A 72,089-nucleotide genomic window follows, 5' to 3' on the forward strand; every position below is an offset into this window, starting at 1 on the left:
AAGGTGAACACAGCTGAACAGGACAATACAATCAAATCAGAAACCATAGCAACATATCAGACATGCAGACAGGAAATGAACACAAGGACAGAAAACCAAACTAAACTGAATATAATTGTGACAGTACATCTCCTCCCGAAAAGGCACAACTTTGCGCTGACAGTTCACTGATGGGAGGAGGTTTAGGACGACTGGTGATGGTGAGTAGCACACAGAGATCCAGAGAAGGTGATGGAAGAAACCAGGGAGGTGCTGATGGTGGGAGGAGTCAAGGAGATGCACAGAACTTGGAAGAGGAGGTGGGAGAGGGAGTCTGGGCAGGTGAGACAGGTGATATTAATGGAGGCAGGGAATTATCCTCTTAAAGTCCCAGTAAATAGTTTATGGAGTTCAACCTTGTTTCACTCACTGCAGCAAAGGTGTGTGCATGGAACTCCTTCATCCCATAGCAATATATCAGACATGCAGACAGGAAATGAACACAAGGACAGAAAACCAAACTAAGCTGAAAATAATTGTGACAGTCACGACATTCCAGTCAAGGCCAGTCAAGGTTCATGTTGATGAACAGCCAGGTAGGAGACCACTGTCTGTCTATCATGAGAAATTATTTTTTTGTGTACTTTCATCCTATTCAAAATACAATTAGTATAATGTGAAAATTACTAGAGATGCAGGACTTTGTTGAATTCAACCAATTTCCTTTAAAAAAATACTAAACACTCACTTTATTTGTTCACTCCTTGCTCTTATAGTGCACTCAAAGGCCATAGGGATTAGTGAATGAGTGAAGGAGTGAGCAATTTCAGACAATTTTCACAGCAACAGTGTTCGTCATTACTCGATTATTGAATCACCTGCCCCTCATCAGCACTGCAATCACCACTCTCCATATAAGCACACACCAAGGCTGCATCCGAAAACTTAAAAATGCTGCCTTCGGAGGATGCATTCCAAGGTAGGAAGGCATCAAGGCACATCTGAATCCAATGTTAGCTTCACTTCCTGTCTCCTGAGATACCTTCATCTGATCAATTTTTGAAGGCATCATAAATATGTATCCTTCGCTGCTGTCACAGATCAGCCAGGCTCTCACTTCCACCACACAGCAATCATTGTCACTGGACTACTAATCACCAGTACCTGTTATCAATAACACCCTTATCAGTGCACTATATAAACACACACCAGTGGGGGATTCATCTGTCTGCAAGCAGCTCTATCATCTCCTGATAGTTACCAGCTCAATTACAGATTACTCCCTGAGATTTAGAATGCTGACGGCTGTGAGTGGATGGAATGAAAGGGCGTTACTAACCACCTATCATCAAGGGTTAAATCCAGCACTCCACTTACAACTCGCCATCTATGATGATACCATCGGACTGGAAAACACTCCATCCAACACTCCATCCGTATTGCACGTTGTGCACAGAATTGTTGATGATGATGATCCAATGTTGCAGTCCTCCTTCCATCAATTCCAGCCAGAGAGATCGGCCACTCTAGAATCAGAGGGTATGCAAGTGGATAACAAAGGCCTATTGTCTACGTAAAGAACCTGCTGGCTGACCCACAACCTGTGTTTGTATTGTGGGGCTAGCAGTCATAATATTGGCAAGTGTCCTATTTGCCCTCCATGCCTCTTGGTAAGTTCTGTGTCTAGTAATTTTCTTCTGTTTCTTCTAACTTTCTTCCACCACTGTGACATTGATTGCTGCTGAATTTATCATTACAGTCACTGCCCTCATCGACTCCAGGTCAGCTGGCAACTTTATCTCTGGCAACCTCTGCAGGCAGCTCAGGCTCCAGAAGACTCACACCACGACCCCGTACAAGGTCCGATCAGTGACCTTGTCAGTAGGCTGCCTGCATGAGGAACAATTCACTACCCTGGTTCTGGAGAGATCCACCTTGGCAATTATTCCTGGGCGCCCATGCCTCATACAACACCAACCAGAGGTTTTGTGGCACAATGGAGATGTTCTGTGATGGGGCTCTACATGCTTCCCTATCTGTTTTCCCCAACGTCCACAACCAGTACCTCAACATCCAGTGGCAATTCCAGCAAGTGTTCTGTGGAAAGCCTATGAGATAAGCAGTCTGTAGATATCCCATCGGTTACACCCCATATGCTGATGTTTTCTGCCTGATAAAATGCCTCTAGATTACCACCACACCGACCATGGGACTGTGCCATCGACCTGGAGTCGGGTGAGTCAGTACCCTGTGGACACATTTATTCACTCTCAATACCCAAAGAGAAGACCATGGAAGAGTACATAGAGGAAGCTCTCAAGCAAGGCTACATCCACCCCTCCACTTTGTCATGATCACCTGCTGGAGTGCCCATGTTAGCCAGGGCATGACATGAGAACTTGACTGCCCTACATCAGCAGGGGATGCAGGTGGGTAGTCTGGCTCAGTCATTTTGGACTTTAGCGGTGGGGCTGGAGTATAATGACTCAAAGTTGATTGAGATTTTTAATAACTGTTTGGACTACCCTTTGCCTTCATGGGAGATTGAGGGACTTAGGACTTTGGATTTTTGGGGCTTTATTGATGTTCTTCAATACAGAAGCCGTATTGTTGCACCTGGTCAGCTGCCGCCTAATTACAACATGGTCACCACACCAAAGTCTCCAGCTGTCATGGACATTACACCACAGTTCCCGGTCATCATGAACATCACACGTGAAGCCATTAAGGTGGGCCCTAGTGTTTGAGACTGATTTCTAGCTTGGAGGACGCTGTGTTGACATCGGTGTGAGCAGCTGGTGTTTCTGCCCAAAACTCTACTTCAGAGCCTACTCTAGCCAATGAATCTATTCCAGAGTCCACTCCAGAGCCCGCTCCAGCCCATGAGTCCACTCCAGAGCTAGCACCAGCCCAAGAGTCCACTCTAGAGTCCGCTCCAGCCCAGGAGTCTGCTTCAGTCCATGAGTCCACTCCAGAGTCCGCTTCAGTCCATGAGTCCACTCCAGCCCGTGAGTCCGCTCCAGAGACTGCTCCAGTCCATGAGTCTATTCCAAAGCCTGCTCTAGTCAATGAGTCTGCTCCAGAAACTGCTTCTGCTCAAGTCTCTACTCCAGAAGCCGCCCCAACCCATAAGTTTGCTCTGGAACCCGATCCAGCCCATGAATCCGCTCCAGTCCATGAGTTTTTTGGCTGCCCGACTGTGAGCAAAAAGGTCACCCCTGAATTTCCTGTCTTCTGTGATACGACCAAGGAGGTCACCCCAGAACTGCCTGTTTGCCTCAACGTGACCTCAGAGGTCGTTCCTGAACTGTTTGCCTGCCTCAACATGACCAGAGAGGTTGCCCTGCTAAGAGCCTTGGAGGGTGTTCCTGAGCTCCCTACCTGTCCTGTTACGGCCCTAGCGGCCAACACTAACCTCTCTGTGCCTTGTGTTTCAGTTTTTCCTAATCAGCTGTGTTGGCCTTTAGTTCCACCAGATCCGCCATCAGTTCCATCTGCATGGCTGTGGTGGTTATCTGCTCCACCATGGGGGTCTTCAAGCCCGTCTTCACTGCTGTGGTGGTCGTCTGCTCCGCTGTGGGGGTCTTCAAGCCCATCTGCATTGCTGTGGTGGTCATCTGCTCCACCATGGGGGTCTTCAAGCCCATCTGCGCTGCTGTGGTGGTTGTCTGCTCCACCATTGGGGTTTTTCAAGCCCGTCTGCACTGCTGTGGTGGTCGTCTGCTCCGGCGTGGGAATCTTCAAGCCCATCTGCGCTACTGTGGTGGTCGCCTGGCCACCCTGGCCACCTGATGAGCCTGCTCTGCCCTAGCCGCCTATTAAGCCTGCTCCGGCCTGGCTGCCTGCTGAGCCTGCTTCGCCCTGGCCACTTGCTCAGCTGACTGCACCCTGGTTGGCTATTTTGCCTTTTTCTCATGTTCCCCTTCTTCTGAATGGACCTGGCCCACCATCTCTCCCCCTGTTCCTCCTCCTTCTTGATATGGTCTTGTTTCTTCCTTTGTTGAGCGTATGGAATCCGCTCCTTAGAGGGGGGTAATGTCATGATCACCTGCTGGAGTGCCCTTGTTAGCCACCAGAGGGTACTCCACCCCGGACTATTGCATCACTATATAGGACTCCATCTCAAATAACCCTTTGTTCCAGACTCATCACTGATCATTGCACACAACTGTCTTCACTCATGTCACATTAACATGCGCATTCCCAAATGTCTATATATCCTAATTATTGTTAATATGTAATTAATTTTTCCATGAGCTCATTGCTTCTACCTTCAGTTAAACTGCTAACAGTGATTGTAAATTAATTGCCTAAATTATTACATTATTTGCTAACTGCATTCTTTGAATTGTAATGTTGACATGCATTCTCTGTAAAGCTGCTTTGAAACGATATGTATCGTGAAAAGCGCTATACAAATAAATGTGAATTGAATTGAATGTCATTTGTTTCTGCCTATTTATACTCGGTTTGTTTCAGTCAGTTTCATCAAGGTTTTGTTATTTTTACAATGCACTTCTGAACACTCTTGATGGTTTTGTTTTCTTGTTTTTGTGGACTGTTTTGCATGTTTTTTTTTACCCTTTGCCTGGCTTTGTATACTCTTCTGGATATCCCAATAAAGCTCTTAAGATCTTTATCCCAATAAAGATCTTACTAAAGTCTCTGAGCAATCCATGACAGATTTCTCCTGCTGTGTCCAGTTTCTTCTTTGTGGCAAAAAAAAAGATGGAGGCTTGTGGCTTTTCATTGACTACGGGCTCTAAACAAGATCACCATCAAGTTCCATTATCCACTCCACCTCATCCCTGCAGTGGAAAAACACTCCATCTTCACCAATTTGGACCTCCGAAGCGCGTATAACCTCATACGTATACGTGATGTCGACAAGTGGAAGACCACCTTAATCACTTCCTCCGAACATTATGAATATCTGGTAATGCCATACGGCCTGGTCACCACCCGCTCCGTATTCCAGGATTTCATGAATGAGGTGCTCCGGGACTTCCTGTATTGCTGTGGGATAGTCTACATAGATGATATCCCTATTTATATGGCCAGCAGCCATATCACCCTGTAGCCCAAGACTGGTTGCCCACTGAAGCTAAGCAGGGCTGAGCCTGGTTAGTACCTGGATGGGAGACCTCCTGGGAAAACTAGGTTGCTGCTGGAAGAGGTGTTAGTGAGGCCAGCAGGGGGTGCTCACCCTGTGGTCTGTGTGGGTCCTAATGCCCCAGTATAGTGATGGGGACACTATACTGTCAAAAAGCACCGTCCTTCGGATGAGACGTTAAACCGAGGTCCTGACTCTCTGTGGTCATTAAAAATCCCAGGATGTCCTTCGAAAAGAGTAGGGGTGTAACCCCGACATCCTGGACAAATTTGCCCATTGGCCTCTGTCCATCATGGCCTCCTAATCATCCCTATACACTGATTGGCTTCATCACTTTGTCTCCTCTCCACCAATAAGCTGGTGTGTGGTGGGCGTTCTGGCGCAATATGGCTGCCGTCGCATCATCCAGGTGGATGCTGCACATTGGTGGTGGTTGAGGAGATTCCCCCTTCAATATGTAAAGCGCTTTGAGTGCCCAGAAAAAGCGCTATATAAATGTAAGGAATTATTATTATTATTTTCTCCCTGAGCCAGGCCAAACATCGCCAATTTTTACTGCCAATTTAGCCAGGACTACACTATCCTGACCTCTCCACTCACCTCACTATTGAAAGGCAGGCCCAAGTCTCTGTCCTGGACCTGAAGCCGACAAAGCTATGCAAACCCTGAAAACTGCATTCACCACTGCACCACTCCTACGCCATCCAAACCCTGACAAGGGGTTTGGATGTACCAGCATAAGCGTCTATAAAGACTCCATGCATTTGAGCCACTGAGGACACAGTGGATTAATTCAATTTATGAAGGAAATGTGCCCAGGTAATTAGGTAAAGTCTTATATGTTTGTGCAAATCATTTTACACCGGACTGCTTCGCAAATAAGGATCAGTTCAACACTGAATTAGCACAAAAGTTGATACCAAAATCCTACTACAGTTCCCACATGAGCACCTGTACAACAATTTATAGATGATCATGGCAGAACATGCTAATCGATAAGTGGAATGAAGTTAACTCCACAACAACTTCACAAATTCATTAACTAACCATTCAGAAACATCCTGTTGCACTCTAAAAGCTGTAACTTTTTTTAAGAGCTGTAAAGTTTCTCCATCTGTGTCTGATTCTGATTTGAGCATGTAAGGCTGAACGCGCCACTACTGTCAATTTCTGACATTTTGGCTGCATAAGATTCTCCAGTTTTGTTGTTGCAAAGGCTCTGCCCGCTTCTGGAAAGGTGTCCGGGAGCAGCAGCTCATTTGCATTTAAAGGTACACAAACAAAAACATTTTTTACTCGCACCCAAATAGGGGCAAATTGGACATGCTATAACAAATGATAAATTATATTTTGAGCTGAAACTTTACAGACTTATTCTGGGGACACCAGAGACTTATATTACATCTTGTGAAAAGGGGCATTATAGGTGCCCTTTAACTTGAGGTAATTGTAATGTCTTTGCAGATTTGTCAGCATCTAAACTAAGAAGGAGCACACAAGAAATATAGTGAGGAAGACACAACAATGGACATACAGCGTAGGAGACACAATTAAGTACTTACAGGTGAATTCAGTACTTACACTAATACAACGGTGGGTAATGAAGAAAGACCACAATGTGCTGCGTGCCTCAAAATATTAGCTTCTGACAGTCTGAAGCTGAAGAAGTTAAGACACCACTTAGATACTTCACATCACAAACACAAAGAGAAGCCCGTTGAAGTTAAGAAGTTGTGGTGCTATATTGATTATAAAATTTCAAATAAATCCAAAAGGATTTTGAAAGCAAGGTCATGTCTGAGAGTGTCTTTATGTGGGTGCAAGAAAATATCTTTCTCTCTACAAAAGGAGGGCCCAGTAGAAAAAGCCTGGGAACCACTAAATTGGACTATATTTAATATAATACGTAAAATATAGATAAATATAGATGAATATATTTAAAAATCTTGTGAAATATGTAAACTAATAGCATATAATTGTTTTGTGGAGAAGGAAAGCTCCAAATCAGTATTATCTCTACAGGAGGGATTTCAAAACATTTCAGCACTGAAACTCTTCACACTTTCCACTGTAACTTTCTTTTCTCTTAAGATAATATAATGGTAATACAGTAGCATCACCATCATAGAATAATGTTCATTGCCAAATATGTATTATATAGGGGCTGTCAGCCTATCTATTTATTTTCATCGTCCATATATCTTCCTAGGAAAGTAAAAAAAAAAAAAAAAAAAAATACAATAATGCAACAAAGACTCTATAGATTCTATATTTTATTCTATTTCTCTATCTTGTCTCAGAATAAATTCCATGTGTTGGTGTCCTGACTGATGACATTCACACATGGTTCGGCAGGCAAATCTTATGAGTACCTGCTGACACTTTTTCAACCTGTCATGTGATTAACTGCACAGCTCATTGTATCTCGCGCTTCAGAAACCAGGAAGCCTAGTGGCTGGTTCTCCCAAAATAGTGACAAATCTGGCAGCCTTGAACGGTTGAAGCGCATAGGTGTTGATTATGTCACCTCTTCCAGCGTTTCATTTACAGGCGTGAATAATCTGAGATTCGCCCTTCTCTACCCATTTCAAGCGTGGGTTGACAGTTACTGTCATAACCTCAGGCCAATACTAGTGACACAATCATAACTCAGAACTGGGAATCAGTGATTACTTTTTTTTCTTGAACAAGCTGAAACATTTTGAAACTTTATGCCGTGATAAATAGTGCTATTTTAACTTAATAGTAAGTTTACCTATTTAGAACAATGCTGAAAACTGTTTAATGTATATTAAAGAATACTACACATTAAAGAAGGCAAGCAAGAGGCGAAACAGATGGCCTGAGATGTATTAATATGTGCAGCGGTTTACTAAATCCCGAGCTTGTAATCACTGTTACATAAACTGCTCACTGTCTGCTCCCCCATAGATGCACAGCCTGACAGTTAAGAGTTAGCGTCACCCCTGCATCAAGGGTTTCCCAGCCTTCTTTATGTTTCCCTCATTCGTTTCTGGTGGTTATGGTGGTTGTAGGAAGAAAAAATGTGTTAAAACATATGGAAATATGTTGATTTTGATCATATGCACATTATGTATAAGTGTGACATGTTAAAATAGCATTCTGGAGGCACATTGCTTTTCATTTGTGAGACATTAATTAGAAATATTTCAAAACATTAGCTTCAACAGTGAGTGTAGCCATTGAGTCCATGTAAAAGAAGAAGATTGTAATGCATCCAGTACAATGAGAACTCAAGAATGCATGTTTCAGAATTTGACACTGACAAGTATGATCAATGACATTAGGCCCAGGTCAACACCTTTTTTCTTAATATCCACTGCAGTCTGAAGATTATTTTTTTTATCTTAAAATGTCCAAACAATGGTTATTCTGGGTAGTATTATGAACAGATAGCTGCAAAAAGTCAAAGAATTGAAAAAGTGTTAAAGACATGAATGAGATGATTACATTCCTGTCCAAAATTACTAAAGTTAGTAGTAATTAAGAAAAAGTGCATTTGTCAGAAATGACAATGGCACTATTTTCTTCTAGAGTTGCTATACAGCCAAAACAAACTTTGTTGCTTCATTTTCTTGTTATCACTGTAAAGCTGCTTTAAAACAATCTGTATTGTAAAAAGCACTATAGAAATAAAGGTAACTTGACGTGACATATAATGCAACTTCCTGTGCATTTAGGGAAGGCTATAACAGAATAATTATGTCTATGTATTTTACTTATGGTGAAGACTATAATAGCATTTTTAACCTAAATATTGCAACTAGTGTTGTAGTTCTCAAGACCAGTCTAAGTCTCAAGACCATTTTATGAAGATCTTGGTCTTGTCTTGTCTCGGTCTCGACCGCATTTGTGTCTCAGATTATGAGGACTTGGGATTTTATTTCAAGATCAGTCAAGGCCACAATTGTGGGATATCATTAAATTGCCAGAGATTTGTCTGATTTATTTGTTAACATCATTACACTGTAAAACACAATAAATTCAGAATATTCAAAGCATTTGAAGAAACGTATTTACTGTTCTACTGTTACTGTAAGAAACTGTTCTATCTTCATGTAGCATATATTCTTTTGCTCTGTAGGCATCTTAAAACAGTTTCCACATGAGCAATTTATAGATTATCATGACAGAATATGCTAATCAATGACTTTAAGATAGTTAACTCCACATCAGCTACATAAATGAGTCAACTAACCATTCAGAAATGCCCTGTTGCATTCTATATGTTGTCACTTCTTCTTGAGTCTCTCCATCATTGTCTGACTCTGGTTTGAACATAAAAAGGCTGAACAGTTGAACAGGCATTTTCAGTGAGTACGGTAATCAGAGCTGCTAACATAAGCTCTTGGGAGCAGCAGCTTATTTGCATTTAAAGGGACACATACAAAAACGGAACGTTTTTGCTTACCCTCAAATTTGTGACAAATTTAACATGCTATAAAAAATTAGCTGAAATTTTGAGCTGAAACTTCACTCACACACACTGGGGACACCAGAGTTTTATTTTACATCTTGTAAAAGTGGCATTATATTTTTTTTAAGTTAGTAGAACTTTTTGTGACAAGTGGGGTGGGGCCGAGAGCCGTGGAAGCGGAGCAAGGCCAGTGTGGTGCACAGGTGTCTCTCATTAACATTAATGTCACCGGCATCCCTTCAATCCCACAGTTCTCATATATACAGTTCATTTACATAAACATCACATTCAGATATTGGTTAAATGTTAGATAGCAAATAACACATGCTATTATAACTATCAAAGAGACAATCATTATATACTTGCATGTATATATTGAAACAACATACATGTGGTCTTAAAAGTTTTGCAGCCCATCCTCAACCTAACCACAGGCTCTACTCTTCATCACAATAGTAACCCTACAAAACTAATATAACAGAACCCCCTGTAAATCTCAACATAACACAACATTAAACACTAACTTATGTCTCCCTATATTAATCTTGTGCAAAAACACACACACACACACACACAAAAATAACACTCAATTTCAACATTTATTTTCCTTATACAGTCTGATGCAAAGCAGGCTGGAAATTAGAAATCTGCTGCAACTCAATAATATTAAGTTCAACTTAATACAATCAAATTTTGAGTTCACTGAACATTTTTCTATTAAGTACAACAAACTCATTTCATATAAGTTCACTGTTCGGTTTTACAGTGATTGGATATAAATCTTCCTGCTTCAAATGCATTCAATAACTTATTTCGAGTTTCTTTTGTGCAGGTGCAGAAATTTAATTGGGGATTATGTCAAAAATGTATGAGATCTTATATATAACTGTATAACATATGATATAATTAAGCAATATCACAAGAGCAAGGGAGCTGTTTTCACAGATATGAGCATGATTACATGATATTGATTTTATACAAATTTTCAATATAACACAAATTTTATTTTTTAAAACATTAATCTCAACATTATTTATGCAGTTGTAATTTTACCAATTCAAATGCAACTTCTGCGTGCCACGCAAAAATGGATTTTGTTTATGAATTTGAGGAGTGCTGGTCTGGTCTGGTCTGGTCTGGTCTTGGTCTCGCCCTGCCTCAGACGTGGTCTTGTCTTGTTCTGAACACACACTGGGTTTGGTCTCGATTTAATCTCTGTTTAGGTGGTCTTGACTACAACATTACATGCAACCATGGTCAGTAATATTAATAAAGTTATTAAAATGTTTATTTGTATGTATTTATTTGCAAACAACAAGATGTCTAATATCATGCTTAATCATGCAGAGGTTTCATCGAATAGACCTCTGCTGTACGTAACCCTCCAGTGCACGTGCTTGCTGTAAGAAACCTCAGCTGGAGAGCTTTTTAAAGCTGTCTGCAGTCTCGTGGCTGTCCGTGGTGCTGAAGCGAAACGGGCAAAGTCATACGGATCGTGCATTAGAATTAATGTCACTCTCTAAATGTGAATCATTTATGAGTTAGTGATTAGATGAAGGGTACGCTCGGCAAATAAAAACTTTCCTGATGCACATGACGCCGTCTGCACAGTCACGTGCGAAACGTGCAGCGATACGCGAGATCCCACTCCTTTGCTCAGGTAGTCCCCAGGATGGAAACACGGTGAATTTAAGATACAAGACATTATAGACTAACATTGTCTTTAAAACTTGAAAACTAGAAGTGTTTGCGTTGCGGCTGTTGCTCGCATTGCATCAGGTTAAAGTTGAACTAGTAATGACAGCGAGCGCGAGAGACATAGGCTACTCCTCATCATCGTTTATTGAGATAAATCCCGTCTCGTGCACATGTACATAAACGTCAAGACGCTGTGGAGTTTGTATGAATGCTTTCTTAATGTTTCATTTCGTACCACCATCGCTCTCTAACACTCAGCAGACTGAAATCGAAGCGCGCGACGTGGCCTCTAACAAGATGCGCTATTTTCCTCGTTAATGTCACGTTTAAAACACCCTCCGGCTTTTAGTTTGTGTCCTCACTACGCAAATTATCAGAAAAGCTCCTCTGCAGATGCGCTGTAAGGACTGCGGATCTTCCTTAAGCATTTGTTTGAAAATATTTGTGCAATATTCCAGGCGGTGGGTGAGTCAGTGAGAAGAGGGTTTGTAGAGACTGCTTCAAGGTGCTTTTTTGGGAAAAGATTCGAGTCATCGGGATTTTTCGGTGAGAAATGCATGCATTCCACTTTATTCGGGGTGTATGCATGTGCATGCACTGCGGTTTGGCATGCATGTTTTTTGCATGCATGTCTGGCATGCCTTTTACGTGGCAGCGCTCAGTATCGTTGGTGTAATAATTAATAGCATGCTAAATGTGATGGAGATGATGCGCTTTGTGTTATTGTTCCAACGCAATGGAAGAGAGCGAGAAAGCGGCGAAAATGTAAGAGGATTTGATTCCCGACCACTGAAAGAGATTAAGTCGACAGCAGTGCAAGTGAAATTGTGCTGCATATAAAAATAGGACGGATTGGTCTTTCGATGTGAGATCGGTACCACCTTCCATTCTGTAACACAATCGCCATGTACTCAAGTGATCTCGTTTCAGGAACATAGCACCATTATTCTGCTGTAGTAAAAGCTTTATTCTTGTGGATTTGGGCTGCTAGATGACTAATTTGCCGTAAACCGGGAAGAGTTTCGATGAAGAGTGCGCGAGAGCTGCGCGCGCTCAGCAGCAGCATCATCATCATCAGCAGTAGCAGCAGCAGCCTCGAGCTCAAATTCAGCACAGCTCACATCTCAGAGCATCATCTCCTCGCATCCAGACATAAAAGACGTTTGCAAAAGTTTGACGATAAGGTGCGATCGATTTAACGTAAGTGCATAAGACTTGATGCTTGTGTCTTGCTGGAAATTGTAAAAACCGATGGTTGGGGGATCACAACGGCATTGAAAGGTAGTGCCATATTCCTGGAAATCTAAAATTGATTATGAGGTACTTTTATATGTATGATGTTTGTGGTGTGCATGTTTGGGGTGAACTTGGCTATAGTCTGAAACGATAGTGCACTGTTTGCTTAATTACTCCGATTTAATTACTACGCGTTTAGGAACAACCCCGTGGCGCACTCCCAATACTAATTCAAGAGACATGCTTTTGATGATGCGCTCTCGCGACAGAACTCCAAAAGTGTGAATGTTATGGACTGTGTACGCATTATAATCCATGTGAAGTCAGGGAATTTTGCCCAGATGGATCACGTACGATTTGAATGTGGCCATCACGGAGCGTGATCAAGGTTTTTGCATAAAGCTGTAAATCATTTCGTATGATGTTTATGAAGGATTAGAGCACCGATTGTGCGTGTAACGTTTTGCGTTAATGCGTAGCGCCAACCATCGGAATGAAAGCACACTGCTCTAGCCTATATTTATATATGTATAGAACTCTGATGCACAGCCTTATATGTGTATGAGCACAAAATAATATTCGAAAAGGGGTAAGTGCGTTTAAAAACATTTAGTATTTACATGAGGGCTTTTTCGTAAACGGAAAGACTGCCGTATTTTGCCATGCACAACTGTGGAATTTATTTAATCTTAATTCTGATAATGCACAGCATTGCTGTAGTATTAATATACACTATGCATAAGCTATAAAGGGTGCTTGGACCACCACAGAGCTCCAATTCTCATGAACGCGCAGTATTCATGAATATGCTCAGGCTTTAAATTAGATCTTGAGGGTTCAAAAGAGGAAATATGAACATTTTGTTCAGTACTTGTTAAACTACCATAGGGTACTGTGCATTTAAATGATTTGCATTTAGATAATCAAATGTTGTATGCAGCATCACAAATTACTTTATTGTGAATCAACAAATCACATAACAAAATTGCGTATCCCACAGGCTGGCTTTGATTGTTAACTGTGAGTTTGATTGTGGAGAAAAAAAAAAAAAAAAAAAAAAAAAAAAAACATGTTTTTGTTTGTCTCAAACAATAAAAAAAAAAAAAAACCTTCAAGTTTTATCAGATTTTTCAATTATGTTCCAAATGAAAATTGATGCATATACTCCATATAATCGCAACGCTGTGCTTTTCATTAAGCAGATTATTACCTTAACCTTTGTATTTTCTCTTCTTTAGTGAGGATTCATCCTTTGGAGAATGATGTGGGGTGGAAGAGGAGCAGCTTGGCTTTGGATTTGGGCCTGTTTACTGGTGACCAGTGTTCTGGCTGGAAAAAGGTATGTTTATGCACCTGATTTTTACTTATATCTTGGAATGATTAACACATTCTCTACTTTTGATGAACACTCTCTTTGCTGTTGTTACAGTAATGTCTCTTTTTTTTAATATGTAAGGACTTTGATCTAAACCTAGGTCTTTGATCTAAACATACGATGTTAACTCAGACCAAGATCAGAACCTCAGACTTCAAAGAGGATGTTATGCAAATGAAGCTTTCATTAATATTTTCATTCAGCTGTATCTTGCTTTTACTCTTGCTTTTATGCATGGTTTATGGTGTGTTTTTTTCTGACATACATTGTGAAGTAAGAAAACAAAAAAAGTATGCGTGTGTCCATCATCCATAAACAACGTAACTGAATTCGTTTCTTTAGTTGGAACGAGACAAAAACATTTAATAAGATATTTCTATAAAGCTAGGCAAGTGCTACTTTAAATATTGAGGATAAAAGCAGAGGTTTGTAACCAAACAGTTTTTTTTCCCCCTCTGGGAAGATGTGTCCTGCTCAATCTGAGTTTTTATTTTGAATTTAACATTTGAAGTGTGATATTAACTGAAGACTGTTACATTTTTATTTGTAACACTTTAGTATGGGGAACACACATTCACTATTAACTATGACTTTTGCCTCAATAAACTCTTAATTTATTGCTTATTAGTAGTTAGTAAGGTAGTTGTTGTAGCGTTTAAGTTTAAGTATTGGGTAGGATTTAGGGGTGTAGAATATAGTCATGCAGAATAAGGGATTAATATGTGCTTTATAAGTACTAATAAACAGCCAATATGCAAGCTAATAAGCAAATGTGAGAATTGTTCCCATATACTAAAATGTTACCGTTTTATGCAGCTTGGATTTATCTGTGTTATTATCAGAGAATTATGCTGCTGTTATAATCGTGCATATAATTCCATTTTTTAACTGATTGGTAATCATGGTTGCAAAATAATCACTATAAAATGATTACAAATGCCACGTTTTGCTTGCTTTAGACATATTTCATACATTAAGACAGGTGACAATCACAGTAATGTTTTCATTCCTATGAATATTTTATAACAATACTTTAAAATGCCATAGGCATACAATGTCTTATTTGTAAGCTGTGCTGTGTGAGAGCAGACATCCCATAGCAACATGGCACTGAGCAGCATGTATTCTTCACTGTTGCTGTCTATATGACCTGTAGATGGGGTTGCTGTACAATGTTTAATGGGGATCTGTATTCTGCTCATAAGCACATGGATTTTACAATGTGTTATTCATCTCTGCATGGTTTCTCTTTCACCTATATATATATATATATATATATATATATATATATATATATATATATATATATATATATATATATATATTAGTCTGCTGTGATTTTTCTCTAACTCTGAATTTTTGTGCATTCTATTATTATTATTATTATTATCTGAGATAACAGCGAATATGTAATTTTGGGTCAGGCTGACATTACCAGCATGCTCTGAGTGTTGTACTGGCATGCATGCGTAATATATGAGACTACATTTTCCTCTCATGACCCCTTTTCAGTGTCGCTCATAGGGTCTGTGTGCATGTGCGTGTATATCTGTCTGCACCGATGGGGGAAGGGTGGAAGTATTCTCGTTTTATTTTTCTCGTTGTATTTGTGGCAGTCTGTTGTTGAATCCAGTGAGGTCCAAAGGTGTGAGACCACTCTTGAAAATGTCTCTATTTTGCATTTTTATAATGCAATAAAATGAAAACAAGAAAAAAGATTCATAATTTCCATTCGGAAAATGGAAAGAATGCTGCTCATGATTTTAAAATGTTCACTGTAACTGAAGCAAGTAAATATGACCTTTTGTAGAAAGGTATTAAAATGGTCAGTATCGACTAGTCATAATCAATCTTACCTTTTTCTTTTTTTTTTTTTTTTTTTTGAAAAAAGATTTTTTTTTTTTTTTTTCAGGTTTCAGACTTTTGGACCCCATAAACCTCATTACATATGTTTTTTCTGATAAAGGAAATTTGGCCAGGAAACACTAAAACTAAGTTTGAAATGAGTATATAAAATAAGTACACAATGTGTGCACTCTTCTTCTCAGCTAATTTGATTTAACTGCTTTGAATCAATAGTTGTCAGTTGTCTAGGCTGGTTTAGTGGAATATTCATAGTTAAATTCGTTGTGGAATTACATGCAATAACAGATATGAAACAAGCATAACTTGCATTTCAGTGTGTTTGATGTCTCTCTTTTTTGGGGTCTCTGTTTCTTTCGTTTTAGCGTGCTCTATCTCTTTCTATCTTTGCCATTTCAAAACACTCCCATCCGTGATCTTTACTAACTAATCATGATGACCTCATCCTCTCCTTGAAATCTGTTTCCATGCCAAGCGTATTTCTGAAACACCAAACCGTGTGATTGAGTCTGCAGCCGCACTTGTCGTCCAGTACCTTTTAGGTGGAAAATAATGTCAATGCTTACCAAAAAAACAAGCAATTATGTACAAACGGCCACCGGTGATGGTTTTTAGAGAAGGACAAATTAGTCACCATCCTCACAAGCTCTTAGTGGTAAAATACTATTTTACACTATGATTAAACTGCATTTTGCTCATAATCATTTGTCTGAAATACTTATTAACACAGTTCGCTATTTTTGCACTCATAAGTGTGTATTTTAACATCTGGCTCCATACTGCCAGAACTCAGAATATCCACATGGATATTTGCATATAAAAGAGTATTTTAGCTAATTAATAATGCATTGTTCCTCTGTTTATACCCCTTTGCTCCTAAGATGGAAGGAGACTTGTTGTTTGTCTTCAGGCAAATACATTGCAAATTCTCTTTAAACAGGCTGGATGTTTCAGAATTACCCCGAGGAGGGTGTTGCATTGATTTTACACATCAGGGTGTGTTCTAGCTACCCTTTGCTGTTGATTATTGCTTTTGTTGGGTTTTGAATAAAACATCTGCTGTTTTGCATTGTCAGCTCCAGTCAGAATGCAGATGAGCAGAAAGACAACACCACAGTTTTCACCAGGATTCTGGACAGCCTCCTTGATGGCTATGACAACCGTCTTAGGCCTGGTCTTGGAGGTAGGTGCACACGTTTCACTAATGATTTGCTTTATACATCTGTGTCCCGGTTTCCGGCCTTGTGGGAGTTCTTTGGTTTTAATGGTGAAAAGAAAATTTTCAGACTTTCCAACTTCTGGTGGTAAATGTAGTCCAGAGGAAAAAGTTTCCACAAACACATACCATTCACCTTTTATGTCTAGGCTTTTTGTATCTCTCAGATTTGATGCACTCATGTCAGCGAGGGTGTCATGATCTTGTCTTGTTTAGTTTAAAAGTTTCATTAGCCAAGTTTCCATACAGTTTTTGTGCTGTTTTGTTATCGACAAAGCAAATATGCACAAAAAAAATATTTGCGAAATTTGCTGTCTCAAGGCCGTTTCCAACCAGTTGGCCTTTTAACGATAAAATGGTGTGCATGATGACGTCATCCCTAAAAAACTGCATTGTTTTGCTATATCGCAAAAAAATCTGCCCTTGAGCCATTTCCATACATCATTTTGCGTATATCGCAGATTCTTATCATTTGCATCCCAAATATTTGTAAAAAGTAATGAGACAATTGAAATTCGCCAGTAGGCTACTGCTTATTTTCACATATAATGTTATTAAATAGGAAATAGAAGAAGATGAAGGTGAAGTGGAGCAGCTCGTCTGACAGAACTTAACTGCCTTCATTTGACGAAGCTCAGGTTTGGACACAGAGCAGCTCATTTGTCCTCTATGCAAAAATTTTTAGGCTCCATAAAAAGACTGGTACGGTGAAACATTCAATCTTTAACGCCTTGAACATGCAGTCAAGCCTGTCGCGGTTTGACGCTGCCGAGAACGCATTCAAAGCAAAAGAGTTATTCGTTCTGGTTTCAGAGTTCAACAACATCAAATTGATTAAAAACATTAAATCGCTGTTGATTTTTTTTTTTTTTTTCCTTCTTTTTTTCAGAGACAGATGCAGCTGTGACCTAAAACATTTTATTTGTGTATTTAACCCTTTTTTTTTTGTTGTTGTTTTTTTTAATGGTCTGCATTAGCTAAACTGATGCTTATTGTCACATAACATTGTCACATAACATTTCTAAAATTCTACTACAGCTTTGGGAGTCAACCACCTAATTTATTTGAGTTAAAATACTATATTAATAAATTGCACTTCTAAAAATATTTCATTTACAAGTGTCATGTTTGTGATTTTCATTTGGCATGTAGCCCAGAACAGCTTCTGATCATGAAATCGAAACAGAATCATGATTTAATAACAGTAGGCTACTTTTATATACTCAGTAATTATTGATAGTAATATTTTTTTTTTTTTGTCTGCGTTGCAAACTCCAACAGTCTTCCTTAATTTGACAGACACCCACTTATTTTCTCGAGCTGCAAAGATTTTCAAGATACTACTCATCCTTGTCATGCACCTTTGAACTACAGAGAAACGGTGCTTTAACTGGTTCAACACCAGGAGCGTGGACGCTGCATGTAGCCTATAGGCTAATTCTGTCATGTGAAACCACATTTATTTGCATTAAATATGCGCTAAAGATAAACAGAAAAAGATTGTGTCGACATTTGAGAAATCTTATCGTCAGCTATATCGCTAAACGTTTTGAAGCGTTAAACCTTTTTTTCGCAAAAGAATACTTGGATGGAAACATGGCTATTGTCATGTTCTGTTTAATTTCATTTTCATTGTTTTCCCTGTTCCTGTTTGCCTGAGTTCTCATTTTTAGTTTGTTTCCATGGTTTCTGATTAGTTACACACCTGTTCCCTGTTTCTTTAATGATCCTTCCTAGTGTATTTAAGCCTTCTGTTTTCTTTGATCTGTGTTCCAGAGTTGATGTTAGATGTGTAGTGTGCTACTATTCTCCGTGTTAATTAAAGTTTCTTGTTTCATCATCATTCTGCTTCATGCATCTCATCTTTGTATTTAGCTATATGCTAACCATGACAAAAGGTTCATGCAAAAAAAAAAAAATGCAAATCCGAACAAATTATAGGCCTTAAGAATGCATAAATGCTTGACGTTTCTGGTAGAGAGTGAGGCAAAGAAACTATGGTCATTTTCAAATGGTACATTTTCAAAACTCATAGTATTAATCTTACAAAATATCATCAAAAATGCAGTTTTTTCCAAGCATTTCAACATATTTTCAGTTATATTAGCATGATATACAAAATCACACAGTATCCTAAGTGTTTTATCTATGTAAACTTTTCATTTACAGTAACTGCCTGTCATAAGGCCATTACTACCAAATGTTTAATTTGCATGTTATAATACTGTTATTGTACTATTAACAAATTATCAAAAGATTTCTATAGATATACGTTCTGGTAACTGGTAATCTTCTGATAACTGGTTTGAAATTTCTGAAACAGAAAACCAAATATGAGTTTTAAATATAAATGGTATGAGCAATTTATCTCACATGATAACCACAAAGTTCCCTTTCAAAGTGGAACTTTGACACTGCATCATGGTGTTGACAATATGGGAACGCTCCATGTGTCTGAAGCATGTGTGAATACATGGCAATTTTGGTTGATCACAGCAGTTGGGTGGCATCAAACAGGCTATAAGAGGACACCTGAAGAAAACGTCATCAGCTCTTTTGTCTTCAGGAAGCCGCTTATGAGTGCGTACATGTGAAATCTGAACCCGAGTTTCTGTCTGCGTGTTTGAAAAGTATCATGCAGCATGGAAAGTCAAAATGGGTTAGAAAATGTATCATGCCCTGACCTCATTATATTACAAGTATTGATACACACAAGCTCTCAAAGGGGTCTGGCTGTGTTCACTGTGACTGTTTTACAGTGATGAAGCTTTACTTCCACCTGGCTTTCTTTAAGGGGGATGGGAGCCAGGTGTCTGTTCCCCGTGGTTTCGGTCCTGTGGATGCCAAGACAGCACAGCATGGGGTTGGAGTTAGAGACGGGTCTATCACTACCTCAAACTTCACCCGCTGATCCGAAAGCTCTCTCAGCGGCCTCTTCCGATCCCATGAGCCTTCCGTTTCTTCCCGATCTCCATAATGATCCCCCCGTCAACTCAAATGTGAAGTGGACAGCTTAACACGGGAATGTGAGGATGCCCCAGGTTGAGGAGATTATTGCAAACTGTCTATCTCCTGGTGCGGCATCCTTCTGGATGGCTTGCACATTTAAGCCCTAACAAACAATGCTGGGACTTGTAGGCAAAGCATTTGTGGCGGCAGGCCAGGCTGGTGTCACTTTGCACACCATGGTAGTGTTGCAAGCCTACCAAGCCAACTTATTGAAGGACATCAATTAAGGTGAAGGGGTGTCTCCAGATGCAGTCCTGGAGATCGGCTGCGCCACAGACCTTGCCCTCTGGGCTTTCTGGTATCGCCATTGAGACGGTGGTCCAGAAGTATAGTGATTTGCTCTCTCTGTAATCGCATATAAATGGCTGATACTGAAGAGTAGAGTGGGCAATACCACTACTCGTGTCTCACTCCCTCATTGGTTGCCCCCTTCAGTACTGGCAGTTCAGAGGGGGTAGCGACGTGCTCCTTCTGTGATCACGTACGAATGGGCTGGTACAGAGGGAAAGAGTGGGTAATTCCGCCACTCACGTCCCACTTCCTCATCTGTTGTCACATATAAATAGGCAGTTACAGAAGAAGAGATGGGGCAATACTGCCACTTGCATCCCACCTCCTCATCTCTCGTCCTCTCTGGCACTTGGAGTACGGAGGAAGCATCAATGTGCTTCCTATGGAATCACATTCATATGGCCAATACATGGAGTATGGAAACAGTATTATTGCTCTTCCCTTATGATGTGTGAGGGAAGGGGCTGTTCACAGAGTAGGAAGAGTGGGCATGACCGCTAGTAACGTCTCACGTGTTAACACGTTTCCTAATGGTTAGCAAGGAATAATGGAATGACACTGCATAAAAACATGGACAGCATCACCATTAGCAGCCCACTCTCTGTCCTCCCCTTCAGCACTTTGGGCAGAGGTGGTTATGCATCTAAGTCTCCTCGCTAGAACTGTAGGAATGGGCAACTATCAGCCGATGAGGGCCACTTGGCACCCCACTCTCTGAGTAGCCCCCTTCCGGTTTACACTGGAGGTAGTAGCTTGACAGGAATACATTGGCTCATTTCCTTAGGAGACCTGACAAACAGGTAGAGTGCTTCCCAAGGGATTCAGTGGTGACAGTCTTTCACTAATAGGGTACTTCAGAGAAAGAAGTGGTTGTTATCGTGATGGGCATCTCTCTTTCCATGTGGCCCTCTCTAGCTGCAGAGGTACCAAGTGTCGACTAGCTTTGTCAACACGCTTCTTTGATGATTAGTGATGGAGAGCATGAAAGTGTAGAGCTGGTGAAGGCTTTCAACTCTCTGTGCTCTCTCACCAGATCTCCCAAGAGTACTTTTGCTATTTCTCCTTGAGGAGACTTAAGGTAGAGCAGAGAGTTGAGATAAGATAACAGTTGAGCCTCTTCTAATCCTTAAGGATGGGATGCTTAATTATATGCTCCCTTTGGTAAGGTTGCCCTTCAGAGCTTATAGCTGAGGTATTGTTATGATCGGAGTAGCAGTATTTTACTCTGCCCTCTTCCAGTTGGGAGCTGCTGGCGGACGCAGTGAAGCTGCGGCCTCCCTAGCTAGCTCAGCGCCCTGGACAGTTATACAGGTAAGTAGGGAAGGGAGAATATTGAGCAGTGGACAACGGACCTAAGCTCTTGGAAACTCAATGCGCTGTATGGTAGCCTTTGGCTACAGCCTAGCTCGCTTGGTTAATTTCACAGCACAGTGAGCAGGCATTTGTTCAAACCCCCTTTCATTTGTTCATACCCCGTTTGGTAATATTTTATAAGAAGTATGCAATAATAAAGTCCTTTCAAATAACTGGCAAACCATTAGTATAAATTAGTTTAAATTATAGGCTATGTAAAAATAGTGAGTTCTTCATTCATTTTAACTGTAATTTACAAATAAATATTGTTTAATTAGCTCATATGCAAAGAGTTAGAACATTTTTTTTTTTATCATTTGTTTTTTTATCCTTTGTATCCTAACACTAACCCCAACCTTAACCAATGTATTTTAACAGCATTATTTCATGAGTATTTGTATGTATTTACGCAAATTGTGGTTCTACCACACACACATATTTTCGTACATTTGCATAGACACGAAAATATACAGTATTTACGTATTGAGCAACATTACAGACATACAAACGCTTGCATTTACTGAATAACATAGGTTTAGAGATATGAGAAGGAGCAGCAGCTCAAAATATCTATACAATTTTATATATATATATATATATATATATATATATATATATATATATATATATATATATATATATATATATATATAGTCCATTTAAATGTCAATTTATATTTAATGTCTAATAAAGATAAAGCACTTAATTAATGGAAATTTAGTTTGCATGATCTAATCTAAAGTAAGGACTATGTACTCTTAATAATCATCAGCAAATCCTTTACTACAGGTGTAAAATATAACTGTACATCAGATAAGAATGATTAACAAGTTGTAGGATTAAAAAAGGGATTTAAAATACATGATGAACTCTATACATATGAGCTAATTAAACAATAATATTTTGTTAATTACAGTGACAATCAATGAAGAACTCACTATTTTAATATAGGCTGTTATTATAAAAGCAATGTAGAGACTACAATTAAAAACTATCAATTAACTATAAACAAGTTCTTTCCAAATTATTTATATGTGCTTTGTTACTGTATACTTATTGTAAAGTGTCACCAAACCTTTTGATAACACACTAGATAGATAATTTAACAAACATTATAGATTTTATGTCAGTCATAACACTTATTAAATGAATGTCTTAATTCACAAACAAGGTCATTTGAAACATGTATCTTGCATTGTTTGCAATTGAATGAACTGATTGTTAAAGGTATTAAATTGAAAGAAGATCATACTGTTGTGTTGTGGTGATTAAATCAAATGTTCTCATTGCATATTACAATAATATTGGTTTGAAACAATGATTATGTGAACCAAAAATATGTATAACTGTAATGAAAGCATGGAATCAGGTTTTAAAAGAATGACTAGCTGTGTAGCTGTGATCAGCTTGGATATTTGTACTAAGAGGTTTGAAAATGTACAACGTGTGAAAACAGATTAAAGACATTAGATATTGAATGCAGAAACATTCCTTGTCAAAAATGTCATGAAAGTGGTGGTGAAGAGCAGTTTTGTTCTAAACAAGCTTGCCAGGCAAATGCACATCAAGTGAACATGGTTTATATATCATTTATCACTTGAGACAAATTAGCTTTGAACAGAACTGACTAATTCATTGAGTTGGCAAGAAACTCTTCACACTATAATTTTTCATTTTTGTTTGACCTTACTCACATTACCTGTGTGATGTTGACTAACATCTTCCATCAACGTCACTCATCATTCCATGACACATAGACACTGTGTTTTTCTTGGAGGCAAGAAAGTAAGGTTCATTTCTGTATAAACAACACCAAACTATTTATGCAGAACATTATTGTGAGGTTTACTTGATGTGATTTTAAATTTGAATGCTTTTGTGAAAAGTAAAGAATAGAAAAAAAAGAAAAGAAAAACTGGACCAAAATATCCCAGGAATTATTGGAAGCATGTTCCCAGAGAGAGATACTGTAGAACCCATGTAATTTGGAGAGTTTGCTGAACCCCGATTAGATCAAAGACAGACAGGTTGAACCTCTGGATTAAAGGGTTGTTTAAACTAATGGCCAACACTGATTGACACTCAAACTCCTAATTTCTTGCTTCAACAGAGCGTGTAACCGAAGTCAAGACTGACATTTTCGTGACGAGTATTGGGCCAGTCTCAGACCATGACATGGTAAAACCTTTTTATTTATTTTTTTCTTTAAATGTCACACATTTTCTGTGTTTCCATTGATCTGAGGAATCATTTACATGGTGAAATGTATTTTTGAGGCTACTGTATATACATTAACCTGTTAGACCAAAGCCACAGTCCTGATCATGTTTTATTTCAAATCTGAAGATGATGACTCTAAAACTAAATATTTGTTAAGACCATGCCTTGCCATTTTAATTTATTTAGAGAAGACTTTAATATGCTAACTGATGTTTATTCACATGTTCTAAGCATTCATTCAGTCTATTATCTCTGTTGTTTTGTGGTGCAAACTGCCTCATTCAGTTTCAGTCTCCCTGCACACGTTTACCCCACCAGATGGGATATGGCTCTGATTGTTATTATTTTGTCTTTATTATATTTACTGATAACTTTCTATTCATGCTGTTTTAATCCCTCATTTCTTTAATCAAACTTGTCACTTTACCTTCTTTGAATTGTATCAAATGCCCTTCTAAAAAAAAAAATAATAATAAAAAAGAGACATTCCAATGGTCTTTACTTTTCAAAATTAGTCATAAAACATAATAGCTCCTGGTAAGAGGTGCATAAGGGCTAGCTGGCATGTTAGCTTAGCACAGCATCAAAGATGACAATTTATGACATTAAAAACACGTTTTTTTTTGCTCCAAACTCACTTTATAACATTAGTCTAGTGTTTTAAATAACCTTGTGTGATCACATGTGGCTTCTCACCACAAAATGAGGCAGAAAATATATTATTTTATAGTATTCTGCACTATGATAAAGGCTATGCCAGTGTCATTTTCATAACGTCTTACACAAATTAACAAATTACTGTCACTAAATGATGTTTAGAGTAAAGGAACCGAAGGAGGGAGGAGCCATGGTGTAGCCAGCATGGAGCATGGAGCCAATGTGGAGCTGATTGGTTGACAGGGCGAGGTAGAGTCCAGAGTCCTTCCAAATTGCAAGGTGGAACCTGTAGAGAAGGAGACAAAGGTCTGAAGTGTAGATGGGGCTAGATGGCAGAGGCAGAGGAGGTGGGAAAGGGAGACTGAGTGGGAGCATAAAAAAATGACACAGACTCAGTGCTGGGCGACAAAACAGACTTAGTGCTGAGTGATGAAACAGACTTGGTGCCAGGCGACTAAACAGACTTGGTGCTAGTAGACGAAACAGACTTGGTGCTGGGCAGCAGCATCAGTGAAGAAGGAGACTTGGAACTGGACGACAAAGGAGAATTGGACCTGGATGATGAAGGAGTCTTTAAACTGGACGTCTAAAGAAGTTTGGAACTGGAAAACAAAGGGCTGAAAGTAGCTAGCAGAGACAGGGCCAAAGAACTATATAGCATAGGCAGAGGAGGTGGGACTGGGAGGCTGGGTGGGAGCATCAACAATGACACAGGCTTGGTGCTGGATGACGAAACAAACTTAGTGCTGGGCAGCAGCATCAGTGACAAAGGATACTTGGAACTGGAGGACGGAGACTTGGAACGTAATGACGAAGGAGACTTGAAACTGGACAATGAAAGAGACTTCAAAAAAAGCTTGAGCTCAGAGACAATCGTGGCCTCAGGGTTTAACATCATTAAGAGAAGGATTGCTGGCTCACACACCTGGTCAGACTTGGCTCTCTTAGGTACTGGTTCTGCAATGGGGTCTAGCTTTACATCCCCTCTGTGATTTGGCTCTGTTGTCATGGCAGGCTCTGGCTCGTGCTCCGTTGGGGGTGCGGCTACTGGTGCAGTGTGCACTGAGTCAACTGCGGGTACTGGCGAAGAATGATCCTCCTCACTCTCACGATGGTGTAGGGCAGGTGTGCCCAACCCTGTTCCTGGAGATCCACCTACCTGCAGAGTTCAGCTCCAGCTGAACACACCTGTCTGTAATTATCAAGTGCTTCTGGAGATCTTAATTAGCTGATTCTGGTGTGTTTTATCACGGTTGGAGCTAAACTTTGCAGATAGGTAGATCTCCGGGAACAGGGTTGGGCACCCCTGGTGTAGGGGGATCCACACTCTAAAAGCATTCAATCGACAAACGCCTGGAACATCTCTTGATGGCTGTCTCCAGGTAGGTCTGAATCAGCGGAGTAAAGTGCGGCTGCCCAGTGATGGCCCTCCATAAGGAGAGGGGCATTCCAAAATTTCACGCAGAGGATGTCGTCATCGTAGTGAACGAGATGGAGCAGATCTAAAAACCTCTGTGAGGGAAAGATCCCTCTAGGAGAGGAGGAGGATCTGAACTCCTGCTAGATCCATTCATTCGGTCTGATCGTCTGTCACGCTAGGGTTGCAGTAAGGATGAGTAGAGGCTGAATCTAATTGCAAGAAGTTGATTTTTAATGAAAACAAACCCAAAATAACACTTCTCAGATTCTCAGAATACAAAAACATGGCAAACAGAACAACAAAATACAGATGAGATCAGACAAAGAACACTAGAAACAGGAGGCTAACAAAGGATCATCAAAGGGAGGAAAAATAAAGGCAACTTAATCAAACAATGAACAACCATAGCAGCAAATGCAGAAAACAGAACAGGAAATGGTGGAAAACCAACTCAGAATACAACTCAAACTAAAATCAAACAAAATGTGACATTATGGACATACTGATTTTTTTGTTTTTTGTTTATTCTACATAATATATTTTGCATAATGAAATATCCTGCAGACATACAGTACAGTGTCAGATATTAACTTGATCAAATCACATTTCTCCTGTCAAACATAAGTTTCTTCATAAAGCAACTGTAAATATGGTCTATTTCATAAAGTTTTTTTTTTTTTTTTTACATTTCATTCATCCAGTTATGTAAGTTTACCCCTGAATAACTGGCTGTATCAGTGTCAGTGTTGGGTGTAATGCATTACAAAGTATTTACAGTTATTTCTGATGTAACTGCATTAAATACTGTAAAGACTATAGAACTATTCTATAAGCAATAGTGGATTTTACATCAGAATTTAACATCTAATGTTAAAATGTATGTTTTTAATGTAACCTTCACCTCATTAAAAGAGGTGTCTATCCTTGTTCAACTGGTCAAAGTAGTAATGCAATACTTTTTAGACAGAGTAGCTAGTTATTAATTACTTTTTTAGAGTAACTTATCCAACACTCATTGTCATAATGGATGATCATTTGAAAATGAAAATGAAAAGAAAAAAAAAATGCTCACAGCTATGAAAATCAGAAGTTAGAATGATTTATGCTGTTAATTATAGCCACCAATGCTTCAGAAAGCTCATGGCTCCTCCTGTAACTGCGGTTTTACTGAAATTACTTCACAACAATTACTCTACAAGTATCAATTAGAATCCTAAAAAAGTATTTGAGGATAAATGAAGAAAAAGCTTGTTTTGTCACATTCTGAGCTTACCTGGTGGCTGTGAACTATAATTGAATGTAACATTTTTTAAAGAAAATATACTCTAACTAACAAATTCTTTACTGAAACTAATCTACATAAACATTTAAGCTACATTTGAAAATATTATAAAAATTAAACTGACAATATGTTGTCCTGTAGGAGTACACCATAGATGTGTTCTTCAGGCAGAGCTGGAAGGATGAGAGGCTGAAATTCAAAGGTCCAATGGCAGTGCTCCGTCTCAACAATCTCATGGCTAGCAAAATCTGGACCCCTGACACATTTTTCCACAATGGCAAGAAGTCAGTCGCCCATAATATGACCATGCCTAACAAACTTCTACGGATCACAGAGGAAGGAACTCTGCTTTACACCATGAGGTGAAGCTGCTACTTGTTTTTCATCTGTTTAGCAAGAACGACCTTTTCCTTTTAATATTGGTGTTTTGTCTGTATATATAAATATATATAAATATTATATAAATATTTGTTTATATTTAAAAATATAAATTAAATATATATTAAAACAACAACAAAAAGGTGTGCATATTAAATAACATTGTGGTAATGCTTATATTTGAATAATCAGTGACTGCATATAAGGTGAATTCCATATCAATGCATCACTTCACATTGCTTAATAAGTTACATAGAAATAATACCAACTGTATTTCTATCAGTTTTGAAAAGGGATGTTGTTACTGGTTATTAAATAAATATTGTATCCCACCTTCTCTCTTGTCTCTCAGGCTTACAGTCAGAGCTGAATGTCCGATGCACTTAGAGGACTTCCCAATGGATGCCCATGCTTGCCCTCTCAAATTCGGCAGCTGTAAGTGCTGTGCTGTTTTACTTCTTTTTTTTTTTTTCTGTAGAAAGTTCAGTAGCTAAACTTAGTAGCTGTGAGCAAACGGGACTTTCTATTAGGTCCACAGAGTGTAGAGATCATCTCTGACATAGCACCTCACATACCTGAGTTCACACAACCAGCTGGACAGATTTAGCAAACTCTACCCTGACCCAACTAATCCTTGAAAAGAAAGAACAGATGTGTCTGTGCCAGAGGAAGAATGAGGAAGAAAAGACACATGAATAAAAAACAAGCTTGAGACTCAAAGCCACAAGGCTCTAAATATTTCAGTGTCTGCTGCGTCTCTACTGTGCTTGAGAATCCACTGCAGTATATGACCCCAGGAAGCACTGACAGCTGACAAGTGACTTCTTCACTCTAAACAGTTTGTTTTGTGTTTTGTTTGTTTGCACCAGATGCCTACACAAAGGCTGAAGTGGTGTATGTATGGACACGAGGGGCAGCACAATCTGTGGTTGTGGCTGACGATGGCTCCCGCCTCAACCAGTATGACTTGATGGGACAGACTGTCGACTCGGGTGTGGTGCAATCCAGCACTGGTGCGTTTTTCTACCATTAAATTGAGCTAAATAGTATTACGTTTTTATACTGTGGTTATATTTGAGCAACTTTACCCCAAAGTATCATGCCCATAATTTTTCTAGTAGATATTATTATTATTATTCTGTTCCCTTTTTTACTGGCCAGTTCAGACTTTTCCTCTATTTTATGTCCTGCTAAATTCTTCAGATGGCAATTCTATTTTGCTTTTCAGTAAGCACAATACTGGATTGTGAAAAGTAGCATTATCTGGAAAAATCATCCTCTATTTTAGGAACCATATTTGCATACAGACCATTTGATAAACATCCTACTAAGATCAGATTCATATACATTCTAAATCATAAACATCTCCTGAATGTTGTTCTAATATAAACTAGGAATAGTTTTGCACATGAGCAAATGCATGGGAAAATGAATTAGTGTTTCATGGACTTGAGTTTGTATTTCCTTGTTTCCCCTGTTTTGCTCTTGTTTCCTTTGCCCTAGTTGCTAGTTTCTTTTCATGGTTACCTATCTTTTTCACCTGTCTTGAACCGGGTTAAATACTTAACCTGAGACGTTCCCTTTCGTGTGGAACTTGATGCTGCATCTTGGCACTGACGCTATGGGAAGTTGAATACCAACTCCACCATGCCCTGGGTGGGCACAAAGAGCCTGCACAAAAGGCTGTAAGCACAGCCTTTGTTGAGCACTGACTTGGACTTGGATCAACCCTGAAGGACTCAAGAACCTGGGGTTGAATCCAAACTGTAAAACCTGATGAATGTTTGTGGAGACAAACAGCCTGCTGCAGCACATACATCATGAAGTGATGCACCCTCAGCAAAGGCCTTGGAAGAGGCTTTACTCCTAGTGGAGTGACCCCTACAGGTGAAGTCATATCTTGTCGGAGATGGTGATAGCATCAGTGATGTAATGCAAGATGCATAGCTTGGTGACTTTATTTTTTTCTATTGTGACCACCAAAAGAGACCAGAAGCAGAGAGGATCTATGCCACTGGCCTGAGCGGTGGTCATAGATCCTCAAAGCACGGACCAGACATAACAGATGCAGATTTTCTTGCTTTTGCGTCTCATGAGGTGGAGGGAAGAAAGCCTGCAAGACAACTGACTGACCAGCCATAGAAGGAACTTTTGGAATATAGTCTGATCTAGGGTGTAGTATAGCTCTGATATCACCTGGAGCAAAGTCTAAGCAGGAGGAGGCTACTGAAAGGGCCTGCAGGTCTCCTGCTCTCCAGAATTGTGTCAAAGCTAACAATAAGGCTATTTTGAAAGTCATCATTTTGTCTGGGACTGATTCCAAGGCCTCAAATGATCTCTGTTTTGGAGAAAGCACACTCTTCTTGAGGTTCATCCTAAGCCCCAAACACTTCATATGAGCAAGCAAAAGTTCTCGATGTTCTGCTTCTAGCTCTTTCAACTGGGCTAATATCAACGAGTCATCGATATAATTGAATACATGGATTCCCAAGAGTCGCAGCAGTGCCAGAGCAGCATCCATGCACTTGGTGAACATGCATGGGAACAGAGCTAGACTGAAAGGAAGCGCTCAATTTTGGTAAGCTTCATCCCCGAAAGCCTCCCAAGGCCTCAAATGGGGCCTCTCATAAGGCTCATAGGACCAATAGTAGGTACCAGGATGACACTAGTGACCGGCAGATAGGCCACAGCTGACTGGCACAGTGCAAGAACTGAGACACCCCCCCCCCCCTCTGCCAAAGGCCACGGCTGGTCAGCCATCGAGAACTGCACCCCAGCCTGTGAGAGTGGTGTGCATTGTGAAAGATCTCCTGGCTTAGCTTGAAGTCTCTCATAGTAAGGATTGAATCTACACGTGCAGGGGGCAAATGTGCCTGCATTGTGGTCGAATCCCACACTTTACCTAGAAAAGTGGATCTCTTTTTGGGGGAAAGCACACTCTTCTTGAGGTTCAGCCTGAGCCCTAAACGCAAGTTCTTGATGTTGTGCTGCTAGCTCTTCCAACTGGGCTAACATCAACCAGTCATCTATATAATTGAATGCATGAATGTCCTGGAGTCTCAGCGGTGCCAGAGCAGCATTCATGCACTTGGTGAACATGCGTGGGAACAGAGCAAGGCCGAAAGAGAGCGCTCAATTTTGGTAAGCTTCACCCCCGAATGCAAACCTGAGAAACATCCTGTGTTCTGGCAAGATCTGTGAAAATATGCATCCTTTAAATCTATAGTCACAAACCCATTACCCATTGAATTTGTGGCACTTTTAGTTTCACGGTTAACATCTTGAACCTGTATGTCTGAAAAGTATGGTTCAGGCCCAGTAGATCTAAAACTATGTCTCCTTCTAGGAGGGCTACATGTTCTATGGCACCTTTTGCCAGAGCACAGTTCTTATTTGAAGCATTCTTTGTCTCCTTCCTGGCATACTTTCATTACCATTACTCCTTGGAAATGAGATGGACAACTGAATCCTGTAACCTTTGTTACAGTATTCAGAACCCATTAAGAGGCATCGGGCAGAAGTTGCCATGCTGCCGTGAAGTCTGACAGGATTTCTTTTTCAATAGAACTGGTCTTTTCGGTGCAGGATCAGATGCAGAAAGCACAAGTTCCTCGTTTTGGTCTGAAGAATTTGCAGAATAAGCTTCAAGATAAAAAATGTGGTCCTCTGCCAACTCAACCTGTGATCCCCATGACTGGAGATGCCATGCTGCCTCAGTGGCAGCAGAACCGGTGTGAGTCCTGATGATTTCATAGACACCCAACACAATGGAGGATTGCAGACACGCATTCATTAAACATACGGCTTCTGAAGACAAAAAAGCTCTCAACGCTCATATCCAGTCCCTCAGGATCAGATGTAGAAAGCATGAGTTACTCGTTTTGGTCTGAAGAATTCACAGCTTCGAGATAAAAAAAAAAAATGTGGTCCTCTGAGTCAGTGGAGAGCGTGTCTCAAACTCTGTCTCTACCAACTCAACCTGCGATCCCCATGACCGGAGTTGCCATGCTGCCTCAGTGGTAGCAGAACTGGCATGAGTCCAGATGAATTTCACAGACACACAACACAATAGAGGATTGCATACATGCATTCAATAAACAAACAGCTTCTGAAGACAAAGAAGCTGTCAACGCTCATTTCTGGCATCTGTTTATGGACTCTGTGACATGCCACTCTACATTCAACCAATCACATTGGCGTGTTTGGACACATGCTTCAGACACCGGCTCACACGGAACATTATAACGCAATGTTGACTCAAAAGGGAACTACATGAAATCTTCATTAACTGTCCATTTTAAATATATTGTTTTAGAAGATGAGTAAATCATTGAATAGTCATAGAATTGCTTTTGATGTAAATAGATTGTTTTGTTAGTTTTTTCCCCCTCTTTCTTTTTCATATAATTAAACATAAGTCTATTGGTGGGCTGCAGTCCACAGATTTCCATCTTACAGTTGAGTTTGTCAGTCTGTTAGTCTAAAAATGACATAAATTCACAATTGTAAGTCATCTTGGAAAGCCCCCTAATTGAGAACCACTGGTGCAATTTGATTAGACTTGAAGACTCAAACATGAAAGTATCTCTTCAAGCTCGATTTATTCAGAGGTTAGGGAAATCCCTTATTATGCATTTATGTATGGATCAGGGGCCATGATTAATTGCATTAATTTCATGTTCATTTCTTTATAATAAACCATGGTACATTAACATGTTAAATTGACTGTCCTAATATACACACTAATTAATGTTTATAGTACTTCTTTCAAAACTTTCTCACTTCAATCTCTTTCTCTACACTTTCAGGAGAGTATGTTGTCATGAAAACACATTTCCATCTCAAAAGGAAGATTGGTTACTTTGTCATCCAGACGTATTTGCCATGTATCATGACCGTGATCCTGTCCCAGGTGTCCTTCTGGCTAAACAGGGAATCTGTCCCTGCCAGGACTGTGTTTGGTGAGTGTCCAAATTGTTCAAGTTAACCATTCAATGTTAGCACCACTCTACAGCAGTCTCCAACTCTTCAACATCTTTTTTCCCAAAATCTTCAAATCTTCAAATCTAGTGAGCTGTTTTACTGTCTAGGTAGCTACTTTCTAAATCGGCATCCTACATGAAATTGAATCTCATTAATTATTGATTTGGAATAATCTACCCAGGCAGCAGCTCCTTGCACTACAAAAACAGTGTTCCTCATGAGACATAAAAAAACACAAAAAACTCAACTTACAATTGATTCCAAAGAGTCTGATGTTAGCATGTTGCCAAGACCTCATCCATCATTATTTAGCTCATTACAGTGAGTTCTGGGATTTCCGTCTCAGCGAAGTATACCTGTGATGCTGCCTTAGATTAGATTTGGCCAAGACAATGTATCTTAGAAGGCAGCATTATGGAAAGTACAAGCTGACAAGAATAATTATTACGGGTATACAGGGAAGTACTGTTGTATCTGTATATGTAGCAATGGCAAAATTATTTAAAACTCCAAATAATTATTATTTTTTAACAATAATACTAAATGGTAAATAAAAGGGGGAAAAAGTTCTTTAGTAGAGTACTTAGGTTTCATTTGCATGTGGGGTGGGTGGGACATGTCCCCACCATTGTTAGATTCGATACTGTCTCTATCTCTTTTTGAAAGCCATTAATAGCTTGCACCCATGTACAGCACACAGAAATAGCACCGATCCCACATTACTCATAATTTAATTCATACATGTTACACAAAATACAATTGCACCAAAGTCATTCAGTGGTCATATGGTCGGCCAGTTTAAACAGATGGAACAGGGTTTGGGGTTCTTGCTCTAATTTTGCATGAAAAAATCAACATCTTTCCATTTCTTATTTGGTCTTGAAAAAGTTTACTTTATTTATAATAACGTTATAGTCAGTTTTTTTTGTAGTCAGTAAGTCAATAAGTCCCTAATTTTTCTCAATGGTTTTCAACACTTTATTAAAAGGTTGCATGCATTGATTATTAGTTCTTTTAGAAGAAGCCTGCAAACTGCAAAAGCATAAATCCTTAATATGGGAGTGAGCACAACAGTATTCAAAGTTTTAAACTGTGCCAGGAGGATTCTGTGTGTCTGTGTAATGTATTATACAATACATATCAGAGAGAAAATATTTTGTTCCTCTGTCAGCTTGTTGGGCTACCCTTGTATTAAGTCTCCTGACTGGGCACTCCGAATTCCCAAGTGTTTGCATGTTAGACCAAAAGAAATAAAAAGTTGCATCTGAGAGCTGTCTATGCCTTAGTTCTTGCTGGTTAGCTTTACAGCAGCCTTGCAAAACTACATTTGTTTTTTTCAGTTTTGTGAACTTGTTTTCTACAAATGCACTTTTGATTGAAAAATGACCTATTTAAAAAAAATAGCCTATTTTGTTGACAAAAACTATTTACACTAACTTTGATTGCCATTGATTGGTTGAGCCATCCATTAAAAGGTATTTAAATAATAAAAAATAATAAAAAAAACATATAAAAAAAATGTAGTTTGGCATAATCGTTCATTATTATTTTCTATAAAAAAGAGAAGTATTTTGTTTTAAAATATTCTTATTTGAGAGAAAAAAAAAAAAAAAACGTGTTTGTTTAAGAATATGTATCAAGCTATATCCAACAAACAGGAAGCTATTGTTTTCAGATAATGACACAATGGAAACCAGTGTGACCTCCAGGTGTGAAAAATGTCTGAAGTCTGTATACAGTAATGCCAAATTACTGTTTAATGATGCTAGAAACACCATCTGAGGTGCTGTGTCACCAGTGCCTCAAAAGGATGCATCTCCACCATCACTCCCTATATTTCTACAAAGGAAATCATTGCAGTAACAGAGTATAACAGTTATGCTGTGTCTCATTCCCTGATCAGTGAAACAGGGTTACATAAGTTTCCTAAGAAGTATTTCCTACTAAAGCAAGGCGGTATTTGACTCTAGTTAAGTGTATCCATATCAGACTGGTATGAACATTGAATGTTTAGGAAAGGTAAATTTATAAAGTGACAAACTAAGATTAATTAATGTTGTAAAGCAGTTTTATTTGGCCAGTGAAAACATTGGACATTTTTTCATTGTACTTTTGTCAGTTAAATAAATGTTCAAGAGAATGAACACATCACAGATTCTTGATTTTACTATAAATAAATAAATACAGACATGTAAAGTGACCATTTTTTTATGTTCTATTTAGGGATGTGTAAATCTGAAATATATATCAGAAGAGCATATCACAATCTTGTAATAGATATCACAATAATAGACTGGTGTGAAAATAAATCAAAATATGAAATATGGCAGTCTTTGTGGATCATTGTACAGAAAATACTAAAGAAATTAACATAAATATGTAGAGATGTTGTAAGCAGAATTCCATCCAAAAGTAATAAGAACAGATTATATCATAATTTAGAAAGCAAAGTGCATATACAATTCTCAAAGTAGATATTGAATTTGCTTACTACTCTGCTTCAAACAAAAATCTAAATCTCTTTTAAAGAAGGTATTAACCTAGCAAACAAATCCGGCAATCAATCTAATAGCATTTAAACACTATTTTGTTTTCTAGCAGACTGATAAAACCCTGACATGTACTTGCTTAATGCAGGCGCTTTCCATATGCTTTCTCCTTGCAGGAGTGACCACTGTCCTTACCATGACTACCCTAAGTATCAGCGCGAGAAACTCTCTCCCCAAGGTGGCCTATGCCACAGCCATGGACTGGTTCATTGCTGTTTGTTACGCCTTTGTCTTCTCGGCTCTCATAGAGTTTGCCACGGTTAACTACTTCACAAAGAGGGGTTACGCCTGGGATGGGAAAAGTGTGGTGCCAGAAAAGGTAAAGTCATTTCAGTTTTCTAATAAAAGAAAAAAAAAAGAAGCTTTTACACGAATGGAGATAAATGTCATTAAAAGATTAGTTTATTGAAAAAAATAAGAAGAAAATGAAAATTCTGTCATAATTTTCTCACTCACGTTATTGTGTTTCTTATGATATTTTGAAGTTGTTGTTCCATACACTGAAAGTATATATATATATATATATATATATATATATATATATATATATATATATATATATATATATATTATGGTATTTTGGAAAGTTCAAAAAATAATTATATGTTATGTTATAGTCTATGAGCCAGATTTACTAACAGCTTAACTCATTTTGCCGCTGACATGGCTGTGATAGTTGCTGCTAAGAGGAAGCACCGCAGAGAACAGAGAGCAAGTGGTAGAAGGGAGAAAATTTTCTCCACTCGTAAACATTTATTTGGAATGCCAGATGAAGACGTTATCCAAACGTGTTGTTTGCCAAGCTACATTATTTTTAATTTGCTGTGCCTGAGTTGTTAGTAGATCACCCACACCTGATTATCATTGGTTCCGTTAGTTTGCGACCCTACGCTAATTTGTGCTGCTCTTGATAGATTGCTTTGCTCATATTGGAAATGAGCTGGCTGTGTTTGTTCTTTAATTTGCAAATGGTCAGTAGATGACCCGCAGAACTTTCCACTCCCATTGGCGCTTTTATGTGATTGCAGTGTAATGCTAATTTGTCCTGTTTAGTAAATTTGGCCCTTTGTTCTTGTGAAACCATACAATAGATTTGTTTGAGTAATAGATGGAAATGCATCATTATTGCAAAAAAATAAATAAAATTTTTGCTTGTGCATATAAATAAAACATGGCACTTTTACTTGTGTTCCATCCAAAGGGGATCAAAGTTTGTTTTGCATAGTCTAGTTTGGTTGTTTTGCATGGTCCAGTTAGCTCAGTTATCTGGTAGATTTCTTAACTACACGTTTTGGCTGCGAACAGTCTTTCTCTGTTTACAGGCATTCACAAATATGTGTGTAAAATGATGGAATCAGATATATCACTGCTCAGATAATTGATAGTGAATGGTCTGGCACTGTATATGTTCTTGTTTACTCAGCTAATCAGTATTGTCATGACGTCATTTGTCAGATGGCATTTAGATTCAAGGTAAAAAAGAATTGGCTGCAAAACTGAGTGGTCATGATCAAACTTAGGAATGTCTTGGTTACTGTTGTAACCTCCATTCCCTGATGGAGGGAATGAGATTTGGTCAACAGTATTTCCCTGACATTTCAGCAGGTACTTCAATGTCTACATCCCATCATTCCCTATCTGTTAGTTACTTCGACCTGGTGTTGATGTGATGACACTAGAGTCCCCAATGGAAATCGCCACAACCGCTAAACTGAGTTACGAAGTCCTGGCAATGCAGCAAACCACTGTGTGCTGGTAACAGGTGCACTCGTGACAATGTACCCTACCCAGCGCCCCACGTAAGCCATGTGGTCATCTGTACCATTGAAAGGGAACTACTTACAATGGGAGTAGGTCACTTCAGCTGGATTTCCTTTTGACCTTTTCTGTTCTTCGTTTTTTATTTATTTTGTTTGTTTTTTTTTTTTCAAGAAAAAAAAAACTACAGCTGTTGCAGACCAGATCACTGAGGAAGCACTCTTCCTCCCAGGAGGGAGAAAACACACTATGGAGACCATATCACATGGACTTCCCTCCCGGGGAAGTACCACATGTAGGAAGAAGTCCCTGCGGTAGGACTGTTATCACGTCAGGGAGGGGAAATGTGCTCTGTGCAAGGGGTACACCCGGCCAGTTGTCTGCAGTTTTACCTGCTCATATCTGACAACACACAGGACGAAACTGGCACTACACAGAGATTGTAAAATCATAGGTGTCACCCAGCCCGTGGCTCTGCAAATGTCTGTTAGCGAGATGCCATTGGCTAATGCCCAGGGGTGCGTTTCCCGAAAGCATCGTTGGTGAACTATGGTCGTAAGTCCCATTGAACTCTATTGGTAATGACGGAACTTACGACCATAGTTCGCTTTGGGAAACGCACCTCAGGACGACACAACACTCCTCAAGGAGCGTGCTCGTACTCCAAAGAGGCATGACACACCTTGTGCTTGATATGCCAGGGCTATAGCATCCACGATCCAGTGTGCCATCCTCTGTTTGATGTCAGCCTTCTTCTTCTGCAGAGAACAAAAGACAAAGAGCTGCTTGAGCTTCTGAAGCTCTGCATGTGGTCTGGATAAATGTGCAGGGAGTGTACTGAACACAGCAATGATAAGGCTGGGTCGGCCATGTTTCTTGCCAGCACTTGCAAGATCCCCACTTGGTCCCTAAAAGGGGTAGTGGGAACTTTGGGCACATAGCCCGACCGGGGTCTCTTGATCATGTGAGAGTATGCTGGCCCGATCTCAAGGCACATTGCAATGCCTGTAGGTCCCTAATCCTCTCGACGGAGTCAAGCACAGTCTGGAGTGCCATCTTCAGTGACAGGGCATCCTGCTCAACTGACTCTACTGGCTCAAAGGGGGCTCTCTGTAGGACCAGCAAGACTACAGAGGGATATCATGAGGTAATAAGGCATGGCCTTGGAGGATTCAACCTCCTGGCGCCTCTAAGGAACCTGATGATCAAGTCATGCTTCCCTACTGATCTAAAATTTGCTAAGGCAGCCACATACACTTTAAAGGTGTAAGGGAACAGCTGACCCTTCAGCCTCTCCTGCAAGAAGTAAAGGCCTGACCCAACTATGCATCTCTGTCGATCTTCCCTCAGCAAGCACACCAGTTAGCAAACAGACTCTACTTCAGGGCATAGGCCCGCCTTGTAGAGGGGGCTCTACCGCTGGTGATAGCCCACTTAAGTCTTCAGCATTCCATCCAAGGGCCAGACATGGAGTGGAATAGTGGGAGGATTCTTGGGAAGCAAACAGGTCTACCTGTGCATTGCTGAATCGAGTCAAGATCAGCTGGACCACCTGGGGGTGGAGTCTCCACTCTCTTTGAGACAACACCTCGTAACAGCATGTCCACTGCGCAGTTGAGTTTGCTTGGAATATGAGTGGCTCACAGTGATTTTAGTTGTAGCTGACTCCAGTGGTGATGGTGGGCGAGTTGCGACATGAGCAACTGCCCTGACGGGTTATAGTCACTGTGTTGTCCGTCCAGACCAATACATGCTTACCTTGGATCAACAGCCTAAACCTCCGGAGGGGCAGCAATACTGCCAGCAACTTGACTCAATTGATGTGCCAGGCAGTCAAGGGCCCATCCAAGAGCCCAAGGATGTGCACACATTGCATATAGCACCCCAGCCTGACTTGGAGGTAACTGTTGTGACAACAACGTACCTGGACACTTGTTCTAGGGGAACCTCAGCCCATAAAAATGCAAGGTCTGTCCAAGGGCTGAATGTAAGCATTAGGATTAGCCAGTTGTCAATATGGGGCAAGGGCAGCCTCTGTGACTTTCGTGAAGAAGCAAGATGACAGGGAAAGCTTGAAACGGAGGTCCTTGTACTGATATGCCTGACCCTCAAAATAAAACCGAAGAAATGGTCTGAGTCGAGGTAGAATCGAGACATGGAAGTACGCTTCCTTAAGGTCTATCACTGTGAACCAGTTCTGTAGGAGAACGCATATCAGAATCTGTTTCTGCATCAATGTCATGAACGGGAGTCTGTGTTGGGCCTGATTTAGAACACGTACATCTAGGATTGGTCTCAACCCACCGCTTCCCTTTGGTACAATTAAGTAAGGGTTGTAGGAACACATCTCGGCTGGAGGGACAGGATCTATTACAATCTTCGCCAAGAGGACTGCAATTTCTGCACACAGGACAGGAGCTTCTTTATCTGCCACAGAGTTAAATAGGACGTCACTGAACCTGGGTAGGTGGCTGGAAAACTGAATTGCATAGCTGAGTCTGATTGTCCTGATGAGCCAGCACAATGGGTTGGGAAAGTGTCAACCATGCCACTAGACTTCTGAAGCGGAGCATTGACCACCACATCGGAAGGCATAGCCTACCAGATCTGTGACTGTGAGTGCATATAGACATCTACCTTTCTCCGTGTATCCTGACTGCAACTGGCCTGAGATGGGCGAGGAAGCTGTGCATCCCCCTGACACACTGTACCTTCCAGAGTGGGGATTTGTGTAGGTCACGGTTGAACATGAGGAGGCAAGGTATGGCATGCTCATATCGCAAACTGTGCAACCCAGGGAAGGAGCAAACTGCTACACACTGCTCCCTGGAAAAGAACAGCCTCTGCCATCCCTGGGTTGCCCGTCTCAGGGACGTTTCGAAGTGTTCCTCAGGTTCTTGGTGGTCACCTGATTGATGGGCGGCAGCTCTTTCCAGCGGGAGGCTCTACGCTGCGGCCGGGCTGTGGGTTCAGGCTGTGGCAGAGTTGGTGTGGCAGCCACAGGCAAATGCACTTGGCAAAGGGCAGATGGGGTGCATGCTCTCAGCGGCCTGTAGGTGGTGCTGGAGTTGTGCCGAGGCAAGATGTGTTTAATAGACTTTGTCTGCTTCTTGACTGCTGAGAACTGCTGGGCAAAGTCCTCAACAGTGTCGCTGAAGAGGCCACACTGTGAGATGGGGGTATAGAGAAAGTTAACTTAAGTTAAGTATCAGAGGTGTTTGGGGCTCCCAAGTGTGACCCCTAGTGTCATCACATCGACGCCACGTCAAAGTGACTGACAGACAGGGAAGCCTTTTTCCGAGTGGAAAAATATGATTATTTCTGAAACTTTCTAATACTTATAACTTTCACATGATTATGAGAAAGATGTCTGTTCTTCACATAAAAATCACTGACTTGGAATGGAACTTGTTTTGTTGTTGTTGTTTTTGCTTTTACTTTTTGCGCTAAGTTCATTCTATTGATGACAGAATTTCTTTCTTTCTTTTTTTTTTTTTTTTGGTTAACTTCTTTAAAAAAGGGCGTAGTAGAAAAATAATAAATATATGAAGAAGAATCTTAAATACTCTAGTTAGGTTTACAGCTGATGACATACTTCCTGTTGACCTCCTTTACAGCAAAAGAAGAAGAAGGAGTCATTGCTGAAAAAGAACAACACCTACACTGCTGCAACAGCAACAGCTTTTGCTCCGAACATTGCCAGAGACCCTGGTTTGGCAACTATTGCTAAAAGTGCCCCCCCTCCCCCAACCGAGCCCAAGGAAGAGCCGAAACCCAAACCTCCCGAGGCAAAAAAGACCTTCAACAGTGTGAGCAAGATCGATAGGATTGCCAGAATAGCCTTCCCGTTGCTTTTCGGAACCTTTAACTTAGTGTATTGGGCCACTTACTTGAATAAAAAACCCAAATTACAGGGTGCCGTGCAACCACACTAAGTCTCTCTCCTCTGTCTTTTTCCCCATATATTTCTAAACAATTACGAAAAAAGTGAAAAGAAACAATTTGTCTCAAATTTGTTTCAATGTTAGTCAAGTTCCCACTTTCAAGTTTGTGTCAACATATGTAACATACTGTATCTTCCTATATGATAAAGAGAGGGACTGCATTATGTACAAACCACTGCATTGGAAGGGAACGAGACACTAGTAGAGTGTCTAAAGTGGACCATCGAAACAGTGTAATAATCATAGTTTAAAACTCATTTCCTTAAGAAATAGATCACCTATAAATACATTTTATGTCATTATATACTCTCTTTCATGTTGGTCCAATCCTGTATGATCTTGTAGAACACAAAATGAGACTCTTTGCTCTTTTTGTTACAATGGCAGTTTAGTGAAAATGTCTGTCCAGACCTGAAAAGGACAAACACACCAACAAGCACCATAAAAGTAAAAATATACCATACACTTCATTCCAAGTCTTCTAAAGTCCCGTTCCTCACAAGAAGCTACCACAAGGCTTTAGAAGATTTACAGTATAAATTTTGTATAGAATATTTTTATGGTGCTTTCATTGTCTTTTTTTATGTGGTGACTATGTAGGTGTATGTGCAAAATTAAAAAAAAAAAAAAAAAAAAAAAAAACTTATACTTCTGTGTTCCAGAAAAAAACAAAACAAAATAAAAAACAGCCTACAGTTTGAGTAAATGGGGGAACTATTCTAAGATGTTTATTTCAACGTTTAAATATGTTTTTGCATTACATTAGCAATGTACATGGAATAAGTTTGCATGGGTGAAGCTTTTCTATGCCCAATCAACAGCTTGATTTAAACTGTCATGTGTTTCTCTGTTTTCTTTAGCCTGTGTTTTAGATCTTATGTCATTTGACATATTCTACTAGGGTTCCATTAACAGCAATAAAAAATTGTCTCAGTGGAGAAAAAAAAATACTCATGGATATAAAAATTGAAGAGAACTAAAAAAAAAGATTAAAGTCTATATCATAAAGCATACTATTTATTTAGTTTTCATGTAAATATAAAGTGTTAGAGATGTCAATATTAATTTTGAGCTTTGCTAAATGTAACTACAAGGTACAAACTCAGTGCTTGCCAGAAAGAGTGATTTTGTGTTTTGATTTGTGCAGATCATTGAGAAAATTTGGGTTTGTCATTTTTTTTCCTAGATCTACTTGACACTAGTTTGGATTCGCCTTTTCATAAATGAAAACCAAGTATACGTGTGCAGTCGCACAGTTTATAAAGAGTTTAAGAGGAGGGACTACAGTAGATTCTTGGAAAAAAAATGTAAACTTCTGTCTTGATGTCAGAATGCAATTTTATATTTAGCATTAAAATAGTCTTTAGTCTTTATTTTGGTAGATGGTTTTTGAAACATTGTGGCTGGTGCACAATTATGGCATTAGGGTTTTCACTTATGTGCTGTTACTCGCTAGCATCACTTTAGTGTGATCAAGTCAGAGTGGATCAAGAGTAGTGCCTTGTATATATTTGCAAGTTGAAAGGGTACTTTCTTAGAAGGTGCTCTACTTTAGTTTGTTTTAATGTTATGGGCAACCTTTTAAAAACATCACTGAAAGAAAGTATCAGCCACACTGCCTTTTGTCTCACAAGTCATAGTGAACATATAAACATAATCCATTACAGACATGTTTGTCCCTGCTTGTTAATGCAAACTAAAAGAAAACATATCTAGGTATTATCCATGTATGTGAATACACTGTTCTACATATAAATATGTCTTGTAATGCTATAACAATGCCATTTTTTTTTTTTTTTTTTTTTTTTTTTTTTTATGTTTGTGGCATGTCAGTTGCTCAAGCACCTATTAAAAAAACAACTTATAAAGGAGTATCCTCTCTATTTTTTGATTGAGAGAGAGAGAGAGAGAGAGAGAGAAAAAAAAGTTCTTTTAAATGAAGAACTTTGACATAATCATACTTTACTTTGATGTAGCAATATAGATTAGTAAGGGCTTTTTTGTGATTGAAGTGATAAAAGGCACACCATTATGATCATTATGGTTTGAGTTGCTATTCTTGGTATGTTAATGTATGCCTAAGTTGGCAGTGCTCCTCTGTTTTTGTCAATTTGTTACTTATTTATTTAAAAATACACTTTTTTTTTTTTTTTTTTTTCCTTTTTCAAAAATTTGGAATGGATTTTTTTGGAGTATGTCACTGGATAAGGATATTTCTGGCATATTATCTGGACTTTGTGATGCAGATAAATGTCATGTTACCCCACTTTATTATATACTTTGACCTTCACAAGAACCTTTTTGATAGTACCTAGGAATTTGCTGAGTTTGTGCCAGATCGAGCAAAGACTGGAAGTTTACTCTGGGATATGTGTGAAAACAGTATGCACATGCACAGTTATGGAGTCCTTTGGAACCAGACTTTTGTGAATGCGATAAAATTTTGAGTTAATTGTGGTTTCAACTCAATATCTTATCTTGTATTGAAATAGTATATATATATATATATATATATATATATATATATATATATATATATATATATAAAATCCATGATGATACTTGTTCTAAAGATGCAGCATTTTATTTGTACCAACCTGTTGTTATGCATTTTGCACATTAGAGGCATATTTGATATTTATGTAGTCAGCTTTGTGCTATGCAAGAATAGCTTTAACTCATATTAATTAGCTTTGCACCCCTCATCACTGTCGTTTTCAATATATATTGTAAAAATTCAGTTACAAACTGTGCACCCTATTTAGCTGTGGGACTGTTTGTCATTCAGAAAATTTTAAAAAATGGGTTGTTCAGTTTTGGAATAATCCATTTCAAAGATATGGTAATGTGGCAATAAAAAAGATAGATTGAAAATAATTCATTTAGTGTATTATAATATTTACATACACATCAATTAATAGATAAAATTAGATTGTTTTGTTGCATCTAATAATATTTTTTTGATTGTGTTATGAATTAAGAATTTGTATTTTTTTTATGGAAGATTATAGCATTTCATATGCATACCAGATTGTGAAAGTGGTTTTATTTTTTGATTTTGCAGTGTACTGGATAAAACCAACACATGCTGTAATTTAAAAAACAAACAAACAAAAAAAAAAAAACTACATTTGTGCTTTGCAAAAGTTGAAGTAACTACTAACTTTAAAGGATGAACATGCGCATACATGGCCATTGGCACAAACAGCTAAGTGCACAAGTCCAGAGTGAAAGAATGATTTATTCTGTACTGTATACTGGGAAATGGCTATTGTCTTTGTAAAGGTTTGCTTTCTTAATGTTATAGCCCTGTATAATTTGATTATGTTCATTAGTCATACAATAAAAGGAAAAAAAGAAATCTACAGATTTTTGTCATTTCTGTTGCTTTCATATACTTAATCCATATGTTTAAAAATATATAAACATCATTATTGAGGGCTTTTTCTGCCTACTTATAAGGCTGTGGAAGCATGGCTGTAGGTTTGTTTGTTTGTTTGTTACGCACTACCCGACATTCTTGAAATGCTTCTTTATTAAAGGACAAGATGTGATTTAAGTCTCAGATGTCCCCAGAATGTGTCTGTTAAGTTTCAGCTTAAAATACCTCACAGATCATTTATAAATCCATGTTGTAAATACTCATTTCTGATATCAGTGAAGAACAGGCTGTTTTCATACATGTGCCTTTAAATGCAAATTAACTGCTGTGTCCCGCCCCCTCTCCATGATCACAGCTCTTGCCTCAATTGGATTCTCTGCCAAATACAAACAAGACATCTGCTTGGTTTTGATTATCAACTATATCGCCATCACTCTCACAGATAGCATAGTTCTTCTTTCATCATTAATTAAAGGTGCCCTAGAATCAAAAATTGAATTTACCTTGGCATAGTTGAATAACAAGAGTTCAGTACATGGAAATGACATACAGTGAGTCTCAAACTCCATTGTTTCCTCCTTCTTGTGTAAATCTCATTTGTTTAAAAGACCTCCGAAGAACAGGCGAATCTCAACATAACACAGACTGTTTCGTAACAGTCGGGATCATTAATATGTACGCCCCCAATATTTGCATATGCCAGCCCATGTTCAAGGCATTAGACAAGGGCAGCCAGTATTAATGTCTGGATGTGCACAGCTGAATCATCAGACTAGGTAAGCAAGCAAGAACAACAGCGAAAAATGGCAGATGGAGCGATAACTGTCATGATCCATGATATCATGATATTTTTAGTGATATTTGTAAATTGTCTTTCTAAATGTTTCGTTAGCATTTTGCTAATGTACTGTTAAATGTGGTTAAAGTTACCATCGTTTCTTACTGTATTCACGGAGACGAGTCGTTGCTATTTTCATTTTTAAACACTTGCAGTCTGTATAATTCATAAACACAACTTCATTCTTTATAAATCTCCAACAGTGTGTAATGTTAGCTTTAGCCACGGAGCACTATCAAACTCATTCAGAATCAAATGTAAACATCCAAATAAATGCCATACTCACATGATCTGACGCATACATGCAGCATGCATGACGAACATCTTGTAAAGATCCAATTGAGGGTTATATTAGCTGTGTGAACTTTGTTTATGCATTGTATTATAGTCGAGAGCTTGGGGGGCGGGGAGCATGCGATTTAAAGGGGCCGCAGCCTGAATTGGTGCATAATTAATGATGCTCCAAAATAGGCAGTTAAAAAAATTCATTTAAAAAAAATTTATGGGGCATTTTGAGCTGAAACTTCACAGACACATTCAGGGGACATCTTAGACTTATATTACATCTTGTAAAAACTGGTTCTAGGGCACCTTTTAATAATTTATTTTTCCAAAGCTATATCAGTTTACACTTCTAATGGATCATTTTCTTAGTTCACTTATCTGAAGCACACACACAGAGACAGCTGGCTATCAGACGTCAAGTCTCGTGAGTAACTTCTCTTTCACATGACAAGGTTCTGTCAAAAACACACATTTCACATAAACATAAAAAGATAAACATAAACATCTCAGTTACTTACCAGACATTGTTGCTGCTACAGCTGCTCGAGCGTGGAGGAAATGTACAACTTGCTGAGGGTGGAAACTATGGTAATGTCTGTCAGGAGCAAGGGCGGGGCCTGAACAGCGTGACATCACACTACTCAGAGAATCAAAACGGCTTGTCTAATGAGACTGCTTTGGTTTAATGGGGATTCAAAAAAAAAAACAGCCACTGGTGGATTTTTTTCATTGTAGGGTGGTCGTGTTCACACACTGCCAACACACATTCATGTCCAAACACCAATGTAAAAGTGGATTTTGCATAATAGGCGCCCTTTAAATCCAGAATGATTGGTTGATAGTATATTGATTGAAATTACAATAAAATTAATACAAACCAAAATTCTATTTAAAAAAAACCTTTACAAAAGAAAGAGTCAAATGAAGTGATCAAAAAAATTATGTAAATTGTTAAACATAAATACTAAACTAAATAAGTTTTCTTTAATGGCTACAACACACCGGCCCTTAAACACTGATTTGCAATCAGTTGCAACATATCATAAGTAGCCATAATAATTCTAGGTGAATAACATTCATAATAAATACACTTTAATTGAAACTCATAGACCATTGTATTTTATTACCTTTTACAGTCCATTTAAAAGGCCATAAGATAAAATGCAAAAGTTCATTTAAAGTCCATACATTCTTTCTTCTCTTAAAAGTCAAGAATGGGTGTGTGTATGTGGCGAATATGAACAAAACAAGATATTCTTTTACCCACCTTTTCCAAAAAGGTTTACTATGTATTACACCTATTTCCAGCATATACCAATGTCGAGGTCTTCCCTTGGGAAGAGTCACAGAGGTAAAACAGGATTGGCTCTCTTATTTCAGGGATGTGGTTTAAAGGTCAATGCCTTGAGGTTCTTTGGGTCATCTGAAGATGAGGTAATTGGATGGTCATTCAAAATGGCCTCCACTTCACAGAATGGCCAATCAAAACAGTTTAGGAGGCCACTGCCAAAAATAGGCTGTAAGAGGAATAAATACTTAACCATTAGGAAAAGGTAGGTGACTGCCCCTAAAAGCCAAGGGCCCCCTAAAATGCTTTTTATATATACGAGATGCGCATTCAGCTCAGATGCTCAAGCAGTTGCTGTGATGTCCAAGTTGAACATGCTTCTTGTGTATCCTGCTTGTAGCACATTAAAATATCATGCATCTGAATCTAAATATTGAGCAACAATGCGTATTATATTCTTATTGTTTTAAAATGATGCTTTCTCGTTTCTGTGAAGGACGCAAGTAGAGGACACATGCGCAGTTACTTTCCACACAGACTGTCAACTCTGACACCCCATAATATGTACTTCATTTTTTATTGAAATAATCCTTAAGTGTGTAAATGTATAATTTCCTTTTCATTATTTTGTTAAGTTATATTTAAATTTGTAGTGAAAAATAAATGTGTTTTAAAGTTTAGAATTACAGTGAAAATCACTCCAAAGTACCACCTAGTATCCAACCTACTCTAAAACTGTTATAACCTGTTTTAACATGAATACTGTAACCGCACTGGGGTGAAAATTATATGGCAATTCTAAGCCACCCCTTGGATAGTTCCATGTGTGATTTCACCATATAGCCTAGAGTTGCTATTTTAGGGTCTAAAACGAGGCGTCTACAACATGACAAGCCATTGTAACGTACATGAAAGATTTAGAAAAATTGGACACAACTATGGGACACAGTCATGCAGCAGCAAGCATCACAACAGAGAAAGGAACCTCACGGTTGATCCAGGTAAATGTGTGCAATTGTATAGGGCCCCATTCCTACATTTTGCCTGGGCCCCCAAATCACTAAATCCACTCCTGGATGATGGGGACAGGGTCACGGGCCATTCCCTATAACATAGGCTGCAAGGGGATGAATAGGCTGTTCATCCCCGGGACTGAAATGCTTTTTTATTAAATCCAGTGATAAATGAAAATAATAATATAGCCGCAAGCTTAAATGGCCCATGTGGATCATAGTTTGGGTTTAATGAAGCAAGTGAGCAATACATGCTGATGTCAAAAGGGACAACTGACTTCCAAAGGAAATCACATATTTCAGCCAGGAAAAAAATATTTTAATAACTTAATATATTTCTGTCTGTGGCCTGAGATGTTGGCATGGACTCCAGCAACACCATGCTACTACAGAGGTTAAATCGTTTGAAGAATAGATGAATGGATCCATTGATATAACAAATAAAATGGTCTTAATTTTAAATTCAGTCTGTTTACTTGACATATTTTCAATATTATTAGGATATATAAATGTCACGGGTCAGTGACAGAAGAGAGGATGACATAATACTTGGATAAAAGTGCAGTAGTCCTTCTTTTACTCAACACAATAAAAAAAAAAATCTCTGGCACAGGAAGTCCTAGGAGAAACCATAGGAGCACTACACAACTACCACTCAATAGGCAACACCAAAGAACTAAACTATACTGGGTATAAATACAAAATGAGGCACTAAACTACACACAGGTGAAACTAATTAATTAACTAATCAGAAACCATGTCGACAAACAAGGGCATACTCAGAATATTTGATATATTGGTACTTTGCCAAGTGTTGCATGATTTAATGTGTTTCTAGCATGTTTAGAACTTATGGCATTTACAAATGTGTTCCGGGGAGTGAATTATCGTGCAAAGGAGAAAATGCCATTTCCTGTTACCAGCAGGTGGTGCTAAGACTAACTGAATATTGGAATATAGATGTCTTTAGGCCAAGACTCTTATCACACATGTGAAGTTTGGGGCAGATCGGACACTGTATGCCTGAGTTACAACAGCTTCCTCTTTCATGGCGAAACATCAGACTTTGTCAGGCCGCCACAGTGAAAACTCAAGATCTTTGCAAGTTAACATCGCTAAGGCCTTAAGATTAGACCGACCAAATATGGATGTTGATCTGGTTAAATCTCTACAAGGAGTTAATCACACTGTAAATGTCATTTTCTGTTGCCCGCAGGTGGCGCTATGACTGTAACTAAATATTGCCAAGTAGATGTCTTCAGGTCAGGACTCTAATAAAACATGTGAAGTTTGGGATCGGACATTGTATGCCCAAGTTACAACAACTTCCTGTTTCATGGCAAAACATCGAATTTTGTCAGGCCGCCACGGACACGCCCTTTAGTGAAAACTCTAGATCTTCGCAATTTAACATCGCAAAGGCCTTTAGATTAGACTGACCAAATATGACCTTGATCTGATTAAAGCTCTAGGAGGAGGAGTTAAAGTACAACGTCTGAAAATGGCAAAAATTGTACAAATTTTGCAAAGTTAATTCAAAATATCTGCATTCCTGTTGGGTTTACAGATTTTGCTCCAAGAGACTTTTTGTAGGTATTGGACTGTTAGATGTGTGTTTCATACTTGTACGTGAAACATAGTGTAAGGGGCACTTTGTTGAAATTTTGTAGATGGCGCTATCGAGCCATTTTGCCACACCTAATTCTGAAACCTATATCAGACGAAAATTTTCACCACTTCTGACGGATCTGGAAAGTTTCATGAGTTTTCGAGCATGTTTAGGCCCTCAAAATGTGATTCCCCTTTCATGGCAAAACATCAGACTTTGTCAGGCCTCCACAGACACACCCTTCAACGAAAACTCAAGATCTTTGCAATTTAACATAGCGAAGGCCTTAAGATTAGACTGACCATATATGATGTGCTTCTGATTAAATCTCTATGAGAAATTAATCACAGTGTAAAACATGTAATTTCCTGTTATCCACAGGTGGCGTAACTGTAACTGAATATTGCCATGTGGTCAGGACTCTAATAAAACATGTGAAGTTTTGGACAGGTCGGACATTGTATGCCCAAGTTACAACAACTTCCTGTTTCATGGCGAAACATCGAACTTTGCCAGGCCACCACGAACATGCCCTTCAGCAAAAACTCTAGATCTGTGCAATTTAACATTGCAAAGGCCTTGACCAAATATGACGTTGATCTGATTAAAGTTCTAGGAGGATTTCGTTACAACGTCTGGAAATGGCAAAAACTGCCAAAATTTTGCAGAGAAAATTCAAAATATCTCACTTTCTGTTGGGTTTACAGATTTTGCACCCAGGGGCTTTTTTGTAGGGATTGGGCTGTTACACGTGTCTACCGAATTTCATACCTGTATGTGAAGCATAGCACGAAGGGCACTTAATTGAAATTTTGTAGGTGGCGCTATAGAGCCATTTTGCCAGACCTAATTCTAAAACGCATATCAAATGTAAATTTTCACCACTTCTGACACATGTGCAAAGTTTCATGAGTTTTCAAGCATGTTTAGGCTCTCAACAATGGGATTCATTTTGGAGAAGAAGAATAAATGGCCAAGAAATTACAATAGGGTTTTAGGAAAACAGAGCACAGTGGGCAAAATGCATTGAAGTATATAAATATATAAGGACTACGTCAGTCATTTGTTTTTGCCACACTTCCTGCTACCAGCTGGTGGCGCTATGACTATAACTAAATTTTGGCGAGTAGATGTCTTCAGGCCAGGGCCCTTATCAAACATGTGAAGTTTGAGGTAGATTGTATGCTTGAGTTACAACAACTTCCTGTTTCATGGCGTTAATCACATACATTAGCACTAGCATGTGTGGTACTTCATGGCATATTTAAATATGTTTCGGGGAGTGAATTACAGTGTAAAGCATGCCATTTCCCAGTTGCCAACAGGTGGTGCTATGACTAACTGAATTTTTGCATGTAGGCCAGGACTCTTATCAAACGTGAAGTTTGGAGCAGGTTGGACATTGTATGCCTTAATTACAACAGCTGTATATAATCTATAAACATTACACAGTTTTGTGCAAGCTGGTTATATAAGTCAATCTATCAAACCATTTACACAGACTTTAAACTATGAGATATAAAAGGATTTGTTATCCTGTGGCTCCCTCTGGTGGACAACATTAGTATTACGGCCTTCATCTCTGAATCCCATTAATATAAATGGCTAACATTAAAAATAAAAATAAAAAATGCTGTTAGTGCCCCGAGCATCAGAAGTTCATGAAACTGCATATTTACTCAGAATGTCTTGTTGTCCATGTGTATTAAAGCAGAACTCAGTAAGATTTGCGAAGCTCCCCCTACAGTTTCCTTCAGTGAATCACACTGTCATAAATACTCCAAGCGCAGCTCTGGACTACAACGACTACAACGCTCACCAGCGCAGTAGTTTTGCAAATACAGTACAAGAAAGAGGAGGTGGGTAATTTGCAAATACAGTACACTCGATGGAGGTGGGTAATTTTCAAAATTGTCTTATAAAGTCATAATATATACATTGTTTTTAAATTAGCGTAAAGCATTTTGTCACTCTCGCGTGAACGTGAACATGAGGCGAGATTGTTTCGGGTCGGTGCAGCTCAACTTGCAAGTGCTGTATTCTGGCGTAGACGTGCCAGAGGGGGTTAGTGCTCGCCTCAAACACACCACTACAAGTCAATTAACCATCGTAAGGACTTAGAAAACTATTTATGAAGGTAAAAAAAGTTACTTAGTTCTGCTTTAAGTTCTGTGAGATTAGGATTCACACATTCAAACTGATGGAAAAAAAATAGATGCCTTATCATGTGGTTCCCTCTTGTGGACAATATTATTACAAGATGTTGTAGTCTGTCGGCCATTTTGAGTTGGCAAAAATGTCTTTTTCTAACTCCTCCTAAACCACTTGACTGATTCACATGAAATTTTGCATGTATCAAACTCTTATGACAAAAAGTTATCAAAAGAATTTTAATTAGTCAAACCGTTTAGAAGATATAAGCTCATTCTTTTTGTAGCCATGGCTCCATAATCTTACTTCTATAAACTATATCTTCTAAACCATTTGATGAATCCAAATTCTTTTGACAACTTTTTGTCCTCAGGGTCTCTAGATGATATAACAAAATTTGGTGTTAATTGGACAAATGGTTTAGGAGGAGTATGAAAATGTTTATCAAAAAGCTCAAAATGGCAGAATAATTTTTATGCAATGGAAAAAATCAGATATATACATTTTGTTCAGCTTGACTCAGAGAATCAGAGGAAAAATTAATTTTCATTGTAACCTGTATGAGTGTGGAGATTATTATAGTGCCACCCATGGTCTGTTCAGGGTGGGTGTGTGCACCTGAGTAGTTGAGGCATTTGGGACCATCCTGCCAAATTTGGTGTTTCTAGGACTTGCAGTTTTGGCTGGCCAGATAGTTTTAAGGCAGAAAAAGAAGAAATAGAAGAAAATCAGTACAATTACATTAGGGTTCCAACACTTTCGGTGCTTGGACCCCTAATAAAACAAATTTCTAAAAAGAAAACATTTCCAAAAGAAACAAAGTCAAACGATGTAGTCTAAAAAACATATATATGACCCACTCCATGCCTTCCCACATTTTTGCCATTCTCTCCGTTATCCACCTTTAATGTATCAATCTTGCATATCTTACATATCACACATGGTCTACTTTCAATATTAACAAATTAAATTGACTGTTAAATTAAACTGAACAAATTAAATTGAACTGACTGTTAAACAAATCATGCAGTTTTGTTTCTCAAGAGAAGTTACATTAGTTTAGGGATGTTTAGATATTTTGTTTTACTGAGTACAGAACAAGCCACTGTGTCTGTAGCTGACGCCATGGGCGGTTCTAGGATTTTGTCTTTAAGGGGGGCTTAGCCCTCAGTGAGGAAGTGAGCTGAAGCAAGAGACCATTGCCGAAGTGGTGCCTCTTTGTAAATTGGGACCACTATATTACTATATAATAAGTCAAAAGTGCCAGTACTTAAATTGGTACCAAGCCGATACTAAAACTGAATAAATTATGTAATGATACCCATCTTTCTGCAGTATGGCTCGAACCGGTACATGTATTTCGTTGACTGACAGATGTTTACGAGGTTCATTCTAGCTCATCTTTTGCTGAACTATCCGTTTCATCTTAAAAAAAAAAATGTTTTTCATCAATAGAGGAACATCTGCTCCAGAAATATGACAAGGTTGTGGTCTGGCATCAATTTGCATAGAAAATAAATGTGGTCCTGTTTTTTACCGATTCCTTTTTTAAAAAATTCTGTAAACGGCATGTGTGAAAATATTCAATATAAAGACCAGCAAGCGTACCTATACAAGTCCACCAAGCAAGGACACCGGCAAGTCACTTGAATATTGCTTTTTTCCCCCTTTCTCTTTTCTATGGCTTGTTCTCATATGTTTGTTTTTGTGACCTGTCTTCACTATGTGCTACCAAATCCCTACTGTTACTAATCAATCTGGAACAATCAAACACACAATTATTCATTATAGTTAATGAATAATCCAGAAAACCCCCTCACCCATCCACAAAACAAGGTGCCAAGGTGCCTTTGGCAACCCCCCAAAAGGATAGAACAGGCCTCTGGTTACCATGGCAGCAAAGGCACACCAGCGAGATGACATAGATTTACGACCAAAAGGAATGTGAAAAGAGATACCTCTCACTCATTTTCCCTATGTATTGACTGGAATCGCTTTAATAGCTCAGTGGGATGATTGTCCTACAGAAGTGCAAAAGGGCGATTTTGGACTTTTACTTTTAAATCTTGGCTTTCCGTTGCAGCCTTTCCTTGGCAAGACCCACTAGCCTCTGCACCTGTACTTTCAAGGGGGATCTGGACATGGACCCATTCAGCGGGGTGAATCTCACTAAGGGATCACTGAGGATCAGCAATCATGCCTACTTGTACCAAACATTTAATCCGACCCATGAGAAGATGAACTTACCGGAGTGGAGGGCCTTGGCTGGACTGTGGGGAGAAGGAGGGACTGAAGGGCCGTGGGGCATCGGGGTACTTCCGTTTGCTTGTCTTGGCTCGACGGGGGACAAATGTCCAGTGCCATCTTGAACATCCAGCGGTGTTTCGCTGACTGTGTAGGGTTTAAATGCAGGCCATAGAACCAGTCGGCTGTTGCGGTGTCATGGCACATAAACTGTGACACTTAATAAAGGTCATCTGGGGTGTGGACGTTGTTGGCCTGTACGGAGAGAGAGTGGAACACAAAATCAAAGAGTAAGAAACAAACACACATCAGAAACATGCAGCGGAACTGCTTCCGTGGGTGTCCCTGGTTTGGTTTGGACGTAAAGAAGAAATAGATGGCCTCCGTCCCTCCAGGGAGCCCAGACCTCAACGCCAAGAATCTCTGGAACCACCTGTATTCCTCCCCCGTCAAGGAGAGTTAAGCAGCCCCGAATGCCTGATCTTGTGTGCGGTGATCTACAGAAAAAACAGCAATAAGCAGCTTGAGCATTTGATGAGAGTTTTGAGAGAGAACCATGCAGAGAAAGAGAGAAAATACTCACACTGACAACATAGTTCTTGCCATCACTGCTCTTCGAGGCGACCTCCACCTCCTGGATTAGCATATTCTGAAAAACACCCCCTCGGTGTCCATAACTGCTCACCAGGTAGGCCACAAGATGCCCGTCTCCATTGCTCTTCCTTGTTGCCCATCTTCTTGAGACAATCTGTGAAGGAGAAAGGGAGTAGCATTAAGAGGTGCATGGGATAAGGACTGGAGATTGAGAGGTGAGGTTAGGCAAAAACTTACTCAGAATTTCAGCGATGGCCTGCCTGGCGGAGGAGCAGCATTGCTGCAAAACCCCTTTCGGGATAAGCCGCCCCTCTTTGGCATGTTTGGTCTTGACTTCATAGACTACGACCTTCTGCCTCAGGAAGCGAATCACTGACCTCACCTTCCACCGAATTCCCACCAGATCTGGACAGGTGGCAGGTAGGTGGCAGGGTCTCCGCGATGTAGTCCAGGAACTGCACAACATTCTTCAGATAGTGATGTATGGTAGTTTCCACTATTTTGGACTGGCTCAGTATTGTGGGCCAGGCCCGAATGCACGCAGTCTGGTCAAGAAAAGTGAGGTTGCCCAGGTCTGAGTGGCCCACGGCCATGTACCCGATGAAGGCCTTTATTCTATATTGTTTCAAAGCAACATTATTCTTTAAGTTCGGCATGGAGTCTCTCCCCTCTTAGCGAACCTGAAACTTCTCTACTGGCTCCTCTGCGTAAAGAAGGCACACAGAGAACAGGGTCAGTCAGGGTGAGATCTTCAACAGATCACTGGAGCAGTGTGAAGTTCCTTGCTGCTTCAAATGCTCCACTATCATTCCGGTCCCCAAAAAACAAAATCATGATCATGAAGTCATTTGGGAGACTGGTGTTGGCCTACCTGAAGGGCATCACTGGAACCTTTCTGGATCCTCTTCAGTTTGCCTAGAGCAATCAGGTCTTTTGATGATGCAGTCAACATGGGACTTCATTATATCCTGCAACATCTTGACAGACCAGAGACTTAAACAAGGATCTTATTTGTGGACTTTACTTCGGCTTTCAACACCATCAGACCAGATCTTCTATCATACCAACTGGCCCAGCTTTTCATTCCCACACCAATCTGTCAGTGGATCACTAGCTTTCTGACAGATAGGCAGCAGCTAGTGAGACTAGGGAAACTCACATCCATGACTCTCACTATCAGCACTGGTGCTCCTTAGGATTGTGTCCTCTGCCCACTACTCTTCTCACTGTACACAAATGACTGCACCTCTAAAGACCCCTCAGTCAAGCTTCTGAAGTTTGCAGCTGACACCACAGTCATTGTCCAAATCCAGGATGATGACGAGTCTGCATACAGACAAGAGGTCAAACAACTGGCTGTCTGGTGCAGTCATAACAAGCTGGAGCTGAACATGCTCAAAACAGTGGAGATGATAGTGGACTTCAGTCGAAACTGCCTCCACTCCCCCCACACACCATCATAAAACAGCACTGCAGAAGAAGTGGAGTCATACAGGTTCCTGGGCACCACCATCTCTCAGAACCTGAAGTGAGACACTCACATGGACTCCATAGTGAAAAAGGCCCAGCAGAGGTTGTACTTCCTTTGCCAGCAGAGGAAATTCAACCTGCCACAGAAGCTGCTGACACTGTTCTACTCAGCCATTGAGTCCCAGTCATTGAGTCTGTCCTGTGTTCATCTATGACTGTCTGGCTTGGTTCAGCCACCAAATAAGACATCAGGAGACTACAAAGGACAGAGGACTGCAACTCAACCCAAGACGTCAAACTGATGTCATCTGAGAAGGAATGGCATTCCAGACCGGAAGTAACTTTTCAGTTTTTGATTAAAGATTACAATAACAAAAAAAAAATTGTCTGTGTATTAACTAGCAATATAAGCTAAGACTAGTAATATAAGCTAACAAAATAAATAGGGTTAATTTTGATTTCATGACAACTTTAAGAGGTCCTGCAAAGAAGAATGGGAGAAACTGCCCAAAAATAGGTGTGCCAAGCTTGTAGAATCATACTCAAAAAGGCTGTAATTGGTGCCAAAGGTGCTTTAACAAAGTATTGAACAAAGGCTGTGAATACATATGTACATGTGATTTTTTTTTTATTATTATTATTATTATTTATTATTTACTTATTTATTTATTTTTTATAAATTTGCAAAGATTTCTAACAAACTTCTTTCACGTTGTCATTATGGGGTATTGTTTGTAGAATTTTGAGAAAAAATAATGCATTTAATCTATTTTGGAATAAGGCTGTAACATTTTTTTTTTTCCAAAATGTGGAAAAAGTGAAGTGCTGTGAATACTTTATGGATGTCAAAATGCCAATATGTTGAGTATTAATGTAAACACAGTCAATGTCACTCACTCCCTCATACTCACACACACACACACACACACACACACACACACACACACACACAAGAAGAGCATTTATGCTCCTCAGATAGTAACTCAACCTCACAGTGAAAGCCCTGCACAGTTAATTCCATATTGCAACTTATTTATTGATTGTTGCATATTTGTTTGTTTTTAGTTGTCTATGGACCTAATAAAGTTACTATTATTGAAATGGTATTAAAACATGCTGTTATAATAATAATATTATTATAATATAATAATATTATATTATTTTTGGATATAATATTATATTACTTTTGGAAAAATGCATTAACCAAAAATGAAAAAATGGCTCTTTGGTCAAAAAAGGTTCCAGACCGCTGCACTAGAACATCTAGGCACAGGAAAAGTTTCTTCCCACAGGCTATTTCCCTCTTGAACAGTCTTCCGAGTGCAATACCCCACTTTTGTGAAATATCTTTGTAAATTAATTTAGTCCTATTTATACATATTATTATTACAATACAGTAAATATATTCATTATCTGTAAATGTTTATTCTGACTAAACCTATCTGTCTTTTTAATTTTTATATTTCTATATGTGTGTACTGGAAGCTTCACCAAGTTGAATTCCTTGGCAATAAAACTCTTTCTAATTCTGACATATCCAGCAGAGGGCCATAGACATCCATTCATTTTTCTGGATGTGGCCAACTGCTCCTATCACAAATTTTCTGACATGTTTTGTGAATTTATATGTCTGTGTACTGATTTTAATGTATTTTTATATATATATATATATATATATATATATATATATATAGAGAGAGAGAGAGAGAGAGAGAGAGAGTGCATGGTTGTTACCAATACCATGAGTGTTACTTTTTTTCCATACCTTCAGAAGAACCTAATAAAGTCCAGATTTTGTGTGTGTGTGTATTGATAATAAATGTTGAAAAAGTCACAATCTCATGCTACTGAGTTGAAGGGATGAATCTTTTTTTAAGGGTAATATTAAGTGAAGTACATTTTAAACACTGTATTGTTTGCTGTATTTTGCGAAATAACAAAAAAAAAAAATAGTTCCAACTTTTAACAAATCATGAGAGTCAATGATTCAATTACCCATTCAAAAATACAGCCACTTGGTTCATTACTGAATGAATGAATGACTCGATTACTCACTCATTAAGACAGTAAATTAGCGCCACCTACTGGCGGTTTTAGTTCAATATTTAAAGTATCACGTCATTTTAACATCATTGCTTATTTCTCGATTGGATATTTTTAATTTAAAACATTGTTTATTTAATAAAGGTATTTATAAAGGTTGTAACGGATGTAGCGGTTATTACTAAATTTATGGATGAAATATGAATATAATAATTCATAAGGTTATGAATAAATTATGATTCATATATCGACCCAACGGGGAATTAAACATATATTGTGAATCAATTACAACGAATTATAATCAATTACATATATGATTAGTTCTGGTTTAATAATTATTTAGAGAAACTGTTCGTTTGTCCAGCAAACTAAGTCCCTCACAGAATATTGTAAACAGAGTTATTCTCTGGCCATGAAAATAACTAAAGCATAAAGCGATCGAAAAACGTTAAAGTGACTTGGTCTTCAGTTGAAAGAACGAACAGAACAATCGAGCATGAATTAAAGTGTTTAATATATGCAGCTATGACTGAGATTATACGTCTAAAATATATACAGAAGGTATACACATATATATACACAAGAGTGAAAATGAAGAAAAGACATGGAAAGAAAGATGATCAAAGGATGGCAAATTCTTTGTTAAACCTTTTTGAGAGAGAGCCAGCACAGAAATCAGTTTAGACAAATTCAGATAAATGATAATACTTGCTTATTGGTTCAAGTCCGTGTGTAGCAGTTTCAATGCGCCTGGCTGGGTTGGTCCTTTCTGAGAGGGTTTCTCCGGCGGGGTTTTCAAAAGAGGTTTAAGCTTAAGTAACTTAGCCGAAGAGAGAGAGAGTCTAAAGAAGTGGTCCTCCCGAGCTGCGCGCGTGGTTGGGAAGCGCGGTCACCTGAGGCGTCCGTGCACGAGGTGCTCGTGAGTCAGTCGGGAGACAAAGGAGAAGAAGAAGAGAGCGAGTGAAGGTGTGTGTCGTTGTCTTTATGGAAACCCAAGCTAACACACCTCCTGAATTGTAGCGACCAATAGATGCGCAGCACTATTTGGCGGGCAAAGTTGCTTTGTTTGGTCTCCTAGCTGAATTTGCATACTTGATGATTATCCGATCAGATTTCGAGATGGAGTACGTTCTTCACAGGATCATTAAACACATAGAAAAATGCATTTGTCCGTTTTGTGACATGTCTCAATGAATAGCTCAAGTCCGGAGCTTTAAAACGAGATCAAACTCGATAGGTCGGAAAGGCACAGGGAAGAAGTTATGGTTTACAGACAGAATTCCACTATTACCATGCACACTAGCACAAAAACACTCCTTTAAACACTAGGAAACATGCATACGCTTCAAAATACAGGATGGGTATATGTTGGCATAATTTGTATTTTACATATACAGTCAAAAATGTATGTTTGTGAGTTTCTGTATGTGTCTGTGTGTGTGTTTTTGTGTGTCCCTGTGTGTGTGGGGTGTTGGAATGTGGATCTGGTCAGTCTCTGGGGGGGGTGCTCCTTTTGAAGTCACCAAAGTGAGGAAGTTGGACTTTTCTGTTTACCATCGCAGGCCCACAAACCTGCCGAAAGTCACAGCCGTCCGGCGCCGATTTAGTGATTTATAAACAAAGTTCACCAGGTTAAAAGCGTTCTGAAAACTCCAAAGTTTATTGACTCTGAACGGATCCATCCAGGCGTTACAGTCCCCCTTTCGGCCAACGAAGTTCCTGTGCGGACTTCGTTGGACGTTAACCAAGTTTGATGGCACATGGATCCGGATGGTCACACAGCAGGTGGTTCCTACTGGTCCTTGAGGAAGGGCGGATGGGCACTTGTCTGTGGACTCTTGCATCCCTTTGGTCGCTTTGGATAGGATGAAGGCCAGGCCCAGGGCGAGTGCGTACTTGATTGCCATGGGGAGGCAACGGACTGTGTTGGCAGCAGTCCAAGCTCGGGCTCTAGGTGAGCTGGTCAGGACAGGCAGTCGTGAGAGTGCTTGGAGGGTTGCATCGATGGGAGTACTGTCACTTAGCTGGGACCCCCTTTTGTCAATCCTCAGTTCCAGTCCTGGATCTAAGGCGTTATGGTGATTCCTGGAGGAGGATGGGATTTCCAGTTCTGGTCCTCTTTGCTTGAGAGACAGTACACTGCCAGATGGCTGCGATGAAGGATGGAACCCAGGGGTACCTGGATCCACTTACGTGGATTGGGCAGGTTGACACGAGTGGCGGTGCTGTGCTGATTGTAGGTTAGGGTGGCAGCATGAGTGGGGGTGTGGATGAGCAGTTGATCACCCACCATCTCGGCTTGTGTTCCGATGACTGGGGTGTGAGGTTTGGCCAGGCAGTGTGTGTCGCTGGTCATGGGCTGCAACCGGCCCATTCCTTCAGTGTGGTTTCTGAGGAAGAGCTGGTTTGGGCAGAAGTACTGAAAGTCTTTGGTGAAACTACACCTGCTAAAGTGGGGAGCCAGGCACAGCCGTGGGTTGCTGTTGTGGTGGGCTACCACATCTGAGGTGTGTTTCTTGGCATTGGGTGTTACATTGCCCCCACCTGATATTGACCTTGTCTTTGGGTCTGGAGATGTTATCTCGTTCACCGCTGGGTAGATTGAGAAGGACAGCCAACTCATTCTGCTCAGGGTCGACGTGCAGTAGGATGGCAGCACCCAGGGAGTCAGTGAGGTGGGCTGGAACAGTTTTGGTGGGTCTGCCAGTAGCAAAGTCCAGCACACTTTGTGTAGGATACTGAGGGATCCTATTCATAGCCACTCTGTCCATAGAGAAGCTAACTTCTCGCAGCAGGTCTGTCATCAGAGCTATGACCAGCTGATTTTGGGCAAAGTCATTTGGGAAGGCTGTAAACAGTTGCTTCATTGAGTTCGCCGTTTGGATCAGCAGGAAGCTGTGATTACAGAGAACCATCACAATACCTTTCCGGGATTTGCAGGTGATTTGCAGGGTTTGGCTCTGTGTTGCGAGTGGTTCTCTCAGCTGTAGGCGGAGCTTGTTGCGATGCTGATGAGTGGGGTAGGCTGGGATGAGACTCGAGCCTCCTGGTTGGTACAGGTGCAGCGGCAGTGGCACCTGCCGTGCCATCAGTAGTTCTGTGGGGAACACCTGAGTTGACTCCTGTATGGTGTCTGTGATGGCCATGAGCATCAGAGGAGGTTTTACAGTCCAGTCTTTCTGGTCGACTGACCGTGGAAACGTGACTCCTCGGTTTCGCAGTGGAGCTCTGTGATTTGCGTTTGCAGTTTGGACTTGACAGCAAACCTGACATTCTCTGACATACTCTGCCACATCTTTCTGCATACTGGGCCAGTACACCACTTGTTTCAAAGTCTCATAAACAGTTCTGGTGCCATGGTGTTTGGCACATGGTGTGTTGTGGGTGTATATCCGTTCACCCCCCTTTTGGCCCTGTGGCAGTATAAGCTTTGGCGCTGTGAGGACATCAGGGACATATTGTAGAAAGTTCACTCCCACACGCAGCATGTGTTTGGTCTCATGTAGTTGTTTGTGGCCAGGGGCCATTGTGGGACCAGATGCCGTGAACGGGAGGTTGGAGGGGTATGAGTGGTGGTGCAAAGCATTTCGCATGAAAGTGTTGGCAAGTTTGGTTGTCAGTGGCAGTGAGGCGGGAAATGTTGCAGGAACAGTCCGCTGGCTGCGGGTTGTTGTTGCCACACTAAGGGTGGGTGAATGGGGTGGGTGTGACCATAGCTTGTTATGCAGGGTGCCAGTCTTGGCAAGGGCATTAGTTTGGTCGTTTCACGCCTTTGTCACGCCCTGGTTGCTTTAAGCATCTTTTCACCTTTTCCCCATAAGCGATCGTGTCGTGTGCTTGGGTGAGGTGATCACGTGTCTGGAACATGTGTTGATGTGTCACCGGCATGTTGTGTTCAGTTTTGAAACCAGTCTGTTTCCAGCTCGGAAGATGGCATGTGAAACAAGGTCTGGCATAGTGTGAGTCTGTGCACATGAGTTCTCTGATGTTATGAGCTGAGGAGACGTGCAGGGTTTTGAGGGTAGCTGCTGCTTCACCATACTGACATGACTGGGGACCCCACCTGCTGTTCTGTGGTTGGCAGGGTTGGTTTCTTAACCATCGTACCCCTGCATTTGCCTGTGGGATGCCCTTATGGATGTAGAAACGTCCATCACCGTAGGCCGTGGGCATTCCTTGGCACGCATTCTCTTTGAGGTACCTGTGACAGGTTGGTTGCTGTTGTTGGGGTACCAGTATCTCAAGTGTCAACGCTGGTGTGCTGTTATAGCAGTTTTGGCAGGCAGCTGAATCTCCGCTCTGTGCAGACTTGTGCTTTTGGCACGTCGTGGCAGTGGCACTTGCTGGGTTGACATCCTGAAGTCGATGGTGGGTCGCCACTTGTTGTCTGGCTTGACAATGGACCAGGTAGGGACTGAATAGGTGCTGTTGCATGGGCAGATAACACCTTTTCCTTCTGTTGAATGAACAAACTCCTGCACTGGTTCATGTGGGGCGATGTGACCTTTGTACTGCCTGATGAAGGTGGGAGGAGCATTTGGGTGCGTTGCACCCTGCACTGTGTGAAGTTTAGTGAGACCACAGCATAAAAAGTCTTTGTCAAATGTCCCTCTGAATTTGTTCAAGACGTTTCTGAGTCTTTGACAGTCTGCGTCATTCTTTAGGGCACTTTGCATCTTTCTGGATCTGTTGGCCTTTAGGCTCAAACCTTGGGAATGGCTCCTCTGTTGTGGTGTTAGTTGTCAGGTTGGCTGTCAGAGGTGCAGCGCTTTCCTGAGTTTCACAGGCAGGCTGGTTAGCGACTGTGGGTACAGCGAGGTGTTGGTCCTCCATCAGCTCCATTCTGCGCACCTGTTTGGTAGGTACCAGTTTGATGGGAGTGATGGAGATGCTCTTGAAGGATGCCGTGAAACTTGTGTTGCTTAAGCTTCCTTCTGGGACCATGGCAGCTGGTATTAAGTTAATGACTGTTGACCTGAGTTCAAAGTCATAGGGGCCGTGGTCCATTATCCATTCTAGATGGTAGGCTTTGGGAATGCTGATGTCTGTGACCATGCATTCGTTGAGCCAACTGTGACTACATAGGTAGGGTGACACTTCAGTTAGGGGTGTGGCTTTTAGAGTGAGTCCAAGTTCCACGCCTTCAGGTGAAAGTGTGAAGGAGCCCAGCATGTGGCTTAGGGTTTGACCACATTGCCTGTTGAGCCAAACAGCACCCCCTTTGGTGTAAGGTGGTACTACAGTTTCCTGTGTGTGGAGCCAAACAGCACCCCCTTTGGTGTAAGGTGGTACTACAGTTTCCTGTATGTGGATCAGGATGCAGACCTCTTGGGTGGTCTGGCCTGACAGGAAGTTGGCAGTGTTGACAGGAACAACAGGAAGCTGTACAGTCATTGGGGCCCACAACAACTCATTTGCATTTTCCGTATGAGCATTAGAGTGCATCAGGAGGTCTGGAAGGACCAGGAAGTGATGGGTTAAATGCCGGTTGTTCCATTTGAAGTTCACAACGCAGATGTACTTGACAGTCATCATGGTTGGCAGACGAAAGTCTAGTGGAAAGTGTGTTTGCTTGTTGACAAATGGGAGGTCCGGTGTTCCTTCAATGAGAGCACTTAACAGCGTGTGGCTGAAGGCTGAGTTGTCTGCCCACAGTGTGAGAATAATGTCTGTTTTAATTACATCATTCAGCTGTGAGTCTGTCGTGACCTTGGAGCAGAGGGAGTTACAGTCTATGGTGAGTTGAAGTGTGCCGGGTAGCGAACTTGAACTGTGCTCTGAGACGGGGTTCCCGCGGTTAGCTGGGAGATTTCCCGTGACCTCTGTGACCTGACCGTCTGGCTCAGGTGGTCTGGGTGACTGGGAAGGCAGAAGTTCACACACTTGAGCCCAGATTTTCAGCGGTCTGGCGTTCAATAAGGGCTCAAAACAGTCTAGCGGGTCTTTGTGGGTGAAACAGAGAAACGTGTCCATTTGCGCTACGCACACAGGAGGTACCGGGCTCACTCGACCAATGGTGTGGTGCGTGGGAGCTGTGTGTTCAGGGTGGACCTCATTTGGACTGTGCGACTGCACATTCAGCTCACATCTTTGTGACTTGAGAGTCTGATTTTGGCTTTCAGCTTCATTTCTCAGTCTTTCAACAAGGTAAGGACAGGTTTCTGGGCAGTGATCAGAGACTGTGTAACTGGTTTGATTTTCTACAGTCTTTTCAGGAGCAGTGTTCTGCTTGGAGTGAGCTTCATCGACCAAGTTTTGCAGCTGCTGAGTAGACATGCTGCGTGAGCAGGCCAAGGCTGCCAGATGATCACTCACCGCAGGGTGCAGTTCTCGGAGAAACAGAGTGTTGAAGATGAAATCTTCCTCCATTGCTGGCTGACCACGTGCTCTGAAGTAGGCCATTTGCAGTCGGCTGTAGCAAGTGTATGGGTTTTTCAGTCTGCCCCGTTTTAGGTCCATGGCAGCAGGGAGCCCTTGATCTGATGCAGGGTCAGAAAGCTTTTGGATCAGAGCCTGTTGCAGGTGCTGGCGGTTGGATGTGACAGCTGCTGGCAAAGTTTCCTGGTCGCTGGACGTTTTGGGCAGTGGACTTTTAACCCCATTTGGAATTAGGGCTTCTTGACTGGTTACACACATCACCGAGTTTCCCCTCCCATGCCACTTTTCAATACTCTGTAACCAGTGTCAAGTTCATTCACATAGTCTCTTTGTCGTTTCAGAGCCATAGCTCCTTTCTGGGCCTGTTTGAGATGATTTTCACAGGTCAGGGCTTTAGTGTGTCTGTCTTTCCGCTTAGTCTCTGCTTTGGCTAGGGGAGCTTCGCTGTGTTGGAGTTTTCCAGTCAGTTTTCTACGCTCCACCTCCAGGTGGAGCTCTGCAAGGGCTTTTTGAAGTCTTTGCAGCTCCTCCTGCAGCTCGGGTTTGGATTCATCCGCTGTCCAACGCTGGTCCTGGGTCTCAACGAGTCGCTGATCGTGGTGACGATGAATCTGGGCCTGATTCCTCCGGGCATCCTCCGCCTGGAGCTTGAGGTTGTGGGCGATGGCTCGGATGACTTTCGCCCATTCTTTGTAGCTCGGCGTCGGATCGTGGGCCATCAGTCGTTTCAGGTTGTCGTCCAGCTGCTCGTTGCTTGGGTGCTGGGGATCCACAGCAGTGTTGGGCAGGAACATGCTGGTCAGGGAGCCCAACCAGGTCTTGAGTCGGTCCCCGTGGGTGCTGGGGCTGGCTGCTCTGAATACGTTAGCTTGCTGTTGGCGAGAGAAAGACAGCACAAACAGAACCAATGCAAGCACGCGCAGAACTAACGACTTATAATAATGCACGATTATATAATTCTTTGGTTTGGTTCCAGTTAACTGGTGCAGACAGTTAGTGGAATGTAGGCTAGACACTTAATTGTCAATAGCCAAAAGGACCACGCGGGTCAATTTGTGTGGGTGAGTGCCGGATTTAAACAAAGAATTTGACAGGCGGTAGCCCTAAGAGTCCTTTGACTCTCGCTGCTCGGTCGTCTATCTATTCCTCAGTTTTCCGTGATGGCTCTCACAGGCTCTGCTTTTACATGAACTGAAAGAAACAAACACAGTGGAAAAGCAAAACAGAACAGAACAGAACAGGATGGATGCAGTTAAATGAAATAGACTGGTAAACAAATAGAGAGGATAAAACAATAAAATCAAACAGAAGGGCTAGAGGGGAGAAGTGAACTTAAACTTCCTATCACAGCTGGGTTTATGACGGGGCCAGGCGAGTGCACTGTTGTGTCATAAAACCTAGAGGGATGGTATGGCTCAAGAGTATAAGGGTTGGCCCGCACCTGAATAATCAAAGAATATGTAATATTCTGTGGCTTTCAATTAGGTGAAGTGACTGTATGTCACTAATTTAGGCCTGGGTGAATTGTGGGTGCTCAGACAAGAACTCAATGGCAGGCAACCTTTCCTCGACGTTCAAACACTCCACTGTCCCCTTTGTAACACGGTGCAACCTCTCAAACAGGGAACATCGGCACAATTGCGCACTTCGGTAAGGTATTTGCGCCAACGGCCCGAGTGACCAGTCAAAATTGAGTTTTCCCTGAATTCAGAGTCTGTCCCCTTTACGGGCAGTTACTCCAAACGGGCGGTTCTGTCGTGCAGAAGCCTGAGCAGGGAAATTAAACAAAATTGCCGTTTGTTGTCACCCCGGGTCTCGTTGCCTCCCTGTACCTGATACACAACTCGCCGATGTCCTTGCGTGTTGCCCGTGATACGAGGTCAGAATGTCCCCGATTCACACACGGTTAGTGTAAGACCGCCAGGCCAGGCAGCTCCACTCACTGGAACTCACTGGGGCGACCGTCAACTCACCACCAGGCGGCAAAGGGCCTTATCTGCAAATACACAAGTGGTCACACAAACACAGCTTAATTGTAAATTTAAATCTCAGTTTAACTCTTGTTTAAACCAAATTTAAATAATTAAGTGTGTATGACAAAAGAAAATGAGCCTACAATGACAGTCAGAATGAACTAGTTAAACTAGAACTGAAATGAGCAGAGGGGGTAAAACAAAAAACAAAATAGTTCAGATGCACTTGATTCAAATTTGCATTAAACGAGTGCGCCGAATAGCAGAATGGGAAAAGAGAAAGCAACGAGGATAATTCAGATGCATTTGATTCAAATTTGAATGAAATCTTTTTCAGTCAAATTTAAATGAGTGCATAGAATAACAGAACGGGAAAAAGAAAGGAGAAAGCCTTCCCTATTTGTAAGTTTCCTTGAAGAGAATTGCTTCTTTTATGAGCAAAATGCCAACTGATTGACACTACTTAATTTTAAAATTCAATTAAATGTTATTTAATTAAATTTAAAATAAGTGTATGAAATAAGGAAGGCTTGGGTGTGCGTGAATGTTATTACTTAGGCAATAACAAACAGGACACAGGGCTAAGAGTGAATAAAATAAAACATTAAGTAATAAAAGGGAATGAATTTCCAAAGTAAAAATAAAGAAATAACTTGAGAGGAAGAGAGAGAACAGACAAAAAGGGAATAGATGAAATAAAACAAAGTAGAATAAAAATAAAATACATAAACTAAAATAAACTAAAATAGAATAAAATAGAGTAGATCTGTGAACACAGGACAAGAATGCAAGGAAAAGAGAATTGACTTATCTGGGAGTGTCCACCAGGGGGCGCACTCTCAGAAAGTGAATTCCCTTGTTGGAAGGGAAACTTAATTAATTTAAATTAAAAATTTAAACGTGTTTAAATTAAATTTAAATCAGTAAACCACATTCCAACAATGATTGGAAAGCATAACCACCAAAAGCAAATTACTTTTACAACTCCCCGCAGTATAGAGAAGCAAAAGATAATTTGGAGATAATTTCAGTTCAAAGTAGGGAGCGGCTTTAACTCAGAACGTCCACGCGGTGGCGTCAATGAGTCCACACAACCAATAAGTAGGGAGGGGTGCCACACCTGAGCAGACTGCCCTCTGGCGTCGGGTCAGAGTTACTGCATCCCCTTTCTTTAATTCGTGATATAAAAACCAACGCGCTCGTGGGGTTCTGACCCTTACGCTGTTTTAACTGCACGATCACGATTACACTATACTTTCATAAATATATGTGTACCGTTTTACTCACGGGTACACAACTCTGGGAATCAGTCCCTTTGGTGCAAACTTTAGTGCACGCGAATATGTAACTTTTGCGGGATTGCTTCGCCGCTGTTACTAATCAACATTGGATCAGAATGCTGATATGAGCTCCAAATTATTACACACCAATCGATAAATCAGACGGACTGCTTTTCCGATTAGATCTGTAACGGGGATCACGTGGTTTGGGTAGCTAGGCCAGACGACGTAACCCAGGAGCAAACCGGCTATGGTGAATTTTTTTTTTTTTTTGGACGACACAAATAATTCACATAGCGGTAAAATTTAGGCCTTTCAAGAGATTTAGTGGGAATCTCGCCACTAAACTCGTTTCAAAACGCGTTGAATACGATTCAATTCGTTAATTCAAGCGGAAATTAATATTCAAAACTGTAACTTACTGCAAAGATTGTCGTCCTTCACAGATACGAGCTTGAAATATTAATGGACTGCAGTGTATTTCACGGTCAACCAAGGCTAGGCCTGCAGTGTTTTTAGACACAAACAGCAGCTTGTTAACGGTGCGTAGAGTGAGGACCCGTGCGTCTTCTCACTGAATAAAGCGCGCATGTACATTAAATCATACAAAATTATTCTACATTGCTCTTTTACCGAAAACCAAGTTTAAAACGTGCCTTTAAATTCTCCACCAAATAAATATGTAACGAATGTAGCGGTTATTACTAAATTTATGGATGAAATATGAATATAATAATTCATAAGGTTATGAATAAATTATGATTCATATATCGACCCAACGGGGAATTAAACATATATTGTGAATCAATTACAACGAATTATAATCAATTACATATATGATTAGTTCTGGTTTAATAATTATTTAGAGAAACTGTTCGTTTGTCCAGCAAACTAAGTCCCTCACAGAATATTATAAACAGAGTTATTCTCTGGCCATGAAAATAACTAAAGCATAAAGCGATCGAAAAATGTTAAAGTGACTTGGTCTTCAGTTGAAAGAACGAACAGAACAATCGAGCATGAATTAAAGTGTTTAATATATGCAGCTATGACTGAGATTATACGTCTAAAATATATACAGAAGGTATACACATATATATACACAAGAGTGAAAATGAAGAAAAGACATGGAAAGAAAGATGATCAAAGGATGGCAAATTCTTTGTTAAACCTTTTTGAGAGAGAGCCAGCACAGAAATCAGTTTAGACAAATTCAGATAAATGATAATACTTGCTTATTGGTTCAAGTCCGTGTGTAGCAGTTTCAATGCGCCTGGCTGGGTTGGTCCTTTCAGAGAGGGTTTCTCCGGCGGGGTTTTCAAAAGAGGTTTAAGCTTAAGTAACTTAGCCGAAGAGAGAGAGAATCTAAAGAAGTGGTCCTCCCGAGCTGCGCGCGTGGTTGGGAAGCGCGGTCACCTGAGGCGTCCGTGCACGAGGTGCTCGTGAGTCAGTCGGGAGACAAAGGAGAAGAAGAAGAGAGCGAGTGAAGGTGTGTGTCGTTGTCTTTATGGAAACCCAAGCTAACACACCTCCTGAATTGTAGCGACCAATAGATGCGCAGCACTATTTGGCGGGCAAAGTTGCTTTGTTTGGTCTCCTAGCTGAATTTGCATACTTGATGATTATCCGATCGGATTTCGAGATGGAGTACGTTCTTCACAGGATCATTAAACACATAGAAAAATGCATTTGTCCGTTTTGTGACATGTCTCAATGAATAGCTCTGTGACGACCCGGAGTATCCTCCCTACCTGTTGGTGGCAGACTGCGGGAGTTCTGTGTCGCTTCTGATTGATTGATTGATTGATTAATTAATAGTGATCAGGGGTGTAGAATATATATAAGGACTCAGGGTTGTTTATTGAGGTTAGCTCTCTTGGTGGGGTGGTTCTCCCAGGAGTTGCTCTTGACAGCTCTCTCTTTCTTTAGTTATACATTTCTTATATCTTGTAGCTTTAAGACTTAGTTAGTGTTATTTTGTTATTTCCTTTGATATTTTATTTTTCCCTAGACTTACGTTTGTTATTTGTGATTATTGCTATGTTTGTTAAATCAATAAATTAATTTATATTGATTGCACGGTGGTGTGTCATGTTTTTTATGTTGTGGCTTGAAACGAGCTGGCCGTAACATAAAATTGGGGGCTCGTCACGGATTGCTACATGTATAAGTAAGTGTATGATGTTTTCAGTGTTCACCTGTGCAAATGAGCAGACTTCAGTTATTTAGTGTGTTCTCAGCTGGGTTGTAAGTAATCCTTCCATCGGGACACTATTTGTTATTTTTGTTTGTTATTTTGCCTTTCTTATTTTTAAAGGTTATTCTGGGCGGAGGTTTTAAATCTCTGTCGGGGGTACGCTTCGGGCTTTTGGTTTAAATGTACCAATTGTCCCAGAGTTTAGCGTTTAAATGCCGCCTCGAGCCCGGTACACCTTTGAAGACTAGGTAGGTTTAGTTAGTTTCATTTAGTGTGTAGTTAGGAACTGAAGTCTCTCATTTTCATTTAAGGTGACATTGTTTGCTGTTTTTTGCGTCCGTGTTGTTTGTAGTGCCTGCCAGTATGAAGATGTTGTGGGGAACGACTTGTGGTAAGTTTGTATTGCATCTATCTTGTAACTGGGCGGGGTTTGCAATTTGAGCGTGTTATGCTGCGACGATCCCTGGCGAAGAGGCTTATGGGATTTGTAGTTTCAATGTTGTAGTTTATAGTGGCGTTCTCACATGTGTTTTGTTTGTTAGCCTAACTTCTAGCGTACTAAAAATGCCTTCGGTAGTCGAAGATTTCTTCGCGTTTCCTTCAGAAATATTACTGGAGAGATGCACCAAGGAAGAATTGTTGCAGATTGCAGAGCGTTTTGGCGTGGAGGTGACAAGCAACGACAAGAAGCTTAGAGAAACGCTGATGAACACTGTGAGAAGCGCGCTTTTCGAACGGGGCGTTTTAGAGGTAAGAGCTGAAGTTATTAACCCTGAAGAGTCTTTAACGTCTCCTCTTTTTGATGCTGACAGAAATGTAAAGTTTAGTGAGATGTCTTTGCAAGAAAAGCAGCTATGTGTTGATGTGGAGAAGCTTCGTGCAGAGCGTGACGTTTGTGCTTTGAAAGAGAAAGAGTTGGAGAGAGATGTTGAGGTGAAGAGGTTACAACAACAGTTAGAGATGCGAAAATTGGAGTTGCAGTTTGAAAAAGAAAGGGAAGAAAGACAGTTTCAGTTGAGAAAGCTCGAATTAGAAATGACTGTAAAAACTGTTGAAACTCCACTTTCTGTGTCCTCTAATGAATCCGTCTCTGCTGCACCTGTTTTTGATGTTTTTAAACACATGAGAATGGTACCGCCGTTTTCTGAGAGGGAGGTAGAGAAATATTTTTCTCATTTTGAACGTGTCGCAGAGTCGCTGAAATGGCCCAGAGAATTTTGGACATTATTGCTGCAATGTGTGTTAACAGGGAGAGCACAGGAAGTTTATTCAGCGCTGACTGTTGAGCAAAGCGGTGACTACGAAATTGTTAAATCTGCACTATTGCAAGCATATGAATTAGCACCTGAGGCATATCGTCAGAGATTTAGAAGTTTCTTTAAACCTGAGAAGTGCACTTATCTTGAATTTGCCAGAGAAAAAGAAAATATGTTTGATCGTTGGTGTACCTCGATGAAAGTAACCACTAAAGAACAGCTTAGAGAACTGATTCTTTTGGAAGAGTTTAAACATTGCGTGCCGAATGCTGTCGCTATGTATTTAAATGAGCATAAGGTGAGTAAATTGTCCGATGCTGCTCTCATGGCCGACGAATTTGTTCTTACTCACCGAAGTACGACTAGCCATTTAAATGACTTGCATAAACCTAAGATGAGTGTCTTTGGTAAGAGCAAAGCGACTGTAACACGTCAGAATGTTGTTTCTAGTTCTTCCACTGATCATGCTGTTGCTAATACACGCATAAAAGGTGAGATTGTTTGCTTTTATTGTAAAAAGGCGGGGCATAAAATTTCTGATTGTGCTGTTCTTAAGAAAAAGGAGAGATCTGCTAAAACTGTCGGCTTAATTTCTACATCATGCGAGAACCACAGTCTTGCCCAATCTGTGAAAATACAGCCTAAGCAGAGGGATATCTCTGAGTTGGAGATTGAGGATGTTAAGTGTCATAATGATTATGCACCATTTCTTACAGAGGGGACTGTGTCTCTTTGCCTGGCTTTGAGAAGACTGTTCCTGTTTGTATCCTTCGAGATACTGGGGCCGCGCAGTCCTTTTTATTGGAAGGACTTCTGCCTTTGTCTGATAGTACTGCTACTGGAACTCATGTACTAGTTAGAGGGTTTGAGATGGGGTTTATGGAAGTTCCTTTACACCGCATACATCTCTCCTCAAAACTGGTGTCGGGTAATGTTGTTGTTGGAGTTCGTGCTGTGCTTCCTGTTCCTGGTGTCACCTTTATACTAGGTAATGATCTAGCAGGAGGAAATGTGTGGGAAAAGTCTGACGGTGGAGTTCCACCTATAGTGGTTCCTGATGTAGACAAAATGGATGTCTCCCCTGACCGTCCTAATTTATTTCCTGCATGTGCCATAACTCGAGCCAAGGCTAAGAAAATGATATCTGATGAAAAGGGAAGTATTCTTAGTGATACTTTTATTTCCTCTGTGAATTCTTCCCAACCAGACCGTAATACTGTGTACACTGATAATGAAGATGTGATTCCTGTGTTTGAGTTACCATCTGTTGTTGACAATGGTGGAAAAATCTCGTTCTAAGCCTGAAAGTATATTTTGCTTTGATAA

The 72,089-nt window shown here is 40.3% G+C and overlaps 1 protein-coding gene and 1 pseudogene across 8 annotated transcripts; both read left to right on the forward strand.

Moving 5' to 3' along the window:
• The first annotated feature begins 5,035 nt into the window (after window positions 1–5,035).
• On the forward strand, window positions 5,036–5,152 carry LOC125253659 (annotated as a pseudogene).
• A 5,832-nt stretch (window positions 5,153–10,984) lies between these two features.
• On the forward strand, window positions 10,985–44,123 carry gabra1 (gamma-aminobutyric acid type A receptor subunit alpha1). 8 transcript variants are annotated; one of them, XM_048166505.1, is made up of 10 exons: window positions 10,985–11,213; window positions 13,703–13,803; window positions 16,779–16,885; window positions 23,682–23,749; window positions 27,292–27,512; window positions 27,881–27,963; window positions 28,398–28,541; window positions 32,337–32,489; window positions 35,177–35,379; window positions 40,436–44,123. In XM_048166505.1, exons 2-10 carry the CDS (start codon window positions 13,724–13,726, stop codon window positions 40,751–40,753), a joined length of 1,377 nt encoding a protein of 458 aa, XP_048022462.1. In that variant the 5' UTR covers window positions 10,985–11,213; window positions 13,703–13,723; the 3' UTR covers window positions 40,754–44,123. The 8 variants fall into 8 exon arrangements, with proteins under 8 accessions (XP_048022462.1, XP_048022459.1, XP_048022455.1 ...); XM_048166502.1 differs by having other exon boundaries at window positions 10,985–11,190; XM_048166498.1 differs by lacking the exon at window positions 10,985–11,213 and adding an exon at window positions 11,232–11,774.
• Window positions 44,124–72,089: the final 27,966 nt, after the last annotated feature.

This window comes from Megalobrama amblycephala, linkage group LG18 (assembly GCF_018812025.1).
Source record: "Megalobrama amblycephala isolate DHTTF-2021 linkage group LG18, ASM1881202v1, whole genome shotgun sequence".
In the NCBI taxonomy this organism is placed as follows: Eukaryota; Metazoa; Chordata; class Actinopteri; order Cypriniformes; family Xenocyprididae; genus Megalobrama; species Megalobrama amblycephala.

What these genes read in the sequence shown, in the direction of transcription:
- gabra1 (XM_048166505.1), top strand. Translation starts at nt 13,724, where the DNA reads ATGATGTGGGGTGGAAGAGGAGCAGCTTGGCTTTGGATTTGGGCCTGT. An exon ending in TGTGGTGCAATCCAGCACTG is followed by an intron (nt 28,542 to 32,336) that starts GTGCGTTTTTCT and finishes CTACACTTTCAG; the next exon opens with GAGAGTATGTTGTCATGAAA. An exon ending in AAAGTGTGGTGCCAGAAAAG is followed by an intron (nt 35,380 to 40,435) that starts GTAAAGTCATTT and finishes CCTCCTTTACAG; the next exon opens with CAAAAGAAGAAGAAGGAGTC.